Source organism: Trichosurus vulpecula, chromosome 4 (assembly GCF_011100635.1).
Source record: "Trichosurus vulpecula isolate mTriVul1 chromosome 4, mTriVul1.pri, whole genome shotgun sequence".
Lineage (NCBI taxonomy): Eukaryota > Metazoa > Chordata > Mammalia > Diprotodontia > Phalangeridae > Trichosurus > Trichosurus vulpecula.
In genome coordinates, this window is record NC_050576.1 from 109758138 (window position 1) to 109823907 (window position 65770).

The 65770-nt window shown below is 45.1% G+C and overlaps 1 protein-coding gene across 2 annotated transcripts; it reads right to left on the reverse strand.

Annotated features, from left to right (window-relative positions):
- Nucleotides 1-14932: 14932 nt before the first annotated feature.
- Nucleotides 14933-49214, reverse strand: CD34 (CD34 molecule). 2 transcript variants are annotated; one of them, XM_036757842.1, is made up of 8 exons: nt 48791-49214; nt 35147-35377; nt 33639-33907; nt 31113-31193; nt 20072-20228; nt 19767-19819; nt 17465-17629; nt 14933-16546 (listed from the first exon to the last, which is right to left on the reverse strand). In XM_036757842.1, exons 1-8 carry the CDS (start codon nt 48867-48869, stop codon nt 16361-16363), a joined length of 1221 nt encoding a protein of 406 aa, XP_036613737.1. In that variant the 5' UTR covers nt 48870-49214; the 3' UTR covers nt 14933-16360. The 2 variants fall into 2 exon arrangements, with proteins under 2 accessions (XP_036613737.1, XP_036613738.1); XM_036757843.1 differs by having other exon boundaries at nt 14933-16701; nt 48791-49136.
- Nucleotides 49215-65770: the final 16556 nt, after the last annotated feature.

The following is a 65770-nucleotide window of genomic DNA, read 5'->3' on the forward strand; positions in this document are numbered from 1 at the left end:
GGGAATTGCCAATGAGGAAGCTGCCCCTACTAATGCAGTGAAGCAGCACTGGTTCTGGAGACAAGAAGTCCTGGATTCAAATCCCACCTCAGGACAAATTACCTGCGTGACCTTGGGTAAGTCATTTAACTCCTTGAGTTTCTTCATTTGCAAAATCAGGCAGCTGGACTAGATGTCCTCTGAGGTCCCTCCCCAGCTCTAAAACTAGGTTCTTATATCCTTAATCTATACTTGATCTTCCAGAGTTCCCTGGAGGCCCTGAGAAATTAGGGGACTTGCTTAGGGTGACACAGCCTTAATGTGTCAGAGGCAGGGTTTGAATGCTGACTCAGAGACCACTTGTCTGAGGTCTGGCTGGGGAGAGACCTGGATGGAGGGAGGGGATGATGCATCCATCAGTCAGGAGGGGTGGGCTTGGAGTGGGGGGGGGGGAATTGCAGGAAGCAAGGGTCAAGCATAAGGGGAGAGGTGAGATAAGGGATGTAAAGCTCTTTGGAAACCTTAAAGTGCAGTTTCTGTCCTTTTTCACCCTGCCACCATCACCATTAAAGGCTTCTTGAATTGTCCCAGCTTGAGTAGCCAGGGCCTCTACTGCCTGAAGCACCTTCTTCCCTACTCTGAACCTCCCTGCTTTGCTTAGTGTATCTAGAACAGCTCCATTCTCCAATTCCTCTGATCTGGGGGATCCCAGTGATAATATCTGGAAAGCTCTTAAAGCACCGTGTAATGTTAGCTATTATTATCTGGGTGAACTCCTACAGACTCTACCACTCATATGACACATCAGAAACTGCCTAGTAATCAATCAATCCACACGCATTTATTAAATGCTTACTATCTATCTTAGGGGGCACAGTGGATTGAGTGCAGGGCCTGGAGGCAGGAAGACTCATCTTCCTGAGTTCAAATCCAGCCTCAGACACTTCCTAGCTGTGTCACCCTGGGTAAGTCACTTAACTCAGTTGGCCTCAGTTTCCTCATGTGTAAAATGAGCTGGAGAAGGAAATGGCAAACCACTCCAGTGTCTTTGCCAAGAAAACCCCAAATGGGGTCTCGAAGAGTCAGACAGGACTGATCGATGACATAACAACAGCTTAATAAACTCTACCTTGTCTTGTGCTGAGCACAAAGGATAGATATATGAGCAAGCCTGACAGTCCTTGTCCATTATATTCTAATGAGAGAAGAGAACACATGAAAGGAGGCTGGGGGGAAAGGGGGTATTCCCGAGGTAGGTGGCATCAGGGAGTAACAATGGAGGTCTGATTCAAGGCAGCCAACCCGAAAGTTCACCTGTTAGGTGCCGTAGTTCAGAAACGGTCCATGCAAGTAGTTGGCATCCCCGACAAGCGGCCATCCTGTCCCTTTTTAAAGCTGTCCCCGATCAGTGACCCGTTACACCTTGGAACACCTCTGATTGTTAGTAGACTTTTTTACGTGCTGGTAGGTGAGGGCAAAATCTCTTCTCTATGTGTGAAAATATTTGGCCTTAGCTGAGGATCTCAATTTAGGGACTAATTAATCAGTCAAGTATTTATTGGATAGAGTTCCAGGTCTGGAGTCAAAAAGACTCATGTTCCTGAGTTCAAATCTGGTCTCAGACGCTTATTAGTTGTGTGACCCCCGGCAAGTCACTTAACCCTGTTTGCCTCAGTTTCCTTATCTGCAAGTGAGCTGGAGAAGGAAAGGGCAAACCACTCTGGTACCTCTGCCAAGAAAACTCCAAATGGGATCACGGAGAGTCAGACATGACTGACTGAACCCGTACATCAGAGAACCAATCCCTGAATGGAAGATAGTTCACTATTACTATCATTCCCAAAGAATTATATATTTAGAGCCAGGAGAGACTTTAAAGGTCATCCAGCCAAACCTACTCATTTGTTTAACAGGTGCAGGAACTGAGGTCCAGAGTTTCAGTGATTTGCCCAAGGTCACCCAGGCAGTTGGTGGCAAAGTCAGGTTTCAAACCCGAGTGATCTGACTTCAGATCCACGACTCTTATGAGGCACAGTGGCAATAAACAAATAAGTCAAGCGGGTGATGGGGAGGGACACTGCTGAATGATTTTTCTATAATCAGCTATTAAAGACTTGTACTACTAATTAGGCTATTAATTAGACACTTTCTCATGCTTCCACATGTTATCAGCCTGCCAAGGCAGAGAAAACCCAACCCCTGGGAGAGAAGATAAGAAAAATCAGAGAGACAAAGGTAGCAAATTCTAATAACTGTGTGTGTGTGTGTGTGTGTGTGTGTGTGTGTGTGTGTGTGTGTGTGTAAAGCACAATTCTCAGGGCCCTGGGCAAAATTCATCTTCAAAAAAGGAGACATTTAGCAATACTCTAAGGTGAGGGTGAGGTGTGTGTGTGAGGGAATTCGAGGTGACCTGTGTTGATGCAGAAGGGGGGAAATTAGAATCTATTTAGGGGCCATCCTGTCAGGCAATCAGTGAGCGTTTATTAAGCGCCTCCTATGTGCCAGGCACTGCACTAAGCACTGGGGATACAAAAAGAAGCAAAAGACAGTCCCTGCCTTCAAGGAGCTCACGATCTAATGGGGAGACAGCTATCAAACAAATAGATTCAAACTATATAAAAAGAGAATCATTAGCAGAGAGAAGGCGCTAGGATTAAGAGAGATTGGAGAAGGTTTCTTGTAGACGATGCAACCAGGCACAGCTGAGGAGGTAGAGGCATCCAGGCACAGGGGCAGCTAGAGGAAACTCTCTGAGCAAGAGATGCACGATCTTGTTTGTGGAATGACCAGGAGGCCCGTGTCACCCAGATCGCAGAGCATATGGTGGAGAGTGAAGTGTAAGAACACCAGAAAGGTGGGAGGGGAGGGGAGGGGAGGGGGCTGGGGTGTGAAGGGCTTTGAATGTCAAACAGAAGATTTTGCATTTGCTCCTGGAGGTGATAGAGAGTCACTGGAGTTTATTGAGCAGGAGGGGAACAGGGTTGGACCATCTTTTTGGTGAGAGCCTCGTGCTTTCCTTTCCACCTTGAGCAACCAACTGACATTTCCCGAGTTGCCAGTGGAGTATTGTTTTGGGTCATTTTCAGTCATATTCGACACTTTGAGACCCCACTTCGGGTTTTCTTGGCAGAGTGGTTTGTCATTTCCTACTCTGGCATATTTTACAGATGTGGAAACTGAGGCAAACAGGGTTAAGAGGCCTAGGGCCACACAGCTAGTGTCTAAGGTTTGATTTGAACTCAGGTCTTCCCGACTCTAGCCCCTGCACCCTATCCACCTAGCGGCCACTGCTCACATTTCTTTGTGCTTTCAATCAATCATTAAACATGTATAAAGCTCCTACTACGTGCCGGGCTTTCTCACAACAGCTCTATGAATTAAGTAAGGCCCATATTATTATTCCCCTTTTATAGATGAGCAAACAGAGGCTCTGAAAGATTAAATGACTTAGCTTAGGCCAGGGCTGTCCAGAATACGGCCCGTGGGCCGTGATTTTATGCAGCCTGCCTGTGGGTTTTAATTTTCATGAGCAAAAAAATAAAATAATGATCTGCACAGAATGCGTATTAGATTGTTTTATTCCATCACTAATAAATAGTCTCGTTGATGTTAATTTTCTTTGATGTTTTTATGCGGTATTACGGCAGAACATATCGCAGGGGATTTTCAATCTGTCTGTGGGGTGCATTCCGTCTGTGCAACACAGACTAGTCAGCATGCACCTACCTTTATAGTGCCATGTTGTAGCTTTGTTGTTTTGCGTTTGCTTTCATGCTTCACGCCTTCGCCTGTAGTATTAATGACGCGCGTTCCCGCACTTTCTATTAGTGCACTGTGTTTTTTATTCTGGGTGCGGCCCTTGAACGATTTATTTTAATGTGGCCCTAATATAACCTAAGGTTGGACAGCCCTGCCTTAGGCCAGATCTGCCCCTAACTCTTGAGTCTAGTGTGATCTTTATGGCACCGTGCTGTCCCCCTAGGTGCCCTCCCTCCAAGAAAGGCAACAGAAAGACAAGAAAGCCCATAATTGACATCCCTGTGGCTGACATCGGCTATCAAGACTGTTGCTGTTCCTCTCAATGGGAAGGCACTTGCAGTGAAATCTACCAGACCTAAAACACCTTTTTTTTTTCTTTTTCCACGTCTTCCAGATGTTAAGCTACTGTTGGGCTTCACTCCCAGGGTACTACCTCCCCAGAGGCAACTGATTTTGTGAAGGTGGGAGGAGAGAAAAAAATGTAGTCATCTCCATCGGTAAACATTTATTAAGTGCCTTCTGTGTGCCAGGCATTGTGCTAAGTGCCAGAGATACAAAAAGAAGCAAAAGATAGTCCCTGACCTCAAGCAGCTTGCAATCTAATGCAGATGAATAATTATCTAATTATGTATAATATATATATAATTACATAATATAATGAATAATAAATGAAAACAGAAATTAAGATGGAGCCTTGTACAAAGTTATAATAAATAATAATAGGTAGCATTTATATAGTGCTTTAAGGTTTACAAAACACTTTCCAAATAGGACCGCCTTTGATAGTCACAACAACTCTGTAAGGTAGTTGCTGTTAAAATCTCCATTTTCCAGTTGAGAAAACTGAGGCTGACAGAGGCTAAGAGATTTCCCCAGGGAAGGAATACGCATTTATGTTGCACCGACTGTGTGCCAGGCACTGTGCTTTACAAATATTCATTCATTTGATCCTCATAACAAGCAAGGTAAGTGCTGCTATTCCCATTTTACAGTTGAGGAAACTGAGGCAAAGAGGATGATTTGCCTAATTGTTTACAGAAAAATATGAGGCTCCATGAGCTCCCTCTTCTCCCCTCTTCCTCATCCCCTATCGGTTGGGCCCCTTCTGCCACTTCTTCCTCCTTCACCCATTTCCCACAAGGAGGTGGCCTTACTCCTTTCTGAGGCTAACCCCTCTACTTGGTCAAGCAATCCCATTCTGTCGGGTCTCCTCCAACAGATTGTCCTCCCTATCATCCTCACTCTTTCATTTATTTTCAGTCTCTCCCTACTGCCTGCAAACATGCACACGTCTCTTCTAGCCCGAAAAACTCTCCCTGACCCTTCCATCCCCACTAACTATCCCCCTGTATATCTTCGGCCCTTTGTAGATGACTCCTTCAAAAAGGCCACATACAATAGGGGCCTCTGTTTCTCTTTTCTCACTCTCTTCTTAACCCTTTACAATCTGGCTTCTGATCTTATCATTCCGCAGAAATGGAATGTCCATGGAATTAGCAACTCTGCAAAGTTACCGATGGTTTGTTAGCTGTCAAATCCAACGGCCTTTTCACAGTTCTCATTCTCCTCGACCTCTCTGTAGCCTTTGGCTCCGCTGACCACTCCCCCTCCTTCTCTCTAGGTTTTCAGGACCCCACTCTCTTCTGGTTCTCCTCCCCGCCAACTCCTTTTTCCCTTTTCTCCTCTGTCTCCTTTGCAGGATCCTCCTCCAGATCACACCCTCTAACCATAGGTGGTCCTCGGAGCTCCATTCTGGGCCCTCTTCTCTTGTCCCTCATATTTGGTGATCACATTAGCTCACATGGATTTAATTTCCACATCTATGTTGATGATTCTCAAATCTACCTCTCCTGCCCCCAAACTCTCTGCTGACTTCTAATCTTGCATCTCCAACTGCCTTTCAGACTTCTTAAACTAGATGTCCAGCACACATCTTAAACTTAATATGTCCAAAGCAGAACTCATCTTTCCCCTTAAAGCCTCCTCCCTTCCCACCTCCCCTTTTATTGTAGCAGATAATACCATCCTCCCAGTCCTCAGGCTCACAGCGTAGGACTTGTCCTGGATTCCTCACCATCTTGCACACCCCTCCCCATATCCAAGCTGTTGCCAAGGCCTGCCGATTACACCTTTGCAAGATTTCTTGATTACGCCCCGCCTTCTCTTCTGACACCCCTCTAGTGCAGGCCCTCATCACCCTATGCTGTGATTATTACAAGAACATCCTGGTGGGTCTGCCTGCCTCAAATCTCTCCCCAATCCATTCCAACCTCCTTAGCTGTTAAAGTGATTTTCCTGAAGTGCAGAACAAACCTCCACTTCCCTCTCCCCCCTCTTCCCTCCCACTCTCTCCCTCTGTCTCTCTGTCTCTCTCATCCTCCCCCCCCTCTCTGTCTCTCTCTTTCTGTATCTCTCTCTCTGTCTCCCTGCCACATACATACATACTCAATAAACTCCAGTGACTCCCTCTTGCTCCAGAATCAAATATAAAATGCTCTGTTTGACATTCAAAACCCTTCATGACTTAGTCCCATCCCACCTTCAAACTCTTCTTATTCCTTACTGCCCACCATATACTCTTCTATCTAATGACAGTGGCCCCCTTTTTCAGCTCCAGGCATTTTCTCTGGCTATTCCTCATGCCTGGAATGCCCTCCCTCCTGACCTCCCTGGCTTCCTTTTAAGTCCCAACTAAAATTCCATCTTTTACTGGGAGCCTTCCCCAACCCTTTTTAATTCTAGTGTCTTCTCTCTCCTAATTATTTCCTATATATACTATATATAGCTTGCTTTGTCTATATTTTGGGAACATGCTGTCTCCCTCGTTAGATGATCAACTCTCAGAGGGTGGGCCTCTTTTTGTCTCCCCAGTGCTTAGCACAGTGCTGGGCACATAGCAGGGGCTTAATAAATGTTTATTGTTCGATTGGCATAGAAAACTTCCAGTGAGGAAAGTCTCCCTATCAAGGCAGATTGGAAACTGTTCTGTAACCTACAGTATTAGAGAGCTATTTGATGGCACAAAATGAGTAAGCACCTTACTCAGGATCACACAGCTATTGTGGGTTAGAGGCAGCATTAAACTTGGGTCCTCTTGATTTTTAAGCCGACTCTCTGTCCACATTATGTCACCTCCCCCACTCCTAAGGTATGTATGTGTACATATGTATGTGTATGTATACGTATACATATGTACATAAACATTGCTGTATGTCCAGAAGTCCTGATGGGGGCAGGGCTCATATGGCTTCTTATATCTAGGCTGGCCCAAGCCATGCTTCACGCTGCTCCACCTACCCACCAATCTGCTTGGCTTTCCCAAAAGGCCCTCCCCAAATCCACTACTGTCCAGTTCTAAAACCATGATCAAATCAGTACTGCCATTTTTACTAGGAAGGGTGTGTGTCAGCTCCACTTTCCATCCTGATAACTTCCCAAACCAGAAAACCCCCATCCCTGGCCACTACTGCCTTATATGTGTCATTGTTCCCCATTTGAATGGCAACTCCTTATATTGTATCCCTAGCCCTTAGAAAATGCTTGGCACATAATATTCGTGCCTGACTCTTCATGACCCCATAGACCATACCATGGGGTTTTCTTGGCAGAAATACTGGAGTGGTTTGCCATTTCCTTCTCCAGTTCATGTTACAGATGAGGAAACTGAGGCAAACAGGGTTAAGTGACTTGCCCAGGGTCACACAGTCAGTATCTGAGTCTGGATTTGAATTCAAGTCTTGCTGACTCCAGGCCCAGTGCTCTATCCACTGCCCCACCTAGCTGCCCTGCTTAATAACTACTATTTCATGAATAGCATGAGATAATATGTGTGAAGCATTTTGCAAACCTTAAAGCTAGGTCTTTTCATGCATTCATGTTCATGCATATACATATGCAAATATTTATATGTACATGTACAACTACTTCACATCACAACCCCTCTGTGCACAGTGGATAGAGTGTATCAAGAAGATGTGAGTTTAAATACAGGCTCAGAAATGTACCAGCTGTGTGACCCTGGGCAAGTCATTCCACTGCTTCTGCCTTAGTTTCCTCACCTGTAAGAGAGAGATAATAGCAGCACCTGCCTCACAGTGTTGGTAAGATCAAATTATGTATTTGTAAAGTGCTTAGCACAGTGCCTGGCACATAGTAGGTGCTTAATAAAGGCTTGTGTCCTTCCTTTGCATCCATCCAATTCCTATTCATGTTTTCCCCAAACCTTCCACTAAGGATGCACTCGGAATACCAGGGGGCAACTAGATGGTGCGGTGGATAGAGCACTGGGCTTGGAATCAGGAAGACTCATCTTGCTGAGTTAAAATCTGGCCCCAGACACTTCCTAACTGTGTGACCCTGGGCAAGTCACTTAACCCTGTTTGCTTCAGTTTCTTCATCTGTAAAATGAGCTGGAGAAGGAAACGGCAGACCGCTCCAGTATCTCTGCCGAGAAACCCCCAAAATGGAGTCACAGAGACATCTTATTCTGGCTTTTTTAATATCCCAGGGGCATCCATGCAGCACCCAGTCTGTCCACCTGCTGCCGCTCATTCTCAATCCATGACCAGTCCACCTCCTCTCTTGGCCCTCTGTGTCCCTGATGATGCCATTCTCGCTCTCCTGCGTACTTAAGCCGTCACTGGTAACGTACATCAGCTTGCTGATGCCCACCATGCGTCTTTTCGGTGCCCTCTGAGCTACTTGCAATTTTAGTTCCTCTGAGATCAGGCGTTCCATGATTCATAGCACCCCCCACACACGTACACACAATCTGACCCATGAGTAGGTGTTACGATTAATCATCACTGGCTGATTACCGATTGCCTCATTTGTTAGCCCGCTGCGGCTGTCATATTTTCAGTAACTACATTTTGTTTGTCCTCATTCTGGTACAACCTTCATCTGGAATATCTGACAGATTTTTTGGAACACATGAGCTGTCCATATGTGGAGGACTTTCTTTCACATCATTATTTTCTGGCATGCTAAGAGGGCTAACCTATCTAGCTTGTAGCACTGTGCTTTGCATATAGCAGATAATCAATAAATCATACATTGAAGGAATGAACTCTTCACTTTGATTTATATATTCTCAGCCCAAGGGTTTAGATTACAGCAGAAGGGTCAGACAGTAGGATGCATTGATTGACAGGCAGTAGGGATGAAGGGAACTGGAGAACTGTCAATCCAAAGGTCTCTTCTCCTCCTTGATCTCTTATATGAAACATCTCATATCAGAATTTGAGGCAGCATAGTGGATAAAGCGTTGGCCTTGAAGTCAGAGTTTGGATCCCACTTACCCAACTATGTGACCATGGGTGTGTGTCACTTAACCTCAGTTTTCTCATCTATGAAATGGATATAACAGAGTTGTTGTTAAGGGTCAAATGAGATAATATATACAAAGTACTATGAAAATCTTTAAGCAGTAGCACAGGGGATGGAGTGCCGGGCCTAGAGTCAGAAAGGCCCGAGTTCAAGTGTGGCCTCAGACACTTATTAGCTGTGTGACCTTAAGCAAGGGGCTTAACCTTGTTTGCCTCAGTTTCCAATGAAATGGAGAAGGAAATGGCAAATCACTCTAGCATCTTTGCCAAGAAACCCCAAATGGGGTCACAAAGAATTAGACATGAGTGAACAACAAGAAATCTGTTATGGGCAGTGTAACGGCAGCCACACTGACATACTCAGGATGGCTGCTAGTACAGGTTCTTAGGAAAGAGAGCTGTTTCAGGGGTCAACAATCTTCTTTAATTACATAAAATACAAACAGAGGAAATACAGAGAAGAGAAATAAAGACCAGCAGACAGGGCTGTACTGCCTGAATAAAAACAATACTGCTACATATACTTTACATTCACCGCTGGATCGAGCGAGACTTTACCTCTGAGAAGTTGGGGGGCTCTGAACATAGGGCCACCCAGAGTCTCGAATCAAAAGATCCTTCTTGTGAGCAAGCCCACAAAGCAAAAACTCACCTCTCAGAATATATATTCTTTCAGCTAATAGGCTCAGAGCTAGAACCCTCCTGACTCAGTGCCTAATTAGCAATTAGCAAAAGGTGTGTAAGCCTTCCTGCAGGCAAGCAAGCTTCCCTTAATGGGCTCCACACGAGGCCTGTTGATGGGCGGGGAAGAGCTTATTCCCCATTAACCTTACAGGCAGCTAGGTGGTGCATTGAGCTTGAAAGCAGAAAGACTCATCTTCATGGGTTCAAATCCAACCTCAGACACTAGCTGTGTGACCCTAGGCAAGTCACTTAACCTTGTTTGCCTCAGTTTCCTCATACGAGATGGAGAAGGAAATGGCAAACCACTCCAATATCTTTGCTAAGAAAATCCCAAGTAGCATCACTAAGATTGGGCACAACTGAAATGACTGAACAATAAAAAAAGTAAATATTAGCTGTTATTATGGTGAATCACCCTCCTCTTCTCGGAGGCTTCTGGGATATTATACTGTCGTGATTATCTTCTGACCGCTCTGTTCCTGTTTTCTCCTCTTTGTAGGCCCCTCTTCCTCCCCTTGCCCACTAAGGATGGACAGTCTTCCAGCGTCGTACCCCCAGGGATCACTTTTCTGTACTCGATGCTCCCATCCTTCCCCATGTGGTTTCAGCTGTTACAGCTTCTCCACAGATGATGTCTGTATCTCTAGCTCTTCCAAGGTCCACCCCGGATCTCCAGCTACCTTTTGGATGTTTGCAGCTGGATGGCCTACTAGCGCCTCACACTCAATATGGAGAACAGATTTATTTCTAAGACAATATGTCTATAATTCATTATCTTCCCCCTCAAAGCAAAAACAATTCCTTCAAAGCCAGGCACAGAATCTGGGGGTCATCACCGACTCTTGTTCTCCACTCCAATATGCAATTGGCGTTAATGATGGTAGAGTTTATATGAAAACTTTAAGGTTTGCAAATTGATTCACATGGATTTGATCTTCACAACAACTCTGTGCAGTAGGTACTGTTACTCCCCATTTTCAGGTGAGGAAACTGAGGCTGAGGGAGGTCAAGTGAAGTACCTGAGGTACAATTTGAACTCAGATCTTCCAAACCTCAAGTCCAACGCTCTACACACCCTGCTTAGCTGGCTGCCTGGATGTCACTGTAGAATCCTGCCTGGTTTGGAGGCAGGATGTACAATCAGTCAGTCAAGCAGCATTTATTAAGTGCCTACTGTGAGCTAAGTATTGCAATGCAGGTGATTAGGGCAAGGCTCTGGCCTTTGGAGAACGAGCATACTCATGGGTAGAGAAGCAGGACCTGAATTGGGATGGAAGCAAGTGGGAACCAAAGAGCTCTAGAATCCAAGTCGTTGAGAAACAAGCAGGAAAGCGAATGCACGAGCAACAGGGGCTAGGTGGTGCAGCGCAGTCAGTACCAGGCCTGGAATGAGAAAGACCCAAGTTCAAACCTCTGATACCTACTAGCTGTGTAAGCCCAGGCAAGCCACTTCACCAGTGTTTGCCTCCCAGGGTGGTGGTGAGGATCGAATGAGGTGGTATTTGTCAAGTGCCTAGCAGTGTCCGGTACACAGTAGGCACTGTACAAATGTTAGCTATTATTAAGAGCAAGGATTCATGCTAAGAAGTAAGTGTTGGGGTGCTGACTCTTCATCCGACTCAACTTGTCTCCCCAAAGCCTAGACCTCTGATTGTGATCGTGGGTATCCACCTTGTGCTGGCAGATTGGCACCGTCTCGGCATGAGTCTAAGGCATCCCTTCTTGACTCAGCCACACCAGGGAAGCAGTGGCCTCAACCACCATCTCCTGTCTATTCTGTGTTCTCAAGGCTCCTCGTCTCTATCCCCTTCCTCTGCTCATATCTCACCTGGGCTCCTAAATGACCTCCCTGCCTCCAATCTCTTCTTTGTCCAGTATCTTTCAATGTCTTTTTCTTACTGAATGACTTACTGGCTAAATTCCTCTTTCAGATGTATAACTTTGATCCTGTCACTCCTTAGTTAAAAAATCTTGAATGATTCCTGTTGCTTACTGGAAAAAAAGGAACTTCTAATCGCATCATTCAAGGCTCTCCCCTCTAGGTTCCAATCTATCTTTACTCCTCTATGTGCCAGCTAAACTTGACTTTATCATCCTCGGTACCCTTTACCCATGCAGTTTTCTCTTCCCTGAATGCTCTCACCCCATCTCTGCCTGTCAAAATCCTGTGTACCTAAGGCCTAACTCCAATGCCACCTCCTCCATGAAGTCTTCCCTGATTGCTCCTACATCTGGCTCCCAGCCAGGAGTAACCTCTCCCCCTCTCAGAAATTTCTAACACTTTTTAGACCGAGCAATGACATCCTGCTTTGTATTGTAGTTATTATTGTACGTATCTATTCTTCCTGGCTAGATTGTATACTCCCTTGAGAGCAGGGATCATATCTTACTCATCTTTGGTGGGTGGTACGCCCCCCCCAGCTTTGCACACCGTAGGTACTCAGTAAATAATCCTTTCTCCACTCTCCTCTTAATGTAGCCTAAGATCAAATTAAGCTTTTTATTTTCCACTGTTGTTGCATACTGCGGGTCCCCCTGCCCCTCTCCCCAAGCCGGGGCTCCTAATCATTGCTTTGGCTGATGGGCAAGACATTACAAGGAGATATTTCATGATACCACCGCAAGAGCCCTCAGTTTGAATCCTGGCTGTGCTTCCTACTACCTAGATGACCTTGAGCAAGTAACTCCTTGTCTCTGGGCTTTGTTTTCTTTGCCTTCTAAATGAGGGGATTGGCTGACATCCTCCCCCCAAGGCTCCCAGCTCAAACAGTCTGTGATCTTAGGAGGCCCCAGTTATAAATGAGCCAAGAACAAGGCTCTTGCCCAGAATGTCCTAGAGGCAAAACCACAAAGGTAATTCAATACCTCTCCTCCTCCCCACCTTCCCACGTTCCCCCATCACCAGCCCTGCGAAAAATGTCCAAAGCTGGCAGGGGCTAAAGGGGAAGTGAGACAAGGTGAGGGAAGCGAGGAGCCCGAAGCATAGTTGGCATTTGAAAGGATTTCTCCTTGCTGACTTCTCAGGTCCCTTCCAGCTGTAAATCTGGGAAGCCCTCCCTCTGCTGTTCCCTTGTTCTCTTCCTCCCTTCCCCTGGCTTTATGGAAAGCTCTGGACAGGGCCCAGCTGCAGGAGCTCGCAAAGACCAGTAGGTGGGGCAATTGTCGCATCACTGTTTGACTATCTCCTACAGGGTGGGACCTACCTAGGGGTATCAGAGACAGGGACCCAACTGCCCACCCCCCAACTCCGGCCCTCCAAGCATTCAGCCTCCAATAGACACAAACCTCCCCCTCCCCCCAATCCTACATCGGGATGGGAATTTGACAGATTCCTGGTACTCCAGGCATCCAGGGTCTTGTTTTGGTTGTTCTTCAATTACTTCAGTTGCATCCCACCCTCTTCAACCCCATTTGGGGTTTTCTTGGCAGAGACACTAGAGCAGTCTGCATTTCCTTTTTCAGCTCATTTGACAGATGAGGAAACTGAGGCAAACAGGATTAAGTGACTTGCCCAGGGTCACACAGCCACTGTGTGTCTGAGATCACATTTGAACTCACGTGTTCCTGCCCTCAGGGCTGGTGCTTTATCCACTTTGCCACCTAGCTGACCCCAGGGTCTTGCTACCAGCAAGCATTTGTTAAGCGCCTACTATGCGCATGGCACTGTGCTAGGTGCTGGAGATACAAAGACAAAAAACAAACTATCCTCAGGGAACTTATAGTCTACTGATAACAACACTCATATTTCCCCTGCCCCATATTTTCAGGGGAGTTACCTCAAATTCCTTCCACAATGACCCAGCCCCACCCCTCCTCAACCTTCACAGACCCAGCTAGTTACAATAACCCATCCTCCCTTTCCTGCCCCAACACAAGACACCTGTCTTTGGATTTTTCCAGCCTCGATTCTCTTTCCTCCTCTAGAATCCCATGGAACACAGAGTCTGACTGAGGCCAGGAAAAACCCAAGGCTAAAAGGATTGGGAGGGGTGAGGACTGATTAGCTGTTGGAGGGGGAAGGTCTGGTCCAGGCCAGGTAAGGATGCTAGAATCAGACCTTCTTTTGGCCCCGGTGGCTTCTGTCCCTATTTACACACCTTGCAAGTTTCCTGGAGTTACTGAGCTGTGCAGATGTGACTGGCATTATGCCCTCTTAGTTTCCTAAGGCCAGAAAGGGCTAAGGAAAATCTGGGGGTGGGGAAGAGGGTGTGTGGTATTTCATTCTCCTAATGCAGTAGGGGAAAGAGAATGCCTTAGCAGGTGGTAGGGTATCTAGAGTGAGCTCCCCAAATATCTCTATGTTGTCTGGTCCCCGGGACTCAGGCTGCGGGTCCTGGAAGGAAAGCAGAGAGCCCAGAATGGTAATAATGCCTCCTAATTCTTAGTGCTTTGATTTATAAAAGCATGTTCTCTACCACCACCCTGAGGTAAGTAGCAGTTATTTTAAATATTCCCATTTTATAGATGGTAGAAAAAGGACATGACCTTGGCTTATTATCCCCCACCCCCACCTCTGTATTTTAATTTAGATACCAAAAAGTTTCCCTATTTAGGGAGTTGTACAGAAACTAGACCCAGAACTCACAGAATTAACCTTGTAATGGGCTAGGCCTAATGAAATCCCCACACCCCTCCAAAATCCATCCTGTATTGGTCATGCTTGTATTCACAGCCCATCATTCTGCCAAGACCAGCCACATCTAGCTTTAACTCTGGGTCTTTCCATTTTTCCTTTGGAAGGACACCTTGAACACTACTCCTTCCCTCCCCTACTTTCCCACCCAAGGTTTTTCAGGGCCTAGTAGGAGCAGCACCTCCCTCCAGGTTGGCACTATACCCACTGTCCTGAAGAAATGGCCCCCCTAAGACATCCCTTGGAGTTAGATGGGTTTTTTTTGTTCCGTGTTGATAAATGGAGAGAGGAGATACAGTGGCCCTTGGGTCCCTTGGGCTGGCATATTCTAGAAACAACCCTCCCCAAACAGGGGCCCGACTTCCAGTGACCAGCGAGGCAAGGTCATTACCTCAGGAATGAGTTTTGCTTGTCTTTCCCCATTAGAATGTGAGCTCCTTGAAGGCGGGGGATATGTTTTTTGCCTTTCTTTTATTCCCAGGGGCTTAGTTCCTTGAACCAGGTAAATAAGTTCTTAATAAATGCTTACTGAATAAAAACAATAGAATAGAAATAGAAACAAACCCATTTTACTATCACTTTAATTACAGTATTTACAAACATTTTTTTCAAGGTGGGAAAAAAAAAAACCCAGAAAACTACAACCATCTTCCCTGCCTCTGGAAACTGATGCTTCTAAGGGCTCCTGACCCCAGGGATTCTGGCTTCTTCCTTCCCCAGAACTACTCTATTCTTTTCTCCCAAGAGGCTGACTCCTGGTGGTGAGCAAAGAGGGCTAGGTGTGAAAGGTATGGGGAGGCATGGGGACCTGGGGGACTGAGGCTCATAAGAGGATGGTACTAACATAAACTGCTGAGAGCTAGAGATAAGGACCTTGCCTGGGATGGAGGGGCTAGGTGTTGGAGGTCAGAGGTCAAGGCTGAGACAGCGAGAAACAATGTTATCTTGCTTTCCCAAGGCTCTTGTTTGGGCCCTTAGGAAAGCCAGAGGCAACAGGAGCTGGCAAAAGGCCTGGCCCCTTGCCCCAGCTTCCTGTGCCCAAGAAGAAGAGGTTTGTGGTCTCTACTCCCCACCCCCACTTTCCACAGAGGAGGCCAAGATTGAGCACAAGTTTCCATCACTGATATGTCCCCACATACCAGTATATACCCCTACAAATGCATAAGCACAGACCAAAAAATTTTTTAAAGAATCTGGCTAGTTCTAATCCCCATCTCACAGAGACTGCCCATGGGCATATCTGCTTACAAGAGAAATGGCTGGGCTGTATTGGGCTTAAGAGGGAAGGCAGGGATAGGGAATTCTGTTTTGTAGGAGGACGGAGAGAAACATTTGGGGAAAAGCAAGTTGTTTAGTTTTGATATATAGGCAGGAATGACAGAAAGTGGTTAATGTGGCTTCCTTACCAGAAAGGAAGAAAGTGGAAGGAAAAGCCCTGAATAATGGGCATCCTACACAGGAAGCACTGGCAGCCCCAACTTTTCCTCTCTTCCTAGGAATGAGCAGTAAAAGAGTGGGGCCCGGGGTCGGGGGAGGTAGAATTGGGGAAACAGACCAGTGTGGCAGAGATACTAACTCTCTGGTCTAGCAGAGAGAGATTCATCCGGAGCTTGGCTCGTGCCCCAGGAGCCCCGTCCCTATTTATAGAGTCCTGTATATGGGCTCTGGAGCTTCACGCCCTTCTTGTCACACCCTGGCCCCAGAGAGACCAAGGTAAGAGTTAGGGTCCCCAGCAGGCACTCTGTATAGAGTGGTAAAGAGGCACCACTCACCTGCACATCTGGTAATAAGAGAAATTCCTCCCCCTAACTCAACTTAGGGACACAAAAAAGTTACGTGTTGTGAGAGAGAGGGAGAAGGATAAGGGCTAAGAACAATTTGGGAAGTGGGGTGCTACGTGGACAGCAGGGCAGTAAAGCTCTCTGGGAGGGAAGGGCTTTCCCCTGGCCCCACCAGCTCCAAGCCCTTCCCTGTCCCATCACAGTTCGGTATCAGCCACCACATGCTGTCTTGACGAATGGCCATTGCTGGATGTGGCCTGGCTGGTCCCATTCTCTTGGGCCCCTCGGTTCTGACTGGCCTTTTCCTGTGAATCAGGGCTGGCCCCAGAGCCTGCACCATAGCCCTGGCCTCCACCATTTTCCGTGTAATAGGGGTCTTCTCCCTAGACAGTATATAAATAAAGGGAGCATTATTGAAGCAGGAAAGTATGGGATCAATCGGTGTGAGTCCCAAAGAGACAGGGGAAGAGGAGGAGAAGGGTGACATCTGTATTTGAAGATTCCATTCTTCCTGAAGAACAGGTCAGGGCTCCAGCTCCTGGGGACAGAGGAGAGAGGCACCAAACCATGTCACTGTGATGTCAAGAAGTTGTCCTGGTAGGGGGACTTAGATGGTCCCCCTGGCCAGAGCACGTTCCCATGGCAGGCGAGGCGTATCAGGATGCCAGGCCAATAAATAGAGTTTCCCAAGAGGTTAGCCCATGACTTTCCCTTCTCTCCTAGCCCCAACCTTTTCTGACCAATGAAGTTCAGATGAGCTGGTGATTATAACGTCCACCACCCACCTATGGGGCAAAGGAATGGTGCTGGTGGTGTCTCCCAGCATATAATAGCTTTATAAATGTCTAGATGATTTTAAAGACTCCTATTCGTCCCCCCACCTCTGTAGGTTTCCCGACAGGTAACAATGAATGTATGACCTTAGCATTCCTTTCTATCTATTAAACACAGAGGTTCCTCCTTATAAGCTGGACTCCAGTGAGCAAAAGACCCTCTCTGTCCCATAACCCACCATCTACTATTGTGGTAAAGCTGGATGTATATGGAAGGGGAGAGTCAGGGAAGGTGTGTTACTTCCAGTGGGGAAGGGGATGCTTTCCTCATACCTCCCCTACTTTCTCCTGGAGGTCTCAGTTTCCTTCACCCCTACAATGAGAGGGTTAAACTATGTGAACTTCAAAGGTCTCCTCCAACTCTGACACTATAGCACATTATATTATGATCATGCTATGACTGCCCTGCAAAACCTCTTATTCCTCTCTGGATGGACCCCAGCGTCCCCACCAGCTCCCAGAACTGACCAGCCTCTCTCCTGCAGGGCTCCAACTCCGACGGTTCATGAGGAAGTAGCCAGCTGTGCCCAGAGCTGCCAACAGGAGACCTGAGGTGACCAGGGCAATCAATGTCTTTCGGGAATAGCTCTGGTGACTCCGGATGTCCTGCTCCTGGAAGTCCTGGATCCCTAACTAGGGGCAACGTGGACATAGACAAAGGCCCGTCACTCATAGGAAGCCAGCAATGAGAAGGGAGGATAGGATAAGGACTGACTGGAGGAGAAACCAAGTCCTCCTGGTTCTCACGTGTTTGGGGCCAAGTCAAGGTTGGGAACCACGAGTGGTTATGTATATACGGGAGAGGCTGACCCTAGGGTTGTGTGTGGTGGGGATTTCTTACAAGTTATAGCATTCAGTGAAAAAGCAACTTGAAATGCTCCTCTGGGCATGTATTTGTATGTGAGTGAGAGAGTATGTGAGTGTGCATGTGTGCGTGCATGTGTGTGTGTGATGGCATGGGAATAAAAAGAGCAGATCCAGGGGTAAAGCAGGACATCAGGACATGTGCCAGGGACAAAGGGATAAAGGCATGAAGGACACAAGCGCTCTCACTCACTACATTGGGAAGATCTGGACTCTGCTGACCTAGGTTCAAATTCCACCTCTGCCATTTATTAGCTGCGTGACTTTGGGCAAGGAATTAAAAATCTCTCTGGTCTCAGTTTCCCCCTCCACAAAATGGGGGTAACTTTATCCTGAGGGGCAGTATGGTCTAATGCATAGGAACCTGGTCTCAAAATCAAAAGACCTTGTCTGAGTACTCTTGGACAAATAGCTTGGACCTCTCCAGGGCCCCCAGACCACTCTTCTAGACCATAAATTGTAGAATGCTGCCAGAGCCCTCTGAGATTACCTCTGATTTACACAGTATGGATCTTGAATTCACGTGGCTGTTAGCATGTTGTCTCGCGTGTGTGAGTCCTTTAAGGAAAGAGGCCATAGTTTTGCCTTTCCTGTGTCCTCAGCCCCTGGGCACAGTGCCTGGCACACAGCAGTCACTTCTACATGCCTGCTGACTGACCGACTGACCTATCTACGCTGGAAGATTAGGCTTCCTTGATAGGAGTTCTTTACCCCAGTGAAATGACAGGCCCCAGACCAGAAAAGAATGCTGTGTTTACCTTCTAGCCCAGCATACAGAAAAGAACTCTGGATTTCGATTGTATTCTCACTCCCAGACCTAAAACTGGAAGGGACGCAGAGCTGTGCTCCTCATTTTGGTAAATGAGAGAGCTGGGGCTTAGTAAAGTTAAGTGACTTGCTTTTAGTTACCATCAGAGGGAAGATTTGTTTTTAAAAACATTTAAAATATATTTTCAGTCCCAGATTCTCTCCCTCTCTTTACCCCCATCAAGCAAGAGGTAAGATTTGAACCTTGGTCCTGTGACTCGGGGGCCAGGGCTCTTTCTACTACCTCATGTCAACTCCAGAACTAGGCTAACCCAGCTCTCAGCAACTTACAGACATGGGCCCTTTTTGTTGTTGTTTTTTAGTAGTTTCAGTCATGTCTGACTCTTTGTGACCCTATTTGGGGTTTTCTTGCCAGAGATACTGGAGGGGTTTGCCATTTCCTTCTCCAGCTCATTTTACAAATGAGGAAACAGGCCAACAGGGTTAAGTGACTTGCCCAAGGTCACACAGCTAGGAAGTGTCTGAGGCCAGATTTGAACTCAGGAAGATGAGTCTTCTTGACCCCAGGCCCAGAGCTCTGTCCACTGTGCTGCCCCTTATGGGTCCTTAGATAAGCTAATTCACTTTTCTGGGACATATTTTTACTCACCTGTCAAATGAAGGGGTTGGCCTACATGAGCTCTGAGATCCTTTCTAGCTCTCATCCCTATCACCTCCACAATCTACTCACTCCACTGAAGAAGCCAGTGAGAATGGCTGTCAAAGGGCTTTATGAGCACATAACAATGTAAGTTATTATTATCTTTATTAGACTTCTCTCCTGTTCTTGCTCCCTCCCAGGGTTTTCTTGAGTCCCTTAGGTCTGGCCTTCTGGGCTTTCTCTTCCAAAAGCCCCCATAGATCCACCTCTCAGTGGCAGCCTCTAATTCCTCCCTTAAGAGGGTAGCTGGGGTTGGCTCGGATTCAGAGGGATACTGGGGCTTTTGTTGAAAATAATTCAAGAAGAGAAGAGTAACTAGGGTTTCCCTGACAGGGGGAAGGGCAGGGGAAAGTGGGGAGAAGGGTCTGGAGAAGCCATTTGCTTCTACCAACAATAGCCCTGAGTCCCAGGACTCAAAGGTCACCTCAAAGGCCTTACCTTTTCCAGGTTAGACTTGTGCTTATTCATGACTTCGAGCATGTGAGAAATGTCTGGAATTAGGAACAGAAGTTAGTGCATTTGGGAACCTGGCCTGGCTCACCCTGTTCCACACCTCCCCGGCCCTACTGTTCCATTTCAGGAGAGTCTTGAGTCCCAGTCTCTCTGGCCTCACTGGAGTCAGACAAAGAGAGCCCCTCTCATAAGCAACTCAAAGCTGTATGCTCCAATGCCCACCCACCCTAGCCATCCCTCATCTCCCATACCTCCCAGCTGTCTGAGCCCCAAACAGGCCCATCACTCACCACTTTTTGAATTCAGAACCAAGAACAGGCAGCTAGGATTTACTTCAGATTGAGCCAAGATTATGGAGCAGTCCTGGGTCCCAGCCTCTAACTCAGACACCTTAGGCTCACAAATCACCTTGGTTAGGTTCTCTCCCTGGGCCTTTTTAAAATCCTCCTGGATAACAAGACATCATGAGGACAATGAAATAACTAAGAAGAACATTTGAAAGAGGTCAGACTAAAAGTAATGACAATGACCAAAACAAAACATGCCTCCCTCTTCTGGGTAGCAAGTGTGTGTGTGTGTGTGTGTGTGTGTGTGTGTGTGTGTGTCTGTCTGTCTGTCTGTCTGTCTATGGGGGCAGAAAGTAAAAACAAAACATGCCTCCTTCTTCTGGGTAGCAAGTGTGTGTGTGTGTGTGTGTCTGTCTGTCTGTCTGTCTATGGGGGCAGAAAGTAACACTATCAGACAAGTTCACCGTATTGGTTGTTCTAGATGACATATTTGAGGGAGGTGATCAAAAAGTGGCTATAAAGACAATGCAACCACAAAACATTTTTGATGTCTTCCTGGTAAAGTATAAGAAAAACAGTTTATGTGATGTACGTGTGTGTGTGTGTGTGTGTGTGTGTGTGTGTGTGTGTGTGTGTGTGTGTTGGGAGCAAGATCCAGGAATTAGCCTCGTTCAGCGCATGAGACAGCATCCCACATAAGCTGCGCCCCTATTCTCAAGCACCCACTTCAGTCAAAGCCACAGTATTATCCTTTCTACAAAGGGAAGCAAGTCTCTGTACTAAACTTCCAGCTTGTGAAAAGGCTGTGACTCACAGATAAGAAAACACATCCAGGAACTTTATGTTCTGGGGCGAGGTGTTGGGTTACCAGATACCAGAACCTTGCCCACCGGAAGGTCAGAAAGGGTAGCAATGGACAACAATGGAAGCCTGTCCTCAGGAAACTGCCCACATGCACAGGTAAGGGACCTTAATGCTATTGTAATATCTTGGCATTCTTAATACACTGTCATATTCCTCTAGCATCTTAATGCTATAGAGCACTTTCCAAAAGAAATAATTTATTGTAATGTTGCAGTAATTGCAAGGTTGGGGACAAAGGACATAAGGCCATTCAGCAGTATTTTGGAGAGGCTATTGTATGCCAGGACGCTGTATTCAGCACTGGGGAAAAAGGCAGAAATTGTGACAGTTCCTGCCCTCAAGGAGATTATAATCTTCTGGGAGAAAATGGCTACAGATAGAATCAGAGATACAGAACAAGAAGGAATCATAGATCTAGAAGTGAAAGAGATCTCAATGGTCAAATTCTATTTTACGAAAAAGGAAACTGAGGCCCAGAAAGTTAAGTGACATGTCCAAGATCACACAGGTAACAAACATCAGAGGGAGGATTTGAAGCCAGGCCTTTCTTGACTCCAAGTCCAGTGCCCTATCCACTGGAGCATACCACCTCTTGGGTTGCTCTTTCCATAAGGTTTCTCTCTGGTATTACTGAGGAAATGGGTCTGGATGAAAAACTGGCCATCAATTCTCAAAGACCACCATTTGAGGAAGTACCCCTCCAGGCTAGCTATGCTCACATCAAACCTCGCTCAGCTCATGAACCCTCCCCACTGCTTTTCCACTTTGCCCCCATGGGCCAGTGGCTTCACCCCATACTTCCATTGTGAAGTGCCCTTCTATGTGTGGTTTTTCTCCATTAGAATGTAAGCTCCTTGAAGGCAGAAACTATCTTTCTTTTTGCATATGTATATATACACACACACACACCACACAGATATGTTTATATATGTAAATGTTCCCAGTGCTTAGCATAGTACCATAGTAAGTCCTTAATAAATGCTCTACCTATCCATCCATCCACCACATATCTATCTATCCATCCATGTATGTATGTATGTATCTGTCTATCCATTCATGTGTCTATCTTTTTATCTGTTTGTCTATCCATCTGTTTATGTATGTATCCATCCATCCATCCATGTATCTATCTATCCAACCATGTATGTATCCATCCATCCATTTATCCAACTACATATCTATCCATCCATGTATGTATCCATCCATCCATGTATCTTTCTGTCTATCCATTCATCTATGTATCCATCTATCAATGTATCTATTTATCCATCCATCCATGTATGTATCTATCCATCCATGTATCTATCTTTCTGTCTGTCTATCCATCCATGTATGTATGTATCCATCTATCCATGTATCTATTTATCTGTCTATCCAAGCATGTATGTATCTATCCATCCATCCATTTATCTATCCAACTACATATCTATCTATCCATCCATCCATGTATGTATGTATCCATCCATCCATGTATCTTTCTGTCTATCCATCCACGTATGTATGTATCCATCCATCCATGTCTCTATCTTTCTATCCATCCATGTATGTATGTATCCATCCATGTCTCTATCTTTCTATCCATCCATGCATGTATGTATATATGTATGTATGCATCTATCCATGTATCTATTTATCCATCCATGTATTGTATCTATCCATGTATCTATCTATTCATCCACATATCCATCCATCCATCCATCCATCCATGCATCTATCTTTCTATCCATCCATGTATGTATATATATACGTATGTATGCATCTATCCATGTATCTATTTATCCATCCATGTATTGCATCTATCCATGTATCTATTTGTCTATTCATCCTCCTATCCATCCATCCATCCACCCATCCATCCATCCATGTATCTAGCTTTCTATCTGTCTATCTGTCCATCCATGTATGTGTGTATCCATCCATCCATGGATCTATTTATCTGTCTGTCTATCCATGTATGTATCCATCCATCCATTTGTCTATCCATCCATGTCTATCCATGTCTATCCATCCTTCCTGTCTATCCATCTGTAACACATACATAATCACAAGACAGAGTTGCTTTGGTGGTGGCAGCAGCTTCAGACAGCCACGTCCCCTTTCCCTCCACCTCCTGGAGTTGATTTAAGCTAAGCCTGTGTCCAGAATGAGCTCCTTGCCTCCCCTGCACAGGAAAGGAACCGAAACCAGGGCTCTCTCCTCTGTCCGGTCGGGGGAGGAGGAAATGCCAAAGCAGCTCTGGCTACTTTCCTGTTGGGATGGAGCTGGGGTGGAGGAGAAAGCTTCCTGTCTGCTGCTGCTGCTGCTGCTCCTCCTCCTCCACAGACAGAGGGAGAGGGGGTGGGGGCTGGGTACCGAGGGCTCCTCCCTGCTGGGAATTGGAGCCTGGGTATTTTCCTACTGCTTTTGCATAACACCAGAGGCCTTGGCTACTGCACACAGCAAGGTCAAGGTCAGCCACAGCCTCTGTTCTCTCCTTTCGATTGGGTGTCAGGGGAGGCTGAGGGAAAACAACCTAGCGGTGGATTGTGCCAGAAGAGTAAGGCTTGCCAACTTCCACAAAGCATCCTGGGAAGAACCCGCAGGAGGGTTCGTCATTGGGCAGAACGGGCTCGGAAATTTAGAGCCGGAAGGAAAGCTTTAGAGGGAACCACCCCCACCTCAGCTTCAGATAAACAAACTAATGCCCCCAGATGACTCGCCCAAGGTGACACTGGTCACAATGGGCAGAGCTGGGATTTGAACCCAGGTCCTCTGACTGTATCTCCTACACTTTACCCACACCACTTGTTTAACACATCCTGGGTGGGCAGATGCAAGAAGCAGGTCTCTTCTCTCCACCCCATTCCCCCATTCCTAAAGATCTCTAGAAAGGTTTCTCCAAGATCAGCCATGATGTAAAGCTAAGAACAAACTCTAGAGAGGTCGGTGACTTGACAGAAGTCACACAGTAAGTCACGCACCTGACCCCTAACCCAGGCACAGACAGCAGTAACAGCAGCAGCCAATATCATGTAACGCCTTGTTATGTGCCAGAGGCTACGCTAAACACTGAACAAATATTATCTCATTTGAGTCTCACAACAATGAGGCTGGGTGCTATTATTATCCCATTTCACAGATGAGGAAACTGAGGCAATTAGGGGTTAAGTGACTTGCTCAGGCTCATACAGTTAATAAAAATCTGAGGCTAGATTTGAACTCAGGCCCTGTGCTCTATCTACTGTGTCCCCTGGCTGAATCCCTTTACATCCCCAAGGCTTAAGGAGAGAGGTGTAGGTAGGTGCATAGTTTAAGCCACTGCTGGTGCCTCCCCTCCCTTTCTATGCAAAAGAGCATAGATTCCCTACACAAGTCACCCGGCATATGCCCAATGACCTGCAGGGAACACCCACCCTGGAAAGAAATGCTGGCAGGAGTCATTTAGCCAATAAACATTGATCGAGTGCCTACTGTGTGCCAGGCACCCTGGCTCAGGTTCTCGTTATCTCTCACCTGGACTTTTGCAGTAGCTGATTTCCCTGTTCTCCAATTCATCTCTTATACCGTTGTTCAAATGATCTTCCTAGAACAATTTAGAGGGTAACAAGACCCTCCAGACAGACAACCTTGAAACACTTAGGAATTCTAATCACCGCAATGGTCGATCCCAATTCCAGAGGGCTCCCGCTGCTTTCCTCCCAAGGGGGGGGGGGTGACAGGCTCAGAGTGCATATTGAGACCTATTTCAGGGGGACATGGCCGATGAGAAAATCCGTTTTGCCTGACTCTACATGTTTGCACCAGGAGTTTTATTTTTCTCACTTTCTCAATGGAGGGCGTGGGAGGAGGTGGGCAAGAGAGGAGCGTAGTCATTTGAAAACAAAATAAAATTTAATCATGGCACTCTTCCTAATGCCTAGTTCTGATCATGCCACTCCCTTGCTCCAGGCCACTAATATTTCCTCATTACTCCATGAATAAATAATACTCCCAGTTTCTCAAACTGGCATTCAAAGCCCTTTACAATACAGGATCAACCTACCCTTCAATTCAATTTCACAAATATACAATGAGCTTCTCCTGTGTAGAAGGCATTGTGCTAGGTCCAGGACATACCAAAACAAGATGGGAACCTTCAAGGAATTTTCATTCTACCAAGGAATGCAATGTTTATGCAAATAAGTAAATATAATACAGGGTGTCCAAAAATCTCAGTGCAGTTTGCAGCTTATTAAAGCTAAGCTTCATTAAGAAACAAAAAAAAAGTGCCTGCCTCCCTCCCATTTTAATTTTTTGTGATGTAAAGAAAGACAGTCAGGGGGTGCAGTGGATAGAGCACCAGGCCTGGAGTCAGGAAGACCTGAGATCAAATCCAGCCTCAGAGAGTTACCAGCTGTGTGACCCTGGGCAAGTCACTTAATCCTCTTTGCCTCAGTTTCCTCATCTGTAAAATGGATAAAATCAGCTTGAAATAAAATTCGAAGTGAAGCTTTAATGAGGTCAAAGCCGCACTAAGACTTTTGGGACACCCTGTATTATTTGAGGAGGGAGACAAAAGTAGCAGGAAAGGCTTTCTACAAGAGAGAGAAGAGTGCCTAGGACAGAGCCTTAGGGGACTCCCACAGTTAGGAAGGGGTGGGGCAGGAAACAGACTGTGACTCTGAGGATGAGATGGTTCAACAGGTGGCAGGAGAACCAGGACAGACAATCAGAAGACTACACATGGCATCATACATGCTAAGGGAGAAGATGGGAGGAGGAGGAGGATTCAAAAGCTGAGGAGTGGTCAAGGAGGAGGAGGACTGAGAAAAGACCGTTACATTTATCAGTCAAGAGGTCACTGGTAACCTCGGAGGGAGGTTCCATAGAGGCGTGGAGCCCTCCTCACCATCCCCACTGAAGTCAAGTTAGTCTAGGCCCTCACTCCTTCCCGTCTAGATTACTGTAATAATTGCCTAACTGATCTTCCTGAATTCAGCCTAATTCAATCTACCCTTCATGCAGGGCCTTGTTGATTCCAATTCGGCATGATCTGGGGCCAGCCTGCCTGCTAACCTGGCCTAACCCCTCCCCCTCCCCCTTCCAGGCACATTTCAGCCAAAGTGGACTTGTTCTAACCCTCCATCCCATCGTCTCTCCTCGGACACTGTACTTGAGCCATTTCCCATGTCCTTCCTCTGCTTTCCATTTGCTGCTGATAGCTCTCATTTCTTTCAAAACTCAAGTCAGATGCTGCTGCCACCTCCAGGTAGCCTTCCTTGACCTTTATCTCTCTCTTCAAATCTCTTCTCATTCTTTCTATTTACCCCATTCTCCCTTCTATCACAACTCACAGGATCATACAACCATGGATCCGGATAGCGGAGGGATCTCAGAGGTCGATCACCTAATCCAACCAACTAATTTTAAAGGTCAGGCTTCTTGTTAGAGAGGTGATGAGTTCAGAGTACAGATAACAAAATGTAGCCAGTATTTCCATAATGCTTTATGGTCTGCAAGATGCTTTATCTTCATAAGAACTCATACTTTTATCTCTCCCTATGACACAGCCATGTGCCAAGTCCTTTTCCAGATTCTTTTTTATTTTTAATTTAAATTTTATTTTTATTTTCAATTCTATATTCTCTCCTTCCCTCCACTACTCCCTCACCTATTAAGAAGGCAAGAAATATGATACCCATTATACATATGTGTATATGTATGTATGTATGTATACAACAGGGCAATTAGGTGGTACAGTAGAGAAGGTACCACGCCTGGAGTCAGGAAGACCTGAATTCAAATCCAACCTCAGATGCTTGTACTAGCTGTGTGACCCTGGGCATGTCATTTAACCATCTGCCTGTTTCCTCATCTGTAAAGTGATCTGGAGAAGAAAATGTCAAGCCTCTCCAGTATCTTTGCCAAGAAAATCCCAAAAAGGGCTCACAAAGAGTCAGATATAACTGAAAACAATTAAGCAACAGCAGAGAGATATAGATATGGGCATACACAGTCATTATATATATATATATAATAAAATATATATATATATATATACACACACATCAGCTATGTTCTGAAAAAAAAATCTAGATTCCTTTTCTGTGGTCTTCCCCCATTAGAACATAAGCTGCTTGAGGGCATCCACTATCTGTCTTTCTGCTTGTATTTCCAGCACTTAGCACAGTGCCTGACACAGAGTAAGAATATAATAAATGCTTGTCAACTGCCTCAAAACAACACTGGGAGGAAGGTGGTATTTTTATCCTTATTTTACAGTTGAGGAGACCAAGGCAGAAAGAGAGTAAGTCCTTGTCCAAGATCACACAGCTCACAAGGCTGAATTTGAACTCAGGTTTCTTGGTCCAATGCTCTATCCAGTAGGCTACCAAGACACATTTTTGGGGCATTGCCTGTGTAGGAAAGTTTGTCTTTTAAAAAAAAATACAAGGGGATGGAGGTGGGAAGAAAATAAAATAGATTTTAATTAAAAAAATAAAATTCAAAGCCAAAAACATTTTTGTGACCTAGTGAGACTAAGTGACTTGCCTAAGGTTATACATGGAACATTGGTTCTGAATTATTTTGGTACTTGTCCGTACTTCCTCCCGGTCTTAGACTGATCAGTCCTTGAAAACTAGCCATGTGACATTTATCTTTGTACTCCCAGGATGCAGCTCAGTGCACAACACATAGATGCTAAATATATGTCTGTCACATAGAACTGAAGGACTGACAAATACTGTCTCCTAATCGAACCCCCCACGTTGGTGGGCTAGTAGATATAACAATTGCCTTTCTGGCTGGTAAATATAACAACTGGCTTGGGGGTGGGGTGGGATGTACATACAATACACAATATCCATCATTTTCTTAAGTCTTGACAAGTCTAGAAAATAAAACAGTAAGTCAAGCCCTGGTTTATAGCATTTATTTCCAAGGTGAAAATGCTTCTGAGTATTTAACAACAGGCTCTCCTGATCTATTAGAGTTGGCTCCAGCACAGCCATAAGTTCTTTCTCTCTCTCTCTCATCTGATTTTTTTTTTTGGAGGGGGAAAGGCAGGGCAGTTGGGGTTAAGTGACTTGCCCAAGGTCACATAGCTAGTAAGTGTGTCAAGTGTCTGAGGCTGGATCTGAATTCAGGTCATTCTGACTCCAAGGCCAATGCTCTACTCACTGTGCCACCTAGCTGCCCCTCTCATCTGATTTTTTTGTGGTACTTGGTACCATCTTATGCACATCTCTCATTCTTCTTCATAAGATCAGTCTTTTCACGGGTATAGTGTTGTGGCTTAGAAAACCTCTGCTATTTTTAGGCCACTTCTTCCTCTGTCCAATAAGCTGCCTGGCCCTGACCACTTCTTCCTGACCCTTCTGTAGAGCCCCTAACTGATTGGTGCCATTGACCTTGGGGTTGGAAAACCATTCCGATCAATCCATCTGAGTGGGACCTTTCCTTCCCTTCCTTAGAGAGCTGCTCTGCTCCAAGAAGCTGCCCTGACCCCAGGAGCTGCCAGAGGGACCCTGGCTTTGGGAGTCTCAGAAAGACTTCTTGATGTAACCACATCTCATAGCCAAGGTCTGGGGGCCTGAGTCTCTCAGCAAGACCACAGTAGACTCCTTCCTCCTGCAGTTGCCCAGAGATCATTGTATCTATGGCTCCCTAGAGACATTTTTTATTTGTTTAGAGGCAGAGTGGACAGAGACTTGGGTATAAATCCTTCCTCTGACACTTAACTACCTGTGTTATTCAGGGCAAAACATTTCATTTCTCAGCCTCACTTTCCTTCTAAAAATAGAGGGGTTGGACTAGCTAGTTAGGGGGATCACTTCCAGCTCTGAATCTGTGATCTTTCTCAGTCTTGCTTTGAGGATATCAGTCCCAGCCCTGGTCTGAAAGGGGGCTGGAATGCCCCAGCGCTCTTCTTTGTTGTCACTTTCCATCCCCTCCCCACTATTTTGGGTGTCTCCAATTTAGCCTTTCCTTAAACATACAAAATTAAAGAGTCTATTGTTTTCAACAGAAATCCAGCTTGGCACAGAGGAGAGAAAGCTGCCTTCAGCCCTCAGCAAAGGGGTGTGCTGGAACCAGCTCCAACCAGCTCCCAATTGTTCACTTTTCAGTGTGTTTACATCTCAGAAATCCACAAACACTATAAATCAGTGCTCGATTTATTGTTTTGTTGATTATCTTTTAAGAAATACTGGAGAAAATAATAATGCAGATTTAAGAGGTGTTATGGATACATTTTTAGAAATCAGTTACTAAACATTTACCAGCACACCCCAATCTATAAGGCTCTAGATTCAAGCCTCTGATGTATTCTGGAGGTGTGAGCCTGGGCAAATCATTGGACCTCTCAATACCACCCCTCCCCACCACCAGGCTTCTCTCAAAGTCTATGAACTGTAAAGGATGGTGTTGATCTAGGTACAGAGAACTCCCTACAGAGATTGTCCAAGAGAAAAAAAAATTGTTTTCAGCATTGACTGGCTCATCTGATTGTCCCAGAAAGCCCTTTTAGCTCCAGAAATGGATTCTGACATGCAAGGATGCCAGTACAGAACACACAGCACCTTCCTAATTGAAGAGGCTGAATTGGGTGGCTTCCAGCTCTCAATCTATCATCTTACGAACTGCTATGGTCAGAAATCACAAGAAGGAGGCTACCATTGGAGAGCTGAGCCTCTAAGATGGTCCTTGGAAAAAGACCTACCGCCCAGGGTCTTCCAGCCTGATCTGGTCCCTCCAGAAGTTTCATTGTATAGTTCAAGGTCACCTCCCCAACCACAATAAAGCATCAATGGAGGGGAGTGGGAGGTGAGGTTTCTCATTTTTAGCTTCTTAATCATTCTAGCTCATGAGTTCCAGTTAGTTGTGTAAATGTCTGTCTCATCTCTCCCTCTGCTGGATTGTGAACTCTTGGAAGGCAGAAACCACTCTGTATCTGACTGTTCTGTCTTCTCTTCAGGGTAAATAAGCATTTGTATGGGGTTTTTTGTTTGCTTTTAGTGTTCTTCTTAGACCTTAACACAACAGCGAACACCCCAAATGGCTTAACACTCTGCTGGCCACACTAAGTTGTTCTACTGCCGTCCTTTCGGCCCCTATCCAAGAGCAGCAGCATTCAACTTCTCAACCCCAAGAGTCCAGCAACAATTAAGACTTGGGCTCTCAGGGCAGGTAGATCTTAAACAAAACACAATGATCCTCCGGATGCCTGGAGTAAACATCCTCTCCTGAGGCCTGGACAGATGTCGTGGGAGAATAGGCAGGAGGAAACTAGCCAAGCTGTGCCTTTCCAGAGACATATCTACCCAAATGGTGGCCATTCTTTCCCTCTTCCCCTTGAGATCAGAGACTGTTTTACTTTAGGCAGGGAGCTTGGCACACAGCAGGCATGTAGAATGCGCTTGCTGATTTGAGTGACTGATTGATAACTGCCATTAAGGAGATCTGGTGTGAGAAAGGCAGCATGGAGCATCTGGAAGGCTGCTGGTTCTGGAACTGGAAGACTCAAGGTCTGTTCTCAGCTCCTGAGAATTAGTAGCCTGGGGGCAAACCACTTCAACCTCTCTTTTCTCAGCTAAATAAGATAGCAATATGTATACTACCTACCACCTCTAAGGGTTAGTGTGGAGGAAAAGTACTTTGTAAATCTTTAAGCACAACTGAAATTTGATGTTATCACAGGGCCCTAGGAAAACTAATAATAGCTAACCTTGGTATATAATACGTTGACCTTTCCCAATGGGCTGGCCATATCTAGGATCTTATTTTAACCAAATCAGTGGCTTAGCTACCTTAAAGTTGGACCTGGCTGGGACTGAGAAGCCAGATCCCTTAATTCCCCATCCCTATATTCTTTCTGTTAGAGTTGTTGCCTCCCTAAATTCTCTGATCATTAACTGTTTTTCTGGATGGAAAGTCATCTTTGAGGTTTTAGGGAGGTGAATTGGTCAAGTATGGAAGGAATTATAACAAATGAATCAAAGAGGAAATTGTGTTTGCTGTTGTCTTCCCAGCAGATGGCAACCCTACACAGCCTAAGCCACTGTGGAATCTGAGACAGACCAGTCTGACCTGGCCTCCAGTACCTAAACTCCCAGTGTAAACTTCTGCCTTGAGAAGGGTAATGGCGGCAAAGGATCCAGCCTTTGTATTTTAGCTGGAAAAGTGGAGGATTGAGCGGAGATCGGGAAAGGGTTCAACTTACACAACTGTAGGTCTCGTTCAACTCCAAGCAGATGCCCTTCAATGCTTGTACTTGTTTGATTTGTAAGCATTTGATGTGTTTCTAGGGAGCAAAACCCCCACAAAATAAGTCAGTATGCCCCTGACCTCTTCCCTCCTCCCCCTTATCCCTCCATCTTCAACACCACCCTTTGCCCAATTTGGTTCCTGGGAATGTCTCTTCCTCTTCAGAAATTTGATGGAAGTAAGCCTTTAAATTAAAATTTATTTTTGAAATATCCATAAATTTTGATTATCTGTTGCTCTCTACTCCATTGTCCCCTGCCCCCTATCCCCATCAGATAATCAAGGGCAGCTCTGCTGGTCTAGGCCTGAAAGCAATTGCCATCTTTAGCCAAGTGGTATCCTAGCATAATGGAGCCCCCGAGGACCTAGAAAACACCCCATCCCACAACCCAGTGGGATGGCAAGCAATCACACCTCCCTTCAAAGACTTCTCGGATCCCTATTCTAGTTCTCAATCGATCAACCAATCAGCAAGCATTTATTAAATTCTCTCCCACCAGGCAAGGCTTCTTAACCCTTCGAGAGTCACCCCTTCTTATAGACTCCAAAGCTGGAGATCACAAACTGAGCTTATCCCCCACCCCAAATCAGCCTTGTTCCCATCATCACCTCTGTCTCTACCACAACCAGACCCAGACCAGAAAGAATACCACTGGTTCTGGGCAGTTTGTGGACCTGTGGATTAGCGTAAGGAAACCTCTTATGCGGCTTCCACTGTCTTCCCAAAGCAGAAATAGCAGAACCTCACAGCTAGAAGAAGCTTAGAGCTCATGGCAAAGAAGGTTGGGAGAGTGGGTTTTATACCTTGTTTTGCTGTGTGATGAGGCAAGTCACTTAAGCCTGAGCCTCAATTCTGCCCATGTACATCAGCAAAGAAGTACATCCCAGCCTGACAAGGGCATGAGGGCAAAAGTTCCCATGATGGCTCTGAGATCTATGAAAGTGAAAAGGAGGTGGTCAGGTTCATTGGGGATATTTTCCACTGAACTTCTTGGTCCTTTGGACAACCAACAGGAGCAGCCATGATACTGCATAGCATAGCTTATAGGTTAAGAAAGATGGACTTGAAGACAAAGGATCTTGGTTCAAATTCCATCTGCCACTAACTATAAGGGCCACCTTGGGGAAAATCTCTTCAGTCCTCAATTATTTCATCTGAAAGAAAAAGGGTTTGAACTACATAATTTCTAAGGTCCATCATAGCTCTACGATCCTACGAACACTGACTGGGCTGAGAATGGAGCTCTAAAAAGGGTGTTTTGTCTCTTCTCCAAACAAGGCAATTCTAGGTTCCACTGTCCAGAAATAGGGCCTGATCCTCAAGGCTCTAACAAAACGCTCTTCACGTCTAGAGATGTTGACTTCTATGTGGTCTAGGTCACATGGATTCTTGAGAGAAAGTACTTGGACCATGCTGTCTGCATACTCCCCTATTTTCTCTCATAGTGACTCTTTCTTGTATTTTCTAACATCTCTCCTAACCCCTGCCCTGGCTACCCAATATAACAAGGGCAGAGATGGTCTCAGTTTTGTCATCCTATCCCCAAGACTTAGCACAGTGCCTGGCACATAGTAGGCACTTAATAAATCCTTGTTGATTCTTCATTCTCCCTAATCACTCCCCTCCCAATATCCAATAGGTGCCAAGTCATCTTCCACAATATCTTTTCCTTTTCTACTCTCAAACCACAACCAAACCTAGTTCAGACTCCTACCACACATCTTTCTGGACCTACTGCAGGAGCCTCTGAATTAGTCTCTCTTCCTATAATCTCTCACCTTCAAAAACCCAAATGCCAAACTGATGTTTCTAAAGAATAGGTCTGACCATGCCTGCCAAGTACCTTCAATGGCTCCCTCTTACCTCTAGGATCAAACTCGAAGGGTGTTTTTCTGTTTTAGCCCTTCACTATCTGGCTCCAGACTACCTTTCTTTGAGGGTAAGGACTGGTTAGTTTTTCTCTTTGTATTTCCAGCACCTAACACAACACCCAGCACATAGAAAGTACTCATGATCATTAATTGCATACCTAGAATTCACTCCCTCCTCTCCTCCACTCCTGGGAAATCCTAATTTCCTTCAAGATTCAGCTCAAATACCACCTTCTTCATCAAGCCTTTCCTGATTCTACCCAATCCCCACCCCCATTCAGGTACTAGTGAACACCCCCACAAGCAACTTTGTATTCATTTTCTATTTATGTAGGGTGTCCCAAAAGTCTCAGTGCAGGTTTAAGCTTTAAAAGCTATTGATAGCTTTTAAGTTAGTTAATTAAATTTAATAGCTCAAAGCTGCACTAAGACTTTTGGGACACCCTTACTATATACGAGTTTTCCCCATTAAAAGGTAAGTTTTTTGAGAGTGCTTGCTTTTGTCTTTGTATCCCCAGGGATTAGTTCAGTGCCTGGCACACAGTAGGCAATTAATAAATGCTTGTTGATTGATTGATGGATTGACTCTCAGTTGATTGACTTCACCTACCTCAATTATAACTGGGACCATACTAGTCAGTAATGGTTCTGCAGAAATGGTTGTAGGGTCGGTACCGTTGGAGAGTGGACTTGATGTGGTCTCAGCCATGCTGGTCATTACTGTCTCCTCTGGAGAAGAGGAATTGGCTGTGGTCAGGTGGGTGGTGGGCACCATGGTGACTGGAAAAGTCTCATTTAGGGCAGAGGAGTTCCCAGGTGCAGAGGTTAGGCTGACTCCAGAGGTAGATACGGGATTCTGAGTGTCAGGCTTTGAGGTTTCTTGTATGGATTAAGACATATGGACACACAAACAGGAAAACTCTGATTATAATCCTGAAATATAATGCTGATCAAAAGGGTAGGGAGCATAAGGAGTGACATCTAGTGACCATTATTCCCTCCCTGTCCTCAGCTCTTCTTTTTTAAGGGGCTATATTAGCCCCAAACCCATTTCAATCTAAAGGTACAATCTAAAGGATTTCTTGGAGTATCTTTGGGACTTTCAACCTAAATCAGACTGCTGACCACCAAGGTCATTTTGAGGTACCAAGGTACCAAGCTCAAGGCCACTGGACCAAGGATGACCATGTGCATCGAAACTGGTCCAGGTCAGATCCTCACTGCAAAACTAAACTGACCACAGTTTGGGGTAAGAGGTCATTTGTACTTGAGTTCTCCTCCTGGGCTCTGAATGTATTGTCTGGCAGAGGAGTGATCTAAGACAATGATGTCAAACTAAAATAGATACAGGGCCTACTAAACAATACATAAGGATCCCTGAAGGATCCACATGGACTTAGAAAACCATATATTAATGTTACCTATGTTTTATTGAGGCAGCTAGGTAGTTCAGTGGATAGTGCTGGGCCTGAGTCAGGAAGTCCTGAAGTCAAATCCAGTCTCAGACACTAGCTGTGTGACCTTGGGCAAGTCACTTAACCTGTTTGCCTCAGTCTCCTCAACTATAAAATGGGCACTTAACCCATTATTTACTCTGTAAAATAACAGCACCTATTTACAGGGTTGTTGTGAGGATCATAATACAAATGAACCAATATTTGTAATGTGCTTAAGCTATGTGCCACATAAATGCTTATTCCCTTCCCTCCCCTTATTATATTTTCATTTATTTTGTTAAATATTTCCTAATTACATTTTAACCCATTAGACAGTAAGTTCCTTGAGGGCAGGGACTGTCTTCTGCATCTTTTTGTACCCCCAGTGCTTAGCACAGTGCCTGGCACACAGCAGACACTTAATAAATGTTTATTTATTAGTCGTTCTGGTTTTGGGTACAGTCAGGAATGTTGTGGGTACATGCGGCCAAGGCCAGCGTCTGATACCCCTAATATAAGGGACTATACTTCCGAAACCAGCATGGATAGAGTCCAGCTCTCTCTAACTGATCTAGATGACTCCATTTAGCCTCCAATGGCACGGAGGAGTGAAGGGGGTAGCTTTCTTCTAAGGACTTTGCACAAGCATTAGAGGGGCTGCCAGCAAGCCAGATGTCCTTACCTGGGTTAAGCGTGGTTGACTGTGGACTCCCTGGAGCTGGGCTGCTCTTCGGGGAAGTGACACTAGGACTAGGGCTGGAGCTGGAGCCAGGGATTGGACTGGGATGGGCATTCGTAAAGGTTTCTATAGTTGCTGTTCCTGTCCGTGGAGAAGTGGTAGGAAGGAGGTCATTTTTTGGCAGTGTCATCATTTCCTGGAGGTTTTCGCTTTCAGTTGCTGCTCCTTCTTGGGCTTCAGGGGGAGAATCATAAGTCAGAATCTCTCTAATTCAAGAAAGCCGATCTAGTATTCTGTGGACCAGCAGAATCCCTCCATACACCAGTCAGCACATAATCACCTCCAGTCAGCTTCTCCCAGAACGGTCTCTAATGCCTCTGGCTCTCCCATCTCACCCCAAGTGAAAGAGGATTGGTTATTAGCTCATAGCATCAGAGAGCTAAAGCCTGAACCGACTACACTGGACACATAGCCCAATGCCTTTATTTTACAGATAAAGAAACTGAGTCCCAGGGAGGGTGACGTACCCAACGTCACACAGGTAGTGAGTGTCAGAGGCAGGGTTTAAATGCAAATCCTCTGAATTCAGAGCCTGTGCTCCCAGGAGACCCAAGAGGACATCTCATCAAGATTCTCCACTAAGATAGACACCCAAGCTGATGAATCTCAACCTCTCAGAATCTGCACTTTTTTCTTTAAATATTTTTACTTTTGTATCTCTTCCTCTCTCTCCTAGAAAGCATAATATAAAAAAGACTATTTTTAAAAAAGAAAAAGATTAAGGAGAGGAAAAAAAATCAGCAAAAATGATCGATGTATTGAAAAAAATCTGAAAATATATGTGATGTTCCATGCCATAGCCCCCCACCTCTGCGAAGGAGTTGGTGGGGGAGGGTAAAGGTTTCCTTTCACATCACCTACTTGGGGCCAACCTGAATCTTTTTTTTCCTAAGACTTAGCTACTGTTACCAGCTCCTTGAAGCCTTTCCCTGATCTTTCCCCACACCATGTTTTCTTCCTTCTTAAATTAACTTGTATGTCCTTATCTGTTTTCTATTCCTCCAGTAGAATATGGGCTCCCTGAGATCAAAGATTTTTCCTCCCTTTTTGTCTTTGTATCTCTAGTGCCTAGTTAAGTGCCTCGCACATAGGAGATGCTTAATTAAGGTTTGATGAATTGAAATGAATTCATATGATCTCTGGGCTCATACATTATATACGGTTTCCATCATCCTTAGCCCTTTATCTACCTCTCCCCTCCCTGGCCCTCATTTTCTGATCTTTCCTTTTTTTGGAGTCTACATTCATTCTCTTTCCCTAAAGCCCTAATGATTCCCACCTTCTACCCCCACCAGCCTGGAAGCCCAGAAGGAGCTGATTTAATAACCTTTCTGGGCCTTAGCTATTTTCTAAGGATGTTCTGTCTCCCTACCCCAGGTAGGGAGGAGGAGGAAAAGCATGGTAGCAAGGAGCTCTCAGGACCTTAGAGGCCAATGGTAGAGAAACCTGAAGAAGGATTCGAGGCAAACGGGGAACCCCAAAGTCCCAGCCCACCCCCTTGAGCCTGACTCTCTGTGATGTCCTAGCCAACAAACACAAAGCACTTGCTGAGATCTGGGCCCATCTCAACATGGATCTCAGAGTAATTCAAAGGCTAGAATTAAGCTTTTTAACACCTGCCTAGAAAGAAAGGATGAAAACATCTTTGTTTACAGATGATGAAACCAGAGCTTGAGACTGTCTCTCCTTCCCTGCCCCACCCCAACTGCCCAGGCTCAGCTGAGAGGAATTGGCCATTCTGTCTCTGCTATAAATTCTCCCTGCAAAAATCAGGGAATCATATTAGAGCCAGAATGAGATGTGAGAGGAGATCTAATTCCACCCCCATGTTTTACAGATGAAGAAATTGCAGTTCAGAACAGCTAAGTGATTTCCTCATCCCTGAAACTCTCCCTTTACCTTGGCCAGTTCCTACTCTCTCTACACTGTGACAGCCTCCTTCTGCAACTCCTCCTCCCCCCACCTTCCCCCAAATGGACTTGCTGATACTACCAGTCAGAAATCAGCAACCCTATCTTATTCCTAAACAATGCTGGATTTGAACACACAATCCAGAGAACAGAGACTGCCTCCTATGACCAGCCTACTGCTCCCATCTTGGACACATTTCTTACAATGTCATATCAGAGCCTGAATGACTCTGCTATTAACCAAATGTCATACCTATTGTAACCTATTGATTAGATAATAATAATTATTAGAGTGGAAATAATATTTGCTGATATTACAGCAAATCCTCCTCTGAAGTCTTCTATTACCTCCTCTGGGCGTGGAGGAGACCCTGGATTCTTAGGAGCTACGCTAACAGAGGATGACTTCAGCTGGGTCCTCTCAAGACTGAAAGACTTTAAGTATGGCTAAGCAATGGGCTGAATGTCATCTGTTAACTAGAAAAACAGCTTAGTTTTGTTCAGAGAGACTCGCCACCTGATGGTGAGCTGCCTTTTTGTGTGCGTGGGTGTGTCTGTGGTGTGTGTTTAAATCGGAGCAACTCGTGAATACCATCTAATAAAGCAGAGAAGGGTTCTGTTCTGTCTTGGATCACAGGATTCAGAGCTGGAAAGGACAGGTCAACCTCATCATTTTACAGATAAGGAAACAGAGGCCCAGGCAAATGAAGTGACTTGCCCCTGGTCACAACATGAAGTAAGCAGCAAATCCAGGATCCTCTAATTCCAAGTCCACGGCTCTTTCTATGTTAAAGGAAGACCCATAACACTGGAATCACAGCTCTTTTGAAGTATTAAAAGAAATCCCAAAAGGGCCATTGGTGATACTCACAATCCCTGCTATGAGGGAAGACTGAGGCTGATGGATTATTTGAGCTCAGGAGTTCTGGGCTACAGTGGGCTAGAGACAATCTAGTGTCCACACTAAGTATAATACCAAGGGGCAGTGGGCCAACAAGCTGCCTGGTGAGGGGTCAGTGGGCTCAGATCAGAAACAGAGCAAGTCACTGGGATCAGGTTGATGCACCAAGACGGGGAGACCCATTCTCAAAAGAGAAAAAAAAGACAATTAAAAACAGCTACTTTCATTTAGTTGGTGTGTTTTGTTTGTTTTTTACTTTAAAAAAAGCTTTAACCCCTTTAAAATTTATCCTCATAACAAGCCCTGAATTAATTTAGGGAAGAAATATCCTAATTTTATTGGTGAAAAAATGGAGGCATATGATGGGAAGGACTTATTGAAAAGCTATGCTGAATGATGCTGTTAATGCTCCATTTCCTTGGAATAAGTGGAATAAATGAGATTGATGCTATGTACTTTGCCCCTTAGGGCAAACCAGGGGTCCAGGTTGGAACCAAAGCCCTTGGGATCTGATGGCTTTTCTGTCATCCTTTGTGGGGCTGGAGTCAAGGTCAGGAAGTGTATAAAAAAGGAAACCACTGCTTCCAGATTGGGAAGCAGGTGGTAAATGGTTAACAAATTGTCTCCCCTCTCCCCCCCCCCCAGTCCCTTCCTTCTCTATAGAAGTTGGACCCTTCTGGTCTAGAAAGTATGGATTTTAAAAGGCAGCCCTTCTCTGCCCCACCCCCACCCCCACCCCAGTCCCTTCCTGGTTCCTGGGAATCTCTTTTGGCTCAGTCTAGCCTTTTTTCTTTTTCTGTAAAGGAAGCTGGGCCATGCTGTAGTGATGTCATAGTTTGAACCCCTTCCCCCAAGGGGCCTCCTTCACTCAGACAAACACTTCTGAACTTTTCCAGATGTTGAGAGAGAGAGAGAGAAGGACAGAGGGAGGGAGGGAAGGGAGGAAGGGGGGAGAGGGAGGGAGGGAGGGAGAGAGAGAGAGAGAGAGAATGAGAATGAAAAGAGATGTTGGTTGAATCCAGCTGTGAAGCATCCTTTGGACTCTACCCAGCCCTTCCTACCCCCATCCACTGAAATCATCTACTCCAGGTTTATAACAGCTGATTCCTTCAGCCTCCTCAGCCTAATCCTAAAACAGATAGTAGGAAGAACTTTTGACTCAGGATCTACTCCCAACCTGAGGGCTCCCACCCTGAGCCCTGGGGGAGTGAGATAAGACCACACTGCTGCCTTTAGGCCAGATTTGACAAAGGATCAAAGAAGGGAGGGAGAAATGAGATATTGAAGGATCCCCGCTTTACTACAAGGAAAAGACAGGCAGTTTAGGAGAGCTTGGGATAAGGAAACAGGTCCTAGGGCATGAGTTCTAATCCCAACTCTAATTTCCATACCTCCACGTCTTTGGACAAGTCCCCAAGTCTCTTTATGTCCTTTGGAGAGACATAGCCTCTATCCTGAGGGAACTATAATCTCAGCAGTCATGGCTGACAAATGTCACAAAATTACTCTTTTGAGCATCCCCCATTCCCCCACCCATGACCCCCACTGAAAACCTGAGGTATAGTGTGAAGAGTACCAAGTTAGAGTCAGGAGACCTGAGTTCAGATCAGACCTTTTATGAGTTATGGTGGCACAGTGGATAGAGCACCAGCCCTGGAGTCAGGAGGACCTGAGTTCACATGCAGCCTCAGACACTTACTAGCTTCATGACCCTCGGCAAGTCACATAGCCACAACTGCCTCTCTAAAAAAAAAAAAAAATGGGGTGAAAAGGACAGAGAGCTGGGTTTGAAGCCTAGGTTCAAGTCCTGCTTTTGACATCAACCACACGGGACCCTAGTTGAGTCTCAGACTTGTCAGAGAAGGTACTGACCTGCATTGATAGAGGAAGTTCCCTCATCTGGGAGATATCAGTGAAATTATGCTTCCAGTGCCCTTATCCTTCTGCACTTTCGCCTCTTCTGTAAAACTGGGAATAATCATCTTACCTCATAAAGTATAGTGGGATAAAATGATCTGTGAACCTTAAAACACCATAGAAATGAGAGTTTTATGCAGAAGTTATATAGGGTAGTTATTGGAGGACCAAGCGGAGTTAGAAGATGCAGGTTCAAATCCTCCCTCTGATGCCGGGGCGACTATAGTAAGCAAGTCTTTCACCTCTCTGAACCTCAGCTTTTCCATCTGTAAAATGGAGATCATTCTTATAGACCCCCTCCCAAGGCTGTTTCGAGGTTCCCAAGGACTTTTTCTTTCTTCTAGACTGAAATGTCCTCTTCTCTGTGGTAGCCTGGAAAACTTGTGAGATATGGGAAGAGGGTAAGCTGTGAAATCTCTCTTTCTCAGGACCTCTCTGCACAGGCAGGCTCTTCCTACCACAGCATCTGGTCTTTGAGTTCTTATCAAGTCATTTAGCGCTTTACTTAAAACGTTCTTCTACTCCTGTTTGTTTCACAGGTCTCCTCCACTAGAAGGTAAGCTCCTTGAGGGCAGGGAGCATATTTTTCTATAATAACTTCACTTGTGCAGAACTCAACCATCTAGCAGCTTCACCGCTGGAAAATAACTCAGACCCAAGGAAGGGCACGTGGGCAGCCAAAAGATGTATCATAAAGTCTATGCTTTACTTACACAGCCTACTGACTCTTACTTTACAAACAATTCTAAGAAGTTCGGCAGTCTTGTTTCCAAGCCTCTATCAGATCAGAAACAATAAAGTCCTAGGAACATAACAAGTGCTTGAATACCCAGTGAATACTTGGACATTTGGAGCAGCGTTTGTCCCATTTTAAAGAGAGCTGTTGTCAAACTAAGGAGAATCTCCTGGATCCTCTCTGTAAGAGAGTAAGATCAATATTCAAGAGTCTAGGAAACATACCATGGGAGGAACATTTGAAAGAGTTGAGGATATCTGACCTGGAGAAGAGAAGACTTGTTCAAGATGCATTTAGCCAAATACTTGAAAAGCATGCCATCCCTCTTTCCTTCCTGCCTGATTTCCTTCCTCCCTCCTCTGTTCCTTTGTCAAGTCTGACCTAAAAGCAGCCGTTTTGTCTTTTCTTGTTCCCAGGGACTCAGGTTGGCAGCGGATCCTGAGCCAAAATTTGTTTCTGTTGTCGTTCTTCAGCCAGTCCAGTCATGTCCAACTCTTTGTGACCCCATTTGAGCTTTCCTCGGCAAAGAGACTGAAATGGTTTGCCATTTCCTTCTCCAGCTCATTTTACAGGTGAGGAAACTGAGGCCTACAGGGTTAAGTGACTTGTCCAGGGTCACGCAGCTAGTAAGTGTCTGAGGCCAGATTTAAACTCAGGTCTTCCTGACTCCAACCATTTTATCCACTGTGCCACCTAGCTGCCCTAAACTTTTTCTTATTCCCTATTTTAGGACTAGGCTGAGGAGGAGGTGGAAGGAAGCAGCTGCTACAGTTGAAGACAATATTAGAAATTAGATATTGTCCTTGTGCTAGAAGGCAGAATTAGGAGAAATGAGTTATAGTGAGGCAGATTTAAGCTTGAAATATGAAGGCACTTTTCTAACAACTGGAACTGTCCAGTAATGGAACATGTTGCCTTATGAAACAGGGAGTTGCACATCACTAAAGATAAATCAAGCAGATGCTAGGGGACCATCAGTCAGGAATATTGTAGTGAAAAGTTGCTTCCAATCGTGAGACTGTATTATATCTGTATGAATATAAGACCACAGATTTATGGCTGAAAAGGACTACAGAGGTCATCTAGGTGGTGTAGCGAATGCACAGAGTGTCAGATTTGGAGTCAGTAAGAACTGATTTCAAATCCTGTTCCAGAAATGTATTAGATGTGTGACCTTGGGCAAATCATTTGACCTCTCCCAGATTCAGTTTCTTCATCTGTAAAATGCAGGTGATCATAATAGCACCTACCACACAGGGCTATTGTGAGTACCAAAAGAAAGACTATACGTAAAGTGCTTTGCAAACCATAAGGTGTAATATAAATGCCGGCAGTTATTCTTATTATCAAGCCTAACTATCCTCATTTTCAGATCAGGAAACTGAAGCTTAGAAAATTTAAGTGATTTGTCCAAGGTAAATAGAGGTAGTAAGTAGCAGAGTTTGGATTTGCACCCAGGGCCCCTGGCTCCAGAATCACAGCTCTTTGTGCTACACAGCACAGTCTATTCTACGAGTGGTACTCTAGGAGTGGGACAGAGTCGCAGCAGCTCAAAAGAAACGTGAGATGTGCAGATTCAGAGACATCGCCGCTCCAGATATTCATGTGGACTCTCTGTGCCCAGCCTGCGGTAGAGCGTTCTGAGCTTGTATTAGTCTGATCAGCCACAGTCAGACATGCTGTACCTTGACCCTGATGTAGCGATGTCATTTTAGTCCTACTTGAGAAGGATGGACGATAACCAACCTATTACATATGGCCACCCTACATAAAAGTAAGGGAATGGACAGGATGACCTCCAGCTGGCCAACTGGAGATGCCCACCAATACAGAATGATTTTTAAAAGTGCCTGGATAAGGCAGGCTTTCGCCTTCTATAAGTCAAAGATCGGTTTCCCTTGCATCCATGGCAAATAAATAAGGTAAGAATTTGGAAGGCTGATGCCCCATCCCAATTTGAAATAGGCACCTCCTATAGTTAGTAGATTACAATTCTTCTTTACAGACGGGGAGACTGACTGAGAGCCACCAATGCATATAGCTTAGGGGGAGGGGGAGTGCACCTACTGCATCTCCACTGTGTACCTAGGCACTTAGTGTTCCAGATGCCAGTTCTTGACCTCTTTGTCACCTAGCTGCCCCCAGAACAAGACAGCCCTACTTCCAGACTTTTTCCCCTGCCTTCCCAAAACTAAAAATTCTGTTGGTCTCTGGGCAAGGCAAAAACAGGAGAATTTCTCACCTCTGGCAAAAGTAACTCTTGTGGGAAGAGCCCAGTTTCAGTTAGGGAGGAACTCATTTGGGGTCCTGAGGAAGGAAGTACAGTCATTTGGTAACTTTCTATTTTAATCAATCATTCTTATCAACAAGGTGCTAAGCTTCTGGGCAGCTAGTGAATAGAAGGTTGGACCTTGGAGTCAGGAAGACCTGAGTTCAAATTTTGCCTCAGATAATAGTCACTTGACCTGTCTACCTTGGTTTTCTCCTCCTTAACATGAGGATAATGATAGCACCTACCTCCTAGGGCTGTGGTGAGGATGAAATGAGATAATATTTGTAAAGCACTTTGCAAATCTTAGAGCAGCATAGAAACCCTAGCTATCATCACCATCATCACCATCTGCTGAAGACATTCGGGTGCTGTCAGGGACATCGGCATCATTACATCTCTATCCACATAGCACAAGGGAGAGGTGGGAGTCCCTGGGATGACAGAAAGTAGCCCACTGGGTCCTGCCCTCCAACCTTCCACTGCCAAGTCCTCTACCTGGTAAGGGCAAAGTGTGACCCCATCAACCATAATGGCAACAAGAATAGCTAACATTTTATATGGCACTTCTTATGTGCCAGGCACTGTGCTAAATGTTTTGCACTTAATCTCATTTGATCCTCACAATAACCAGAGATGTAAAAGCACTGGGGAAGGGGAGTAGGGGGGGAACTGACAAAGGAGAATCTTACCACCTCCCCTTCCCTAGGGGATCTTTTTTCTGTTTTGGAAATTGTTCAGGAAAAACAACAACAGACTTTTTTTTTCCTCTGGCCTTCACCTCTCTGGTCCCCAAACAAGGGGCCAGAGCATCAGAAGGGTGGGGCTGGATAAAAACCTAACTTTGAAAAACAAGCACTGGTCCATATGATCAGGGTCCAAAAAAAATCACTGCCTCTCATTTCTCATTGGTTTTCATAGGATTCTGCCTAAGGGTGTCTAGACAGGCTCAAATTTGTGTACTTGATTTAGGAATCATGGGTGGCCTCAATAAATGTATTGGCCAAACAGGAACTTTTCAGAAAAGCATTGTGAATTTTATTCAGATGTTGCAGATTAATTGATGTGCCCTGAGCTCTTGGATAAAGGAACAGGTAGGAGGGGAACAGGGGCAGCTGGGTGGTATCCTGGATAGACTACTGGGCTTGGAACCAAGTACAGCTTTTCTTCCTGAGTTCAAATCTGGCCTCAGATACTTACTAGCTGTGTGATCCTGGGCAAAGTCACTTAACCCTGTTTGCTGCTTCAGTTTCCCTATCTGTAAAATGAGCTGGAGAAGGAAATGGCAAACCACTCCAGTACTTTGCCAAGAAAACCCCAAATGAGGCACATACAGTCAGACACAACTGAACAATAACAAAAACAGGGAAAAAAAAGAATGGTGGAGATAGTGTGCCAAAAGCCTATGCAACAAGTTCTAATTTAAATTGCTGCCTCCTCCAGGAGTCTTTCCTTGATGCTCTTATCTCTAAGCCAGAAGTAATCTCTCCTTCTACTAAGTTCCTGTAGCATTGTGTAAAACTATGTGAGATTAGAAACTCTTTCTTTCTTTCCTTTTTTAAAAAAGCTAGCCTTTACATAGTACTTTAAGGCTTATAAAACACTTAACAAATATTATCACCATTTTATTCTCACAGCAACCCTGAGAGCCTGGTTAATTATTAATTTCCCTGTTTGAAAGATAAAGAAACTGAGCCAGAGAGAAGTTAAGTGACTTGCACAGTCACACAACTAATAATTATCTGAGGCTAGATTTGAACTCAGGTCTTTCTGACTCTAGCTCAGCACTCTATGTACTGCTCTACCTACTTATTTGTATCCTCAATTTCTAGCATAATGCCTGGCACAGAGTAGGCACTTAACAAATACTTGTTGACTGATACAGAAGGGACCTTAAGAACCACTGTTGCTGTTATTTAGTTGTGTCTGACTCTTCATGACCCCATTTGGGGTTTTCTTGGCAAAGACACTGGAGTGATTTGCATCATGTCCTTCTCCAGCTCATTTTACAGATGAGGAAACCGAGGCAAACAGGGTTAAGTAACTTGCCCAGGGTCACACAGCTAGTAAGTGTCAGAGGCTGGATTTGAACTAAGGTCCTCCTGACTCCAGGCCCTCTGCTCTATCCACTGCACCACCTAGCTGCCCTTAGGGATCACCACTAGGCAGCTAAGTGGTTTGCCGAATAGAGCACTTGACTTGAAGTCACCAAGATTGAGTTCAAATCCAGCCTCAGAAGCTTACTAGCTATGTGACCCTAGCTGAGTCACTTGACTTCTCCTAGCTTCAGTTTCCTTATCTGCAACAGCACCTACTTCACATTTGTGAAGACCAGATGAGAAAACATATGTAAAGCACTCTGCAAACCTTAAAGTGCTATATAAATGCCAGCTGTTAGTATTTTTATTATTTAGTCGAGTCCCTTCATTTTACAGAGAAGGAAACTAATGCCCAGAAAGGTTAAGGGTCTTCCCTGAGGTCACACAAGTAGTAAGCATTAAAGGGAGGTTCTGAACCCAGGTCCTCTAAGCCCAGAGCCAGGGATCTCTCTATTATTCCCCACCTGAATCCTAAATCCATTGACCGTTCCACAATAGTCCCAGTCACAGCAGGCACTAGTTAACATTCATTAAGTAGAATTTAGGAAATGAGGCAGAGGCTTGAGAGCACATCTTACTCAGTAAGTAGGAACTGTGCAGAAGAGCATTTGTAAATTCTTTCCAGGCAGATCTGGCCCTGTCACTGGGTTTGTCAGGCAGTGGTCCCTAACACTGCTCCTCTCCAACTGCCATGTGGCTGGGTTTCAAAGGGTGGAGCCCTCTCCCCTCTGGAAATATCTGATACGATTCTTTTCCCTTTTCTTTTTTCCCCTCTTACACATAGCCCCAGACAGGATATGGGTGTGGGATTGATAGGCACCAAGGACCCAAAGGAAGAGGAGGAATGTGAGGGGAGGTGTTAGAGGAAGCTGATAACCTGAGCATTACATCAATTGGATGGATGAGAAATGGAGCTCCCTACCTCGACCCTCCCCCCTCCTCCCCTTTCCCTGCTCAGCTGGAGCTGAGAATATATCCTGGGCCAAGATTTCTGCCTCAGCCAGGCCAAGGCTTCTCAGCTTGTCCCATCCACAAAAAAGGAACAGACGATTTAGTTGGGGGGGAGGGGTGAGTCACTGCCTCTCCTACTCTCTCTCATGCATACACCTTTCCCCAGCAGCAAGGTGCTGGCTTTCCCAAGATAAAGCCTGAAAAGAGGGGGAAGAGGGGGAATGGTTCAAAGAGATTTTTGGTTACCTTCACTCCTAAAGAACTTACATTTCCCTGGGTTTCATGGTAACTCCCCCTTTATAACTCCCCTCTTTGAGCTCCTTGTACAGGATTTCTATAATGCCCCCCTCTTGGGACCTCAAAGCACCCAGCTCAAGCAATTCTTTCTTTTCTTAAATGACTTTCTAAAATAAAGGTTTTTAATGGTGCTCTTTGTTTCCATGTTACAATCATTCCCAGTTAACCCTCTCCCCTTAATAGCTAACATTGATACAGTACTTTTTTCCAGAGTCACATAACTGAGGCTAAATCTGATCTCAGGTCTCCTAGAATCCAGGTCCAGTGGTCTACCAGTGTGTCACATAGCTGCCCCAAAGTGTTTCTTTACCTTATGATAAAGAAGTAATTAAGCTAAACCAAGGAAAACATAAACTGTTTCACAGCATCTTTTACATTCCACACCCAGTCTCCGATTTCTCCAAGGAAAATAGGACATACGTTGCTTCCTCTCTGCTCTGGGACCATCTCATCGGTTCCTTAGAGTTTCTTGTAGAACAAAGATGATGCTGTCTATTAGTGTCTAGGAAACCTTTGTGGCGAGCAGAGAAGGGAGGTGATAAAGTCATAGTGTTGGGGCAAGGGAACTGAGTTTCAACTCAAAGGATCTAAGTATGGAGCCTGCCCTGGCTTCTTGCTACTTCTGTGATGTCCTCCAAGTCTTTTAGCCTGTCTGAGCCTCAGGTTCCATCTGTAAAATGACGGAGGTTGGCTTAGATTTCTAACTTTCTTCCAGCACTGAATCCTAGGATTTGCCCATGGTGAGACCCAGCAGCAAAATACTGGAACTAGAATTGAAAGCATGGGATTCCCAGGCTGGGGAGATTTCGGTTATTCTGTGTCTGTCTATGTCTGTGTCTCTGTCCCCCTTCTCCTCTTTCTACCTCTGTCTTTCTCTGTATTTTTCTGTCTCCTCCCTCCCCCTCCTCTCCCCCCCCCCCGTCCCTTCCCCCTCTTCCCCTCCTCCACCCCCCTTCCCTCTCTCCTCTCTCTCTCTCTGCAACAGGTGGTACTGCCATGCTTACCTACCCTAGGTTCACCTTCCGGGGTGGGGAACCTGTGGCCTCGAGGCTACATGTCCTCAAGTGCTGCCCTTTGACTGAATCCAAACTTCATAGAAAAATCCTTTTATTAAAGGGCCTTAACCATAGTAAGGCAAGGATAAGCTAAGTGAAAACAAGGCCGGCGTGGGACAAAGTCCCAGTACCAGATCATTCAAAGCAGCTGAGCCAAAGCAGAACGGAGCATCCGATTGGAATCCGAGCTCCAGGCCAACTCCATCTCTCTGCGTGACAGATGGGCTTAACACCTAGGGGAGCTACTCTGTTCCAAGGCTTCAGACACACCCCCTCCCGTGTCACCACCACCACCGCGGGAAATAAGTCGATGGCTGGGGGTCTGGTACGACCACACCCTGGAGCACTCTGCACCACCCGTCCCCGGCCACCCCGGCCCAGAGCTGCTTTCTCTCCAACTGGGTGGGACCCTGTGAGCAGAGCCAATGAGGCTGTGTTAAGGAGGCCTTGGGGCTCAGGGTTTTGGAGAGTTCGATGTGGAGTTTGTAGCCGGTCTCGAGGAAAAGCAGAAAGAATGGAATATCGGGACACTGGGTGGGGAGTAGAGGGGTTGGACCAGGAGAGAAGGGACACTGAGAATTTAAGGGGCTTTAAGTGAAGTCATCTGCAGAGTAGAAGGAACTTCACACGGCGTTAACCCTTTGAGTATTCAAGATGGAGAGGGGTGCAGGTGAATGGGTCTGCCGTCCAGGCAGAAACAAATATTTAACACCTACTAGGCGCAAGGCTCAGCTGTGAGACAGGGTGACCTTTGTGGGTGGTATTTTAAAACAGCATTACAAGTGTCTGTTCTTGGTTCCAAACTCTTCCCTGGTCACCTAACTCTGCCACCCACTCCGAAAGCCTGCGTCCATCTCCCACGCACCACAGTCACAGCCACCACCCCTCTCCAGTCTCCAATCTTGATTCAGACAGTCCTTCGGAGGTGGGGGCCAATAATCTCCCTCCCAGACCCCAAGGCACTCCTGGCGCTCAAGACCCTCTGTCTAGGCTAGTAGCTCCGCCGCCCCCACCCCTTTGGCACGGAACAGATTTGGCGAGCATTTCCAAAGCACTATCCTAGGGCAGCCCCGACTCCCCACTCCTCCACTGCCTCCGCCAGCCTTACTACACACACACGCACGCACAAACACTCCACGCACCCACTAAGATCTGATCGTCTTCCACCCCACCACATGCAGCTAACTCCCAGAACCAGTTTTGTCCCGTTCCGTGGCCCTACTACGTTCCGCTCCAATAAATTCCCGTTAGAATTTCCTCCCTGCAAGCCATTGCCCGAGTCTAGAACAGCAACCGGCTCTCCCTGGGGAGAGAGGTGCACTGATGGGGAGGGTCGGCATCTCTCGGTAATCCCGCCTTCAGCCCCTCCAAACCTCTCGGTGAGCTCCCTCCCCTTCGCCGCAAGGCTATGCATGCGCCTTTGGTCCTGCGCCTAGGTGCCCCCTGACTCACACAGCAAACTCAGCAAACCGATCAGGGTCGCCCAAAGCTGCAGCCGCAGCCCCGCGCGCCAGCTTCTCGGGAGCAGCATCCTTGCAGCTCGGCTCTCCCAGCAGCTGCACAAAGTCCAACAAGCTGCCCCGCTCCCGCAGCTCTCGGCTTCCCGCCCCCTCCGCCGGGGGTGGGAGATACTGGCTTTTTCCTCCTTCCCCCTCCTTCTTTTGACTCCGTGCTGAGCCTGCCCCGGCTCCTTCGCGGTTTCCGTGGGCTTCTCAGGTCAGCCTAAGAGTGGGAGGGGGTGTAGGCGGAGGACGGGGGTGGCCGCTGTATGCGCAGCAGTGATAAGAGTGGCTGTTCTGAACCTGGAACGTAGAGCTGGGCCCAGGGACGCCTCTTCCAGCTTTATATGCTCAATGACCCTTCTTCCTTGGGCTCTGAAGGATTGGTTTCCACGTGCCTTTTAACTCCTTTGTGCCTCCACACCCCTCCTTCACCCAGCCCCCAAAAGCTCACTTCCTAGCAGGTATACCCAAGGCTTGAGCAATGTTCTTGTGATTTCTTTTAAGATCACACAGCACGAGCAACAAATCTAATTCACCACAAAAAGTTTATTAGAGGTTGCTAGGGTTAAGCGCGGTGAGGAGTAACGAGTCTGAAGAAAACAATGACTTCCTGCCTTCAAGGAGTTTACAATCCCGGAGGGGAGTCAGGTATGTAGTAGTCACTTGGTGACAAAAGAGAGTCCATGTATTAGGTGAAATCGAGGCTTCTAGAAGAAGCCTTTCCCAATCCCACGGAGACTCTCCCCAATTTATCCTGTATATATCTTGTTTATACATAATTGTTTTCACATTTTCTCCCTCATTGTGCTGGGAGCTCTTTGAGAGAAGGACCTTTTTTTCTTTTCTTTGTATCCAATTCATAAATATTCATTGCCTATAAAAAACTAAAATTTCTGTGGAACTTTACAATCCGCAAAGCGCTTTATAAATATTATCTGCTTTGATTCTCATAACAACCTTGTGAAATAGATGCTATTATTATCATCCCCATTTTACAGATGAAGAAACTGAGGCCGAGGGGTACAATGACGGTACAGCTAGTAACTGTCTTAAGTCCAAAGCATTACCTCCTTACTGTGTCCGATATGTGATACATGTGACATTTGAGTTCAACGTTAAAGGATGAGCTGGAACTCAACAGGTGAAAGAAGAGAGATCATTCCCTGCATGGGAAACACATTGGAAAAAACACATGGTGCTGAGAGAAAGAATAGCACGTATTGGGAGGAGGGGGCATTCGACACAAGGTGTGAGGAGATGAATAATGTGAAATAAGGGGGGAAAGGTAGTGTGGCACTGGTTTCTGGATGGTCTTGGATGCCAGGCAAAAGAGTTTGAACTTTATTTGATAGGGAGTAGGGAGTCATTGAAGATTTTTTTTTTAAATCAGAGTGGTGACATGATTACATCTATACATAAGGAAAAATATTCTTTCAGTGTGAAAAATAGATTGAAAAGGTCGATGGTAGAGGCTATTTTAACATCCCAGGAGGATGGTAATAAAATTAGCAGTGGTTATTAATATATATGCATATATCACATATAAAATATATACATATGTGCACACATATATTCTATATACTCACATATATGCAGAAACATTGCAGAAGTTCACCAGAAAGAACTCAATAGCTGACTAGACATTGTCGGTGTTGTTTGTCCTTCATTTTTGAAGAGGACCGGTGACATCAAGACATGATGGGTGATATCTTGACTTATATGTGAACTGGATTTAAGTAAGGCAGAGTTGCGCCAAGTCATCAGCCTTTCTCTTTCTTCCAGAGTCATCAAAGTCCAGTGGCAAGACAAAAGTCAGGACAACTGACGATGGCCCCAGGATAAAATGGATGACCTTGGCATCTTGGATTGGATATAGATGCTAACAGGAAGGGGAAAGGCAAAGATAGCCCTGGGGCTTTGAACATAAAAGACTGGACTAATGGTGGTGCTACAGATGGTAATAAAGTAGGAAATTCAGATCAAGGAACAATTTTACAGGGAAATATAGTAAATTTGGTTTGGGACACATTGCATATGAGTTGCTTGTAGGAGATCAAGATGGCATTGTCCTGTAAGTACTTGGAGATGTGAGTCTGGAGCTCAGAAGAGAGAAAGATATATTTGTCACAGTTTCTCATGCTATTCTTGTAGAAAAGAGGAGAAATGTATGCTAGATGACAGTACAATTAGGTAGATTTGGAACCGGTTGGATGATTAGATCTAAAGACTGCCATTTGTATGATTCAATGCTAACTTGGGTAGAGGTGTTCAGTGGAGTGTCTCATGTGTCCCTGTTTGGCCCTGTGCTACTTAGTAGTTTTATCAGTGATTTGGGTAAAGGCAAAGATGGCATGCTTATCAAGTTTGTAGATGGCAGAGGCTGGAAGGGAGAGCTAATTCATGGGATGGCAGGATTCAGAAAGATCTCAACAGGCTAGAACATTGGACTGAATCTAATAAGATGAAATTTAATGGGGATAAAGATGAAAATCAATTTTGTAAGTACAGGATGGGGGAGATGCTTATACAATAACTTGTCTAAGAAAGTAGGGTTTTTAGTCAATTACAAGGTCAATACAAGCTAATGGCATAACATGGCAGCTACAAAACCCAAAGCAGTATTAGTCTTCATTAAGAGAGAGAATATCCAGGACTAGGAAGATGTTAGGGCTATTGTACTGTACTGTGGTCAGACAGTAGCCTAAATGTTGTGTTCTGTCCTGGTCACATTTTAGGAAGGAAATTGACAATTGAGAGTTTTCATGGAAGGGCAACAGTGATGGTGAAGGGTCTCAAGGTCATGCAACTGAGGGTGAGTTGAAAGAAACTAGAGATGTTTTAGATTAGAAGAAGAACTGCCATGTGGAAGGGGATCTAGAATTTGTTCTGTATGACTCCAGATAACAGAGCTAGGAACAAAGGGTAGAAATTCCAAAGAGGTAAATTCAGACATAATATCAGGGGTGGGGGGAGCAACTGCCTAACAACATGTTATCAGAAAGTGGAATAACAAACTCCCTCTGTCACTGTGATTCAACAATCTCTCCTCCTTGTACTTTCATTCAATCCATATCTACAACCCACTCAAAATTCTGATAGCTGTTGTCCACTGATTTCCAGGGCGCTCCCCTTCTTTCTTCAATGAGTTCAGTGTTTGGATCACAATATTTTTTTCTCCTTCTCAACTTCTGCCCTCATATTAGGGGACTAATTGCCTATTGCCTTTTTTTCAATTCTCATTCTTCTTGGCTGCTTTGAAGCTGTTAGCACGGTCCATCACCCTCTTCTCCTTGCTACTTTTTTCTCTCGAGGTTGTCATAACAATACTCCATCTGGGTTCTCTTCCTACCTATCTCACTACTCCTTCTCTCTCTCCTTTAGTGGATCTTCAACCAGATCACAACTGCTAAAGGGGACTGTCTCCCAGGGCTCTGGCCGGGGCCCTCTTCTCCCTCTGTACTATTTCACATAGTGACCTCATCAGCTTCTATGAATTTAGTTATTATGACTAAGCTGATGATTCTCAGATCGACTTGTCCAGCCCACTCCTAACCTACAGATTCAGATCTCCAACTGCCTATTATAGCTAGCTCCAACTGGATATCCCATGATCTCTTAAACTCAACATGTACAAAACTGAATTCATCATCTTTCTCCAAAAAACTTTCCCCCTTCCAAACTTCCTTACTACTGTGAGGGGCACCTCTATCTTCCCTGTCACCCAGGTTTGCAACCTAGGTGTCATCCTAGACTTCTCACTCTCTCTGACCACCCATATCCAATTTCTTTCCAAGTCTTGTAACATCTTTCAAATAAAACACCTTCTCTGACACAGCCACCACCCTGATGCAGGCCTTCATCACCCCACACCTGGACTATTGCAAAAGCTTTTAGTTGGTCTCTGTCTCAGTTCTTCCCCCTTCCAGTCCATTACCCACTCAGTTGTCAAACTCAGTTGCATAAAGTGCAGATCTGACCATGCCAACCCCCCTAGTCAATAAACTCCAGGGGCTCTCTAACCCTTTTAGGATCAAATATAAAATCCTCTGACATTCAAAGCCCTTCCCAACCTGACTTCCTCCTACCTTTCCAGTATTTTCACACGTTACTCCAAACTCCTCCCATGTACTTTATGATTCAGTAACACTGACCTCTTTAATTCTCCTAGAACAAAACACTGCATTTCCTGACTCCAGGCATTTTAAATGACTGTTTCCCATGCCTGGAATATTCTTCCTCCTCATCTCTATCTCCTGGCTTCCCTATAATTCCCAGCTAAAATCTCATCTTCTATGGTAAACCTTTCCTGATCCCCCTTAATGCTACCTAGTGCCTTCTCTATTGATCATCTCCAACTTAGCCTGTATATATGTTATTTATACACAGTTGTTTTCATGTTGTCTCCCCTTATGAGCTACCTGAGAGCAGGAACTCTCCTTTGCATCCCTAGCACTTAGCCCAGAGTCTGGAATAGAGTAGGTACTTAATAAATGCTTATTTACTGACTGGCATATAGTAGGCACTTAATAAGCATTTATTTATTCTTGCTACTTGGCTGTTATTCATGGAACATTAGCCATCTCCAAAGAATCAAAATTACCACTGACCCGGAGGGTAATGGAGCCGCATAGAGGGCATGGCCAGCTGCAGTATTAGCAACTGTGTTTTGAATACAAGAATTACCAGGACTGACTGATTGAAAAAGCATTTATCAAGTGTTTACTGCAGGCCAAACTCTATAATAAGCACTGGGGATACAAATAGAAAAACTGAGATGAGGCACTCACATTCTAGTTGTGGGAGACCATGCATCCAATAGAGCTCAGCTATATGGCTGATGGAAAGGCCTGAACATGCTAAGGCTATGGTGGTGGTTCAGATGACAAGGCCTAGGCAGGGCCACACGTGGCCATCTAGGTCCTCAAGTGTGGCCCTTTGACTAAATCTAAGCTTCACAGAACAAATCCCCTTAATGAAAGGATTTGTTCTATACAACTCGGAATCAGTCTAAAGGCCTCACCCAAGGACCTAGAAGGCCACATGTGGCCTCAAGACCAAAGGTTCCCCACCCCTGCCCTAGGGGGTGCCCTTTAAGAGGTAGGTCAAATAACAGTCCGCAGGGTCCAGAGGACACAATGGTAGGGCAGATTCTGAGGCCCAGAGAACCTCAACATATGGGCAGACAAATGGTAAATTGAGTGCAGGGCACGGGTCTCCTTTTCCTGAGTTCAAATCTGGCCTCAGATGCTTCTTAGCTGCGTGACCCTGGGCAAGTCCCTTAACCCTGTCGGCCTTAGTTTCCCCATCTGTAAAATGAGCTGGAGAAGGAAACAGCAAACCACTCCAGTATCTTTGCCAAGAAAACCCCAAATGGCTGTTCTGGATTTTTTTTAATGAAATCAAGGTTAAGTCACACAGCTAGTAAGTGTCTGAAGTTGGATTTGAACTCAGGTCCTCCTGACTCTAGTGCTAATTCTCTATCCACCGTGCCCACTGTATCCATGAAAAGTTAAACATGACTGAAAAAAACAACTAAAACAACAGGAACAGTGAATAGAGTTAAGGACTTGAGTCAGGAAGACCAGGTTCAAATCTCATTCCTAACACTTACTGGCCGTATAGCCCTGGGCAGATCCCTTAACCTTTCTGTAACCTCTTTCTTCATCTGCAAAATTAAAAATTGGAACTCTACAATCTCTAAGATCCCTTTCAACTCTAAATCTATTATCCTAGGGGTTAGGGAGGCCATTTCCAGTCGTCCTGATCTATATCTGGCCCCTGACCCACATGGCTCTGGAGGAGAGAGTGAGGCTGGTGACTTTGCATGGGCCTGCCTCACTTAAACCCAATTCACTTTCATGTCATGGCATCACCTTCCTAATGTCATGGTCCTTTTCGAGAATGAAAGGCCACCAACAACAGGGAGACCACAGTTCATTCCTTTTAACTAGTATATATTAAGTTTGAAATAGTGCGAATCGCCATGTTAGGCCGGGCAAGAAGGCATCATGACGGGAGTTCTGTGTCGCTCATCGGATATGGGGCAGAGAATATAAGAGGAGAAATAAGAGAGGGAGGAGAAGAAAAAGCAAATCTGGGAACTTGGCTTTCCATATGACCCAGAGCCTTTTAGGCACTCAGAAAATGACTAAAGTGGGTTTGTATTAAGGGTCAATCTTAGTCTGAATGAATTTTCAGGCCCATGGAGGCCCCCCTAGGGTTTTTCCTAAGCCTCCCCACCTGTTCTGTTTAATGAAACTCTGTTACATTGTGGGAGAAAAAAAAAGCCTTTCATTCCTATAATTAGATACAAGAGTCTTAAGAAACAAAATCAACACATTATTATGAATGAATTTTAAAAGGGGGTATCAGATCCCTTAGGCTTTCCATAAGAGAGTGGGTGGGAAGAGAGTATGTTTAGAAAGTGTATCCAGTTAGTTGCCAAATATTTCAGTTTCTACCCCCCACAACATCTTTTAGGTCTGACCCCTGCTCTTTAACCACTGGAAGCTGTTTCCTCTAGAGTGGTGAGCCGCCCAAGGATGAGCCACCACTCATATTTCAGGCCTCCATCACCTCACAGCTGGATGGTGGCATTGGCCTCCTCCTGGGTCTCCCTGCCTCAGATCCCATCACTCCATTCCATCCTATACAATGCTGCTAAAGCGATCTTCTGAGGTAGCTAGGTGGCCCAGTGAATAGAGCACTGGCCCTGGAGTCCCTGAGCTCAAATCCAGCCTCAGACACTTGACACACTTACTAGTTGTGTGACCTTGGGCAGGTCACTTAACCTCAATTGCCCTGCCTTCCCCCCTCCAAAAAAAAAATAAAGTGCTCTTCCTCAAAAACAGATCTGACCACAATGTCACTCTTCCAGTCAATAAACTCCAGCGAATCCCTGTTGATTCTAGCATAAAATGTAAACTTATGTTTGGCTTTTGAATCCCTTCACAACCGGGTCCCAATCTATCTTTCCAGTCTTATTGTGTTTTTCCTTTCTATACTGCCTACACAATCTGTCCAAATGGCCTTATCTCTGCCCCTCACACCCCCACATATGACCCCCCACTTCCTGTCTATGTAACTTTGTATAGACCATCCCGTAGGCTTGGAATCTACTCCCTGCTTTCCTCTTCCTCATGGAAGGAAGCCCTCACTTCCTCTAAGTACCACTTTCTATAGGCGTCTGTCCCCATCTCCCTCTCTAACCACCTCAGATTTAACACACCTTGTGTTTATTTTGAATATACTTGCGCAGGTTCACGTCGTTTTCTCCTATAGAAATAGAATGTATACTCCTTCCCGAGAGGGAGTTTCCTTTTTTTGTCATTGTGTTCCCAGTGTCCAGAACATGGCCTGCCATATCCTTGGGGCTTAACACATTGCTGGCTGATTGATAGATAGATTGAAAGAATAGGAAACCTGGAAGGGGCAGAGAGGAAATGGAACTTCAGGGTAAGGCGGCACAAAGGGAGGAGGGGGGCTGCAAATGCCAGAGCTGCATACTTTATAAAATCACTCAAGCCTCAGCACCTTCTCCCTTGTGCTTGTACAAAGAAAGTTTCCTTGTAAAGATACTCCATGTTCTGTGTATGTATTTTAAGGGAAACTATGGGGGCAGATGTAGAGGGTTGGGACAATGGGTGCGAAATATCTTTGTTGTCCTGGCACTCCCAAATTGTCTGAGGAATGAGACTTTCTAACCAGAGGGGAGAAAGTAGGAAACTGAAGTTCCCAGGTGACTGATTTCAGATGCGTGTGGTCTGTGAGCAGTGGGGCCAGAAACTTCCAGTGGGGCATTTTCATTCCATGCATTTCCCTAGGACGCTAAGGAAAAACTGTTAAGTCTGGAGATGGAGGTGGGAGAGCAGATTAGATTTGGTGAGTCAGTGAATTAAACAACAAACATTTATTTAGTGTTGGTGCTGTGTTCCTAGCACTGTGTTAAGTCTTGGAGATACAAAGAAAGGCAAAAGACAATCCCTACTTTTAAGGAGCTCGTAATCTATTTGGGGAGATCATATGTAAGTATGCACAAACAAACTCTACACGAGATAAATTAGGCTGATCAGCAGAAAGAAGGTCCTAGCATTAAGGCAGATCAAGAAAGGCTTCCTGCAGAAGGTGAGATTTTGGATGGGAAGGTTTGGCCAGTGAAGCCAGGAGGCAGAGGTGAGGAGGAGGAGAAGTACAGGCATGAGAGACAGCTGGCGAAAATCTCCTGAGTCAAGAAATGTAGTGACTTGTGTAAGGAACAGTGGAGAGATCAGTATCACCATATCACAGAATATGTGAGGGTGAGTAAGGTGCATGAAGACTGGAAAGGTGGGTGGGGGATGGAAGAAGAAAGCAGATTATGAAGGGCTTTTGAATACCAGGGGATTGCATATTTGATTTTGAATGTTACAGAAAACCACTGGAGTTTGTTGAACTGTGTGTGTGTGTGTGTGTGTGTGTGTGTGTGAGAGAGAGAGAGAGAGAGAGAGAGAGAGAGAGAATGATGGTCAGACCTGTGCTTTAGAAAGTTCACTTTGGCAGCTGAATGGACTGGATGGACTGGAGTAGGGAGAGACTTGTGGCAGGCAGGCCAATAAAAACAAAAAGCTATTGTAACAATCTGGTGATGATGTGGGGCAGCTAGATGGCGCAGTGGATAGGGCACTGGGCCTGGAGTCAGGAAGACCTGAGTTCAAATCCAACCTCAAGATACTTACTAGCCGTTTGACCCTGGGCAAGTTACTTAGCCTTGTTTGCCTCAGTTCAACATCTGTAAAATGAGCTGGAGAAGGAAATAGCAAACCACTGCAGTATCTCTGCCAAGAAAACCCCAAATGGGGTAATGGAAGAGTTGGACACTATGGAAATGACCAAACAGCAACAACAAAGTGATGAGGTGACAAAGACCTATACTAGGGTGGTGACGGTGTCAGAAGAGAGATGGGGGCGTAAATGAAAGACGATATGAAGGCAGATTCCAAAGGACTTCACAACAGATTGGATTTGGGAATGAGAGAGTAAGAAATTAAGGGTGACACCTAGGTCACAAGCCAGCGTGACTGGGAGTGTGGTGGTGCCCTTGACAGTAATAGGGAAATTAGGAAAAGGGCAGTGTTTAGGGGAAAATATAGTGAGTTCAGTTTGGGAAATGTTGAGTTTAAGAAGACTGTGGAACATCCAGCTGGAAAGGTTGGCTGGCTATGGGTGGCTATGGGATACTGGAGGTCAGGAGAGGAGTTAGGACTGGATAAGAAGATCTGAGAATCATCGGAATAGACATGATAATTGGATTCATGGGAGTTGATGAGATCACCATGTGAAATAGGATAGGAGCAGAAGGAAGAGGGCCCAGGACAGTCTTCCACAACACCCGCGACTTGACCTACATGAAGATCCAGCAAAGGAGACTGAGAAGGAGCAGTCAGATAGGGAGGAGTAGAACGAGGAGAGATTGGTTTCCCAAAAACCCAGATAGAAGAGGGTAACCAGAAGAAAAGGCTGATGGATGGTGTCTAGGGCCGCATAGAGGTCAAGAAGGATGAGGATTGAGAAAAGGCCATTAGATTTTCCAGTTAAGAGACTGTTAGCAATTTCAGAGAGAATAATTGTGGGTGGATGATGAGGTTGGAAGCTAGATTCTAGAGAATTAAGAAGACAATGAGAGGAAAGGAAGAAGAGTTACTTATTGGAGATATTCTTATTAAGGAGTTTGGCCACAAAAAGAAGGAGAAATATAGGACAATAGCTAGCATGGATCAAATGAGGCTTTTTTTTAAAGACTAGTTGAAACATGTGTATGTTTGTCAGAAGTAGGGAAGCAGCCGCAAGACAGGCAGATTAAAGACAAGTGAGAGAGTGGGGAATCACAGAGAGGGCAATCTGCTGGAGAAAACCACATGGAATGGGATCACTTGTTCATGTAAAGCGGTTATTCTTAGCAAGAAGGACCAGCTCTAGATGTGAGACAGGGGTGAAGGAGGAGATATTCCCAGAAGGCATCTGAGGGGTGTGAGAAGAGGAGGAGAGGAGAAAAAGGAGCTCTTGGTAAATGATCTCAATTTTTTTTTCAGTGAAGCATGAGGCAAGGTTTCCAGCTGAGAAGGTGGGAGAGAGGAAGCCATGGAAGGTTAGAGTAGGGATGAAAAGGTTTGGAAAAATACCTGTGGTTAGGGATATAATGAATCTGTTAGCGGGGTATAAAAGTATTGCCTTGCTGCAGTGAGGACTCAGTTGAAATTAGATTTTAAAAATATTTTTTTGGTAGTGGACTCAGCATGGTTTTTTGACTTTTTTTTCAATTTTGTCCAACAGCACATGAGAAGGAACAAAGGCAGTAGACGGGGGTGAGAGGGGGGAGGCATAATTCAAGACTGGGCAAGATTGCTGATCAGATAAGGGGCAAGGGACTTAGAAGAGGATGGTGTAGAGTTGAAATAGTTCACCAAGGGATCAAGGTAGGTAAGTGAAGAGAATGTAACCAGTGCAGAAATGATGGCCTAGGAAAGAAATGAGGAATTGAAGGACTGGAGGTCATAGGGAGGATGAAAAATAGGGTTTGGAATGACAAGGCAGAGGGAGAGGCGGAATGACAACAGATTCTAATGAGATAAGGGAATTTCAGAATTCATAAACATAAAAGTGAATCATTTGTGGGTTATGGCAAGATCAAGGTTATGAGGGTTTATATATATATGTATATATAACTGAGTCAGGGTAGAGGAATAGGTCATGGGAACTGAGTAAATTGAAACTGAAAGATTAGGCTGTTTGAGGGAATATCAATGTTGAAGTCTCCTAGAATGAGGGCAAGAGTTGAGGAGGAGAGAAAGCTGTGAGCCAGGCACTGAAAGCAATGAGAAAAGAAACCAAGAGTCTCAGAAGTCACATGTATTAGATAAGAAGAAGATGGGTGTTGGCTTCCTTCCGCCTGGGGCCACTCCCACCTTCTGCATCAATGTTAATATTTTATTTTAAGTTATCTATTCTGGAGCCACAATTGCTGCCTTCATTTTAGGTTAGAGGAAGGATGAAAAGGTTGAAAACCCAATTTTAGGGTTCCTCTTAAGTTTGGAAGTTTGGGAAGCTGAAAGCCCTAGGCCCTATAGTTGTGTTCTGCCTTCCCCTCCACCCCACTTCCCTTGGGAGAGTGGGAACTCAGAGAGGCATGGTTTTCCCACCTACATTTTACATCCCCACTTTCTATCTAATGCACTAGTAGAGTGTTCTTCCCTTTTCCTATATCCACTGAGGGCTGCTTCACCCAGGACCCCAATCTTTGCAGTAAGGATTATCTTTGAGGTTTTATTGGATGTAAATACAGTAAAAGGAACTTTATTCTTTAAAAAAATACCAGCAGTGTGCTGGTGGGCGTCAAATAGACCCCCTCTTTCTGGCCAAAACACAAACAACAAGCAAAAGAGGAGCCAGAATGATGATGATGAGGGGAGGACTTGTCTTTTCTTAAAGGCAGAATCTTTCTTGTCTGATTTGCTACGGATGAAACCAAGTATCTAGTAAGAGGCTTCTTGACATCAGCAGCTCATTAGATTTTCCAGGAATTCAGGCCAGCAATGCACTAACTCTGACCTATCACTCCAGCTCCCTGCCAGAAATAGTGAACATAGCCTACTAGGTCCATATCCCATCCTCATCTTCAAGGGGAGACATGAAATTGAGATGTCGAAGCCTTTCAGTTGAGGCCATCATATTTCAGCTCCTCTTCTCACCTCTTCCATCTCACATTATAAATTACCAGAAAAGGCAGATCAGAACCCAGAGAGGAAAATGGAGAGTTATCCTTTGAGAGGCTGGGAACAGTCTTTTCACTTTAAAGTGTTTCTACTTTATTTAAGTAGCATGGTATAGTGGTTAGGGCACTAGACCTAGTGTCAGGAAGTCCTATTTTCAAATCCCACCTCAGATGCTTACTAGTTATGTGTCTCTGAACAAATCATTTCACCACTTCAGTTTCCATTTGTCCAAAATGAGGAGTTTGGTTTCAATGGCCTCTAAAGGTCCCATTCAGCTTTAAATCCATGATCCTGTGACCTGAGAGGCCATCACCAGACCCAAGGGCCCTTGGGGCTTCACCTCAGGCATTCAAATCCCAAGCTGTGAGCTCAAGTATTATATGTTAGCTAAATGCTGAGGCAAAAAGGGTGGCTATTTTTAATTTGGGGCAGGAAAATGTCACTGGAGAGGAAACATCTGTTCCAGGGCTATTGATTCCTGAGCTTTATATAGAGGCCCTTTTCATGGTGGGGCTGTTTAAATACACACACACACACACACACACACACACACACACACACACACACAAAACAAAAGACCACTCTACCAACAACTAGGTAACTTGGCCCAGGAAAAAAAAATAAGACAAAGCAGTTCCCACCCTGTACTTCTTCCACTTCCCACCTTTGGAATATGGCCTGAAGGGAGGAAAAGAGGACAACTGTGCCAAGATGGTTTCTGAAATTCTCTGGCACTATAAATTTGGAATAACGCTACCTCTTTCTGCCCCACTCTTGCTCTGTTATAATAGACTATGTCTGAAGAAGCTTTACCCCTTTGGAACTTGGGTTTTCAGAGCCTTTTAGCCCCCCCAGTAAGTATGTCTGCCAGAGTGACCTCAACTGGGAAAGCAAGACCATTTGAATGTGTCTGAGTATTTCCAACTCAGCATGTTTGAAACAAACCAATTACCTTCCCTCTGAAGAACACTCTTCAAAGTACTGCCATCTCCCCAGTCATCCAGGTTCCTAACCTTGGGGTCATCTTTGACTCTCCCATCTGAATGCCTTCCCTACCTTCCTACCCCCATCTTCATCTGTTCATTCATCAGTTTTCATCTACCTCCACAATAATAGCCAACATTTATGTAACTTGATGTTTCCAATGTGTTTTATATACATCATCTCATTTGAGCCTCATAACAACCCTGTGCAATGGGCACTAACATCAGTAGCACCCCTATTTTAAAAATAAAGAAATTGAGGCTCAGAGTAACTCAGATTTGTTGAATCCCAAAGTCCTGCCCACCTGCATTCTAACAGCAACACCCTGAATAGGATCATAGAGGATCGCAGATGGGAGAGCTGAAAAGGACTTCAGAGGCAAGGTACACACTTAGAAGTGTCAGAGGTAGGTAAGATTAAAACCCTGGTCTTCCTGACTACAAAGCCAGCTTTCTACTCTTCTCTCTACTCTAGGCTTCCTCTGCCTCTCTCATTTCCACTGCCTTCTCAGTAACTTTAACCATTCAGGGTTCAGGCTCTTGATATCTCTCTCTCCTCGACTACTATCATAGCTTGCTAAATGGTCTCCCAGATGCCGATTTCTCTCCTTTGTGACCCATCTTCCATACAGCTGCCAAAATAATCTTCCTAAGATACAAGTGTATCCTTGTCAATTCCCTACTTGAAACCTGTTAGTGGCTCCCTATTTCCTCTAGGATAAAAATACAAATACCCTCAGCCTTGGATTTAAGGACCTCCACAATCTGTCATCTGTCTAGCTTTCTGACCTTATCTCCTGTTATTGCCCTTGCTTTTGGAAACAGAAGTTAAATTTTAATTACATTAAGAAAAAAACAATAGGATGTACATAATGAGGCAAAACAAATTGCATATAACAAATTTTCAGTTTTATGTTCAATCCCTTTTTGGTTTTTCTTTGGATATTGAAATGTCCCAGTTTGCTGATATTTATTAAAAGTTTATCAGGCAATGGGGCACAGAAATTTATCTTGCCCTACAAGAAAGGAAGGGAAAAGGGGATGGGAGGGGAGTGGGGTGACAGAAGGGAGGGATGACTGGGGAACAGGGTAACCAGAACATATGCCATCTTGGAGTGGAGGGGAGGGTAGAAATGGGGAGAAAATTTGTAATTCAAACTCTTGTGAAAACCAATGCTGAAAACTAAATAAAAAAAAAAAACAATAAAAGCAAAAGAATAAAGAAAAATAGCAAAACTTACCACCAGATTGAAAACATCTGATAATATATAATAAAACTGTCCATACTGATTTAAAAAAGTTTATAACATTTAAAAACATAAATTTAAAAAATCTTGTCCTTGCTGAACCCTATGGCCTAAGCAAACTGCATTCCTAGTTGCTTAATGTATTGAACAACCCATCTCTGACCTCTGAGGCCTTACACAAGCCAACCTCTCTGCCTTCCATATGCTCCCTGCCTCTTGCAATCCTTATTATCTTCTTTGAAGACTTAGCTCAGGTTCCTGAAGCTTCCTCTGATTCTCCCAGTTGTTAGTGGTCTCTCTTTCCTCAGATTCCTTTGTATTTATGTATCTATGTACATACTCTATCTTCCAATAGAATCTAAGCTCCTGGAGGGGAAGGCCGGTTTCACCTTTCTAACACTATTCCTAGCACTGTGTCTTGCACATTCTGTTTTTTATCTGGACTTGGGATTCCATTAATGTGGGATGCTCCTCCTATAGAAACTACTTCTGTTGATGCATATGGTCAACTCATCTGTAACTGAGTATTAAAGAGTAGTCTGAAAGCCATAAGAAGTTAAGAGGCTCTTTGTATTCCTAGTGTGTAGCACAATTCTTGGCACACAGTAATTGCTTAATGAATATTTGTTGATTGACTTGACTATGAACACACAACCAGTGACACAGGACATGTCAGAAGCAGAACTCCAACCCAAGGTCCACTACACTATGCTGTCTCCCACACTGTATATAGTAGGCACTTAATAAATGTTTGTTGATTGAATTTATTGAACCCCAAAGTCCTACTCATCTCTCTGAATAGTATCACACAGCATCACAGACATAGAGCCAAAAAGGACCTCCATATAGTCCAAATTCCTCATTTTACAAATGAAGAAACTGAAGCTCAAAGTCATATAGCAAATAAGGACCGGGGAAAGGATCTGAACTCAGGTCTTCTGACTCCAAAATCACTCTACTCTGAGTAGCAAAGAGCCCTCTTCTCCGGGGGCAGTAGGAAAGTTTGTCCCATGCACTAGCACTGTCAGTCTCTCATTCACCTGGTTCCAAGAGTCCTTCGGAAGGAATAAAGGACAGTGACAGCCTCTGAAGGTTCTGTCTGCAAAAGAGAACAATTTGAGCTGTTTTCTGGCCTCTAAAAGCATAGGGGTTGCTCCGTTGGTGGAAGGGCTCCCTGTCTGGGAAAGGGAATGGAACGTTAGCTGCTTAACTGTTTCTCCCTTCTTTCTCTTCTTCCTCCCTCCTCCCCATCCCTTCTCTTCTTCTCCCCTTTGTGTTCTCCCTTCCTGTTTCCAGTGGAGGATGGGAGGTACATTTTGTTTTCCAGATTGAAGCTGAGAGTTGCCAGGAGAAAGGAGGAATGAAGGACAAGAACAACAAAAGGGCCAAATCCACGGGCCCTCTTATTCTCCCTGCTTCTCTCTGTGGAGCAGAGCTCATGGTTGGAGGGTGTGAAACCCCGCTGCCAAATTGCATAAGACTCTAAAAAGATCCATATGTCTGGGCCGAATGGAGCCGTTGAGCTCAGGGAGGTGGGAGGGAGGGAAGGGAGGATAACATCACTTACTGGACGGGGACTCTGTTCTCTCCTTTGGAAGGGAGTGGGGATTGGATACTGGCTTTGAACAAATGCCACTGGAATTGTGCTGACCTAGGCTGGAGCATCCAGGGTGCCAGGTAAGGAAGAAAGGGGAAGAGATCTGTAAACCTGAGCCTGTGTAGGGCTCACAACCCTAGGACTTCGATTTTTTCCTGCTTTGCCTTCCGTACCTCCAGCCAGGACAGTCTCTGAGATGCCATCAGTGCATATGAACGTGAAACTACTTCCCCTGCCTTGGCTAGGGAGGTGATTATCCAAGATTAGCCCACCACAACCAAGTGAATACAACTGCCCATCTCTGAACCTTCACAATGCGGCCTTCTTTGGGGTCGAGTACAAACAGCTGGTGTACAGCTGTACAACACAGCTGGATGGCAGGGACTGAAGGAAGACACCATAGCCAATGGAAACCCTGTTGGTCATCCTGGAGGGTCATGAGACATCCCTTTAAAGATGTGGGGTGATACCCCTGATACTCCATCCAGATCCCAAATTGGGTAAATGCATCTTATCTTCTCTGTGAATCCCCATGATCCTCTTCTTCAATTTCGATTGAATTAGCCAGGGCTGACTTTGTGTAGAGAGACCAGGCCAAATATACATCTGTTTATCAGATGTATATTTTCCCTAGAGGTGGAAATAGCCCAGCTGCAGGGGAAAGGGGCTGGGGGTAGGGATGGGGAAGAATGTCTTGGTGCTGGAGGGTCAGGGAGTGGTAGATTTCCTTGAAGTTGGGTCAGCCTAGGAGATAGTATCCAAATGACACTTGAAGACAAAATGGATAGGGTGACCATAAATAAGGTGGGAGGGAGAGTACCAAGGAGCAGAGAGGACTTAGAAAGCCCTTATCCATCCTCCTTGCCAATACACATCTATCCATCTTTAGGATGTAAATTCCTTGAAAGTAGAGACTGTTTAAGTTTTTGCCTGTGCATACCTATCAGCTGACACATAGTAGAAACTTAATCAATGCTTTTTGATTGATTGAACACACCCCCCCCCTTCCAAGAAGTCTTCTTGACTGAGTCTCTCTCCTCCAAATTACTTTTCCTACCCTTTATGACTCTCTAAACCAAAAGTGTCAAACACTCCACCAGCAGGGATGCAGCCTGCAACACTCTTCAGTGCAGCCTGAACCAAATTGAAATGTAATTGAGAAATAATTAACAAAATAAGTAAAAATACAATTGAATATAGACAATGTTAATATGAGGTTTTCTAAGTCACAATATGGCCTGCAGGGGGCTTCTTATGAAAAGTTCCTTGTTTCTATTTGAGTTTGACACCACTATGATAAACCTATGTAACCTAGACCCCAACCAAGCTGAGTAGGGAAAGAGAATCCCTGTGCTG

Excerpts from the sequence above, each read along its gene's own strand:
- CD34 (XM_036757842.1), bottom strand. The coding sequence starts at position 48,869 with ATGCTGCTCCCGAGAAGCTGGCGCGCGGGGCTGCGGCTGCAGCTTTGG. Across the intron at positions 31,194-33,638 it reads TGGTCCCAGTTATAATTGAG|AAACACATCAAATGCTTACA; the intron begins GTAGGTGAAGTC and ends TTTGCTCCCTAG. Across the intron at positions 20,229-31,112 it reads TGAACGAGACCTACAGTTGT|GAGGATTTTAAAAAGGCCCA; the intron begins GTAAGTTGAACC and ends CTTGTTATCCAG.